We start from the raw sequence: 72,089 nt of genomic DNA on the forward strand, positions 1-72,089 counted from the left end.
TAAACTATGATTTCCATTCACATAACACAAAAACCCAAGAACATTTGAAATGGTAGTTACTTGTTTTAATTTGATAAACTTGCAAATGATTTAGCAAATTTTTTCTTTATGTTTGTCACCTTGTAGTATGTTCATTAAAAAAATCCACAAATCATTAAGTTTGAGTTTGTTCTTACCTTATTAAGTGGACTTGGCTTAAATGTGGAATGGTCCTATAAAGTATTCAACAGCCAGATGCTAGGTTTTTCCTTAAAAAAATAAGAAAGACTTTTAATGTTATACTTAAAATGTAAAATATTAGTATTATATGTATTTATTTTGTCTTTTTAGGGCTGCACCCACGGCATTTGGAAGTTCCCAGGCTAGGGGTCAAATCAGAGCTACAGCTGCCAGCCTACACCACAGCCACAGCAATGCGGGATCCGAGCTACGTCTGTGATCTACACCAGAGCTCATGGCAATGCCAGATCCTTAGCCCACTAAGCGAGGCCAGAGATTCAACCCGAAACCTCATGGTTCTTAGTTGGATTCCTTTCCGCTGAGCCACGATGGGAATTCCATAGTATTATATTTACAATATATACTGAAAAAATGAAAAGGAAGTCTCTATTATTGTTTTTATCTGGAAGATAATCTATCAAAATCATTTCAAACTAATTTCTTTATGTTTCCCAACCAAACTCATCTTCCACAACAGTTCACCTGGCCCATCCTGTCTGCATTGCCCTCACCCCCTTATTTCACTTTATGCTGGCAAAACTCTTTAATTCTTTCCCTTCATCTCTGGCTCTCCCCACCTTTCCTCCTCTCAATAATCCATCAACAGCCTGCAGGATTCTGTATTTCCAATTGTGCACATGCTTATTTTTCATTTCTAGAGTGAAACTTTCTAAAAATAGCTAAACCTTGTAATATAGCATCTTACTATATATATCTTGGGTTCAAATCATGTTTCTGTCTACTATTCATTCCTTTCATTAAAGGGCAGAACATTTTATTCTATTTTTGTCTTTTTTTAGGGCTGCACCCATGGCATATGGAAATCCCCAGGCTAGGAGTCAAATTAGAGCTACAGCTGCTGGCCTACCCCACAGCAACGTCGGTTCTGAGTAGCATCTGTGACCTACACCACAGCTCACAACAACACCGGATCTCTAACCCACTGAGCAAGGCTAGGGATTGAACCCACATCCTCATGTATCCTAGTTGGATTTGTTTCCAGGGAGCCACAACCGAATTCCCAAAAGGCAGAACATTTTAAATAATGGTGGTAAATTTACCACCTGCTGCCCCCGCATCGGTAATCCTTTATAGAGAGATCAAAAGTGTGCCTTGTGTGCCCTTTGTTTCCCAGACTAGGGTAGAATTTGAAATTGATGGTGAAATTAGTGGCCAGTTTAGCTTTTTGTGGATCCATGTGGATATGGGGCTGACTAAACGTGTTCTTTTCCTATTATGGCACTCTGCTTAAATCTGTTTCTGCCCCCTTTCTGCAGCATGATAATCCTAGCTAATATTATTAATACCAATATATATGGCAGGCTAAGCACTTCCTATACATAAAAGGGTGTATCCAGATCTCATCGTGCTCTCTTGGCCTAGGCAGGATTGGCGACATGTTCTTTAGGAATTTGAAATAGAAATCATTTCTAGAAAAAAAATTATCTTGTGCGCGGTGACTGAGAATTACCTGGCTGTCTGTGGCTTAAGAATGAACCCAGGAGTCTCTTCATTACACTTTAAAAATAACTTTTGGGACAGGATTACATAAGTATAAAATATGTTGAGAATCTTGTATATAGTAAACGCTTGTTTTTTCAGCCCCCCTGAAATTAAAGTATCCCTGCATCCATTCCACCATTACACTTCCCAAGGAGAGAAGCTGCCTTGGGAAGACAAAGACGGGTGTAAAAGAAGTCTAAGGTTAAGTAAACACAAAGTCAGACAGGAGCTGAGGAAACGGGATTCACTCTGTGGTGGGAAGGGGTGATAAAAAAGCAAAGGAATCTTGGGCTGCACTAGGAGGAAAACTAACGGTGGGGATGGGAAGCCAAAAGCACCTCATTGTGCCTCCAAAGGAGTGACAGATGCTTCAGAGACTCAGGCACCACGACAACTCTGCGCAAGCTGCAGGGGTCACAAAAGCTACAAAAGCTTCAAAAGCAGGAGCCAGAAGACACACAGCAGAGCCACGGCATTAAGACCGCCAGTGTAAAACGCCGCTCATCGCGAAGGCGTTGCTCCTCTGCCTGAGGTGCGCCGCCTGCGTGGCTGTGCGTCGTGTGCGTGATGGTTCATGGCGCAGGGCAGCCTGGGAGCAGCGGGGTCAGTTCTGGGCAATCCGGACTGGTTAGGCGACTTCCCGGAACTCTGCCACTGCCCCTCAAGGACACTAAAGGGGTCCAAATCCCTCGTGAGCCCGGCACATCCTCAGTAGGTTTCCTGGAACAGAGACCCAGACTGGAGATAGGTTATGGACACGCCGCCAGCAGGCTACACCGGGCAGGCTCCGCGGCTGAGCCCCGCACCGCCATCTGGGAGAACGCGAGGGGAGAGAAGCTTTTAGCAGTCTGCCATTACCCCCAAAGCACCTCGCTTAGCCGGAAGTTACTGTTCTACCCTGTGTCTTACAACCATAAAAAAAGGGGGCACCCCAATGGACTGGCTTACTCCAGAACTCTGAGAGTGCGAACTAGAATGCCACGTCATGTCAGTTATATGGATAAGAAAGGAGACATATTTTTACGACACACGTGAGTGTATTGTGTACTTTTTCAGTCTCGCAGGGCACAATTTGTTTTAAAAAATATAGAAAAGTTAAATGAAAAAGTAAAAAAACCCCACATTAATCTAGGGGGACATCTCTCAATATTTGATATGTTTTCCTTCATTAAGTGCACAATTGTATCACAAAATTGAGGTCATGCTGTATATATAATTTCCTGTCTCAGTTTTTATACTTCATGTTTTATTTTGAGCATTTTACCAATTCTTCAAATATTCAATGGCATTAACTCGATTGCACTCTTCACCTTCCTCCTCCCTTTTCTCAAATGTTTCTTCTGGCCCCTTTACTGCCACAACTGTCTCCTTTATACCTCTCCTGGGTGCATCAGGCTTCCTCTTTTTCAGTCATGCCTGTATTTTGGGAAGCTTTTTGAGTAATGTAGCTACCAGTAACTATTCAGAGACTGTTGCCTTGGACATATTCTCCATTTATGACTCAATGCCTCATCTATAAAGTGAATTGGAATTAGGAAGCAATGGCTGACTGGCCTATGATTCCATATATTGAGAGTATTTTTGAGAGATAATTAATACGAGCAGTCTTACTAGGGAAAAAATATTCAGAACCACCATAAACTATATTCTTTAGTCTTCCAGCCAAGTCATAAATGTTCCTGGTGGAAAGGAGAGGGAGAGTGGTTCAGTTAGGATTAAAACATCATGACTGTGGAAAATGCTCATAGCGTAGGAACATGCTTCTCAGAGAACTGCTCTTTCTTCGCCTATATGCAGGAGAAGATTCCTTTTACAAGTGGAAGGTTGTTTATTATTATTATTTTTGGGAAATTTGGGTTTGTTTTTATTTTCTTTCCTTAAGGCACCTGCAACTTCGCCCTCTTTAGGTATGGCGAGTATAGTTGGTCTCTTCTAATCTTGGGGTGATTTTTACAGAGATAACTTTACTTTCTACTTTGACCTTAATCTAAATAAGGAAATGAGTCTAGAATGGATGACTACTCAGTTTTTACTGGTAAGTAGTCAAGAAAAGCTTTGGTTAGTTATTTTATATTTTAAAACTTAAAGGCACCAGGTTTTAGGTTTGATTTGGCTATTTAAATATTTATTTTATAAGAAGATATTGGAATTACTTTTTGAAGAACAAAGCAGGCACTGAAAAGGGAAACATATTCATCCCCTTCATCCCATCTCAAAGTACACCCTTCCCATAACAAAACCCAGCAGAATCCAAATTTGGTCACTTCTCTAAAATTGAAGAGAAATAATTTTGGGTTTGAAATCTTGAACAATGATGATTTGCTGGGGGTATGTGAAGATGGAAGGATAACTTTAAGCTAATGAGAAGGAAGGGGTTTACTTTAGAAACATTATTTTAAGTGTAGACATATAATTATTGCCTGTTTTACTTCCCTGGCAAAGGTAGAGATGCTATTGTGTTTTCTATTAGGTTCATTTAAAATATGTAAAACTAGGAATTCCTGTCGTGCCTCAGCAGAAATGAGTCTGACTAGCATCCATGGGGATGCAGGTTTGATCCCTGGCCTTGATCAGTGGGTTAAGGATCTGGCGTTGCCATGAGCTGTGGTGTAGGTCGCAGACATGGCTTGGATCCCAGGTAGCTGTGGCTGTGGTGTAGGCCAGAGGCTACAGCTCTGACTTGACTCCTAGTCTGGGAACCTCCATATGCCATGGGTGTAGCCCTAAAAAGACAAAAAATAAAAAAAAATAAAATATGTAAAATTATTCTCAGACTGTGCCTTCACACATTACAAATTATATTCTGAAAGTCATCTGTTGGAGACATATTACTAGTTTAGCTCAAGGGAAAAAAAGTATTTTATAGCTATTAGAAATTAAGAGCCATGATACCCAGGCTTAGAGCACTGGATTAAAAGAACTGGAAGAAAATTAATTCAGCTTAGGCTGAGAAGACTCAAGATAAATAGCCTCTGGCTGTGCCAGCTTAAGTTATATATGTATATTTTTATATTAGTGTATTATATACTTATTATAAAAGTATTATACATATACATGGGAAAGCCCATGTATTTCACCTGAATTTAGTACTTAACATGGTTGCAAAATACATATTCTGCCACATGCATCAAACATAGAATAAAGTATGCTTTGTCTGAGGGCTCTTCCATACACAGATATGACCTTCACTTTATGAAGCCAGCTGGGCTAATGAGAAGAACGTGGGAAAAAGGAGGCTGTTCTGCAAATAATATTGATTACAGGATTCAATGGAAAAAAAAATTCTGCAAAGTATTGTAAATATGAACAACCATATGTAGAAAAAAACTCCATGAAAAATTATATCATAATAATGTGAGAAGAGTAAGTCAAAGTTAAATGGGGAAGTTAAGGTTAATAATAACTTTGACCCTGAAGCAACACAGTCCCTTTTCTCCTATACCATTGGATTTCTTTACATGCATTTTAAGAGAGGTGTTTGGATCTGGGTTACATAATCTGTTGTTCTTTGCTCCAGAAGAACATTGTGTTGCATCTTTGGAGATTTCCTTCTGCTCCTTAATAAAAAGAATTGTTCTTAAAAACTCTGCTGTTTGGAGCCAGGCTTTAGCTAGTGTGGTTTTTCCATATTACCCATGCTCTAGGCAGAGCCAACATTAAATGTAAGTTTGATGCAAATTGTGAAGAAAAGTAAGTAATAATGGATGAGGTTTATTCATTCTTGTATAAGTTTTGCCTGAGCAAAAAATTTGTACATTTTATTATTACTAATTATTTCTTAGACTTGCTCTTTATTACTTTGAAGAAGGCATTTACCCCATCAGCAGACTGAAAGTCTTTGCCAGACCAAAGGCTAGTCAATATACCACATTTTTTTTTTATCATATATATTACTAGGATTGAAGAAAAATTGAGTGAAAGGAGTTGTATTTGTGAAATATATCATCTGAAGACCATATAGCTATTAGGAATTAGCCATGCAAATAGAAAATATCCTGAAATCCTTGAAACTTCTGTTTGGTATTCAGCATTTGCAGTAGCTGTTCTCTCTTCTAAGCTGTCTTCACTAACAACATTTTTGAGTAATTTTTCCTTCACCCAACAACTAGTTTTTCAATTCTTTGACACCATCTGGGTGTCCTACAGTTTAATTCAGTTCTGACATTAACCTCCCAGAATTGGCACAGACTTCACGGGTTAAGGGCTCAGTTCCATAAGACAGCGCCGACTTTGGATGCCAGTAGTAAGTTCCAGGTTGCCATCTATACTTTTGACAGCCGTCTGTATATTGGGGGTTTCCATGACTCCCTCCTCATGTGGGATAATTTGCTAAAATGTCTCGTAGAACACAGGATATAATGTACTTTTTTATTTTTATTTTTTAAATAAAGGATGCAATTCAGGAACAGCTAAATGGAAGACATGAATAGGGCAATGTATGGGAGTGGGGCACACATGCGGCTTCCATGCTTTCTATGGGCATGTCACCTCCCAGCACCTTGATGCATTCACCAACCCAGAAGCTCTCTGTACCCCAGCATTAGACATTTTTAATGAAGGTTGCATTGATTAAATCATTGGTGATTATCCCAGTCTCCAGTGCCTCACACCTCCCCAGAGGTCAAGGGGTAGGGCTGAGAATTCCAACTTCCTGATCATGCCTTGGTCTTTCTGGTGACTAGTGCCCATCCTGAAGCTATGTAAGGGCCCACCAAAAGTGGCCTCATTAGGAGAAAAGATGCTCTTATTACCGAGGAAATTTCAAGGGACTTACTAGGAGCCCCTGTCAGGAACCAAGGATAAAGAGCAAATATTAGGAACAAAAGATGCTCCTATCAACCCTGTCATTCAGGAGATTACAAAGGTTTTAGGAGCTTTGTTTAATGAACTGTGAGCACAGACCAAATATATATAGTTTTTTTTTTTTTAAATCAGACTCTTTATTATATAAGTTTTGGGTGCAGTGTTATAGTTTAACATCTGTATACTCTATTTTTTTATTGTAATCAATTGTTATTTCCCCAATACCATTTTTTTCCCTACTATACAGTATGGTGACCCAGTTACATATACGTGTATACATTCTTTTTTCTCAAATTATCATGCTCCATTTTAGGTGACCAGACATAGTTCTCATTGCTACACAGCAGGATCTCATTGTTAATCCATTCCACAGGCAATAGTCTGCATCTGTTAACCTCAAGCTCCCAATCCATCCCACTCCATTCCCCTCCCCCTTGGCAACCACAAGTCTATTCTCCAAGTCCCTAATTTTCTTTTCTGTGGAAAGGTTCATTCGTGCCTTATATTAGATTCCAGATGTAAGTGATATCATATGGTATTTGTCTTTCTCTTTCTGACTTACTTCACTCAGGATGAGAGTCTCTAGATCCATCCATGTTGCTGCACATGGCATTATTTCATTCTTTTTTATGGCTGAGTAGGATTCCATTGTGTATATGTACCACATCTTCCTAATCCAATCATCTGTTGATGACATTTGGATTGTTTCCATGTCTTAGCTATTGTGAATAGTGCTGCAATGAACATGCAGTTGCATGTGTCTTTTTTAAGCAAAGTTTTGTCTGGATATATGCCCAAGAGTGGGATTGATGGGTCATATGGTAGTTCTACGTGTAGTTTTCTAAGGTACCTCCATACTGTTCTCCATAATGGTTGCGACAGCTTACATTCCCACCAACAGTTCAGGAGGTTCCCTTTTTACCACATCCTTTCCAGCATTTGTTATTTGTGGACTTCTTAATGATGGCCATTCTGACTGGTGTGAGGTGGCTCCTCATGGCAGTTTTGATTGCATTTCTCTAATAATCAGTGATGTTGAGCATTTTTACATGTGCTTGTTGGCCATCTGTATATACTCTAATTTTTAAGTGTAGGAAAAATATTGTCCTCCTTTCTCCCTCACCCATCTCATGTGTCAGTTATATTTAATTAAGTATCTGGCTTTTATCCTCTCAGAGCTTCTTCACTAAGAAATATTTTCATTAAAATTCCAATAAAGGAAATGGAAAAGAGAGACTTCCTCATATTTTGTAGGGTATATTTTCTTTTTTTTCCCTTATAATCTTAAGATGTTATATGAAGAGTATGATAATGTTCACAAAAGTCTTGTGATTTGAGATATATACCGTAAATTACAAACAAATTTCCTTTGCCAAACAATAAATATGACAAATGGGAAATAATAACATGTTTTCTCAGAATGCGTTTTTTAGTTCACTTTTGTGCCTGGTCTTAAAAATGTTGATATTTTTTGCTCTGCCTTTACCCCTCATCTATCCTCCATAGTACATGGGTCACTTGATTGAAATCAGTCATACATGTATTTAAAGAATATGTATTTACAGGTGTTTAAAGAATACCTGTGCACTAATAACTGCCAGATCTATACTTGTAATATGGGGCTGCCTCTTAAGCATCTCATACATATAGGTAGAAATCTTACAGTTTTCCCATATACATTTCAAGCATTAATTTATCCATTCATTCAGTGCATTTTTATTGAGGGCCTGCTTTGTTCCCTTAATAAAACACTTAACCTGTCCAAAACTTGTCATTTATATTTCCTCTCCATAAGTAAATACTCATCTCCACATAACAAATATGGAAACCTAGGGACTAATGTTCCATTCATTCCTTTGATTATGATGATGATGGTAAAAATAACTGATCTAACACTATGATAGGCATTTAATATATTTCAGTAACTCATTGAATTCTCACAACAGCTCTGTGAGTTAGGAATTATTTTTATTTTAAAGTCAGAAATTTGAGCTGAGAATTATGTAAATTATTTAAAGTCATACAACTCGTAGGTGGGAGAGATGGGTCTGAAGTACAGTAGCAATGACCAACTAATTCTCTTTTGTTAACATGACTGATACAAGTCTACCTCTTTTCCATTCTCACTGCTCCAAAGTGTAGTTTGGCCCATCATCACTTGGACTACTTTAATTTCCCTTATCTTGGATCATATGTCTCCATTTCATCCTAATACTGCTAACAATAAATCTTTCTAAGACCTGATTGTGTTACTTGTCAATTAAAAGCCTTTCAGTAACTTCTCATTAACTATATGACATGGTACAAACTTGTCAACCTGGCCCTCCGTGAGTTGCATCTTGCCTCTCTCTTGTATCACCTCTTACCATAATCTTCTTTTCATTATGTGCTTTAGTCATATGGAATTATTTGAAGATCTTGTAAAGTATCATGTTATGTCAAGCGTCTTTCCTTTTTATTTAGTCTCTTTACTCTGCTTTGAATGCCGTTTTTGCCTGGTGCAATTTTTGAATTTGTATTGTCCATTTAAGACTCATTTTATCTAAGAAGCTGTTTTTTGGACTTTGGGTATACTTAATCCTTTGTATACTTCTGTTATTTCAACTATAAAGGTTTATTTACTTAATTCTTTACAAGTTGGTTTCTCCTTTGGGGTTTGAATTCCTTGAGGCTGTAAACCATCTTCACTTAATTGTATCTAGGACAGTGTCTGACATACCACAAATGAAAGGTGAATGACTCCTTATGTGTATCCAAGGTAAACTGCAGAATTTGCAGTAGTTTGCTCAGAGTCACAAATTATTTTATAACTATGGATTATTTTATTCTTTCTACTTCAAGATTAAAGATATATAAGAAGTTCATGACTGGCCTAGAATTAATCTTGGGCAGCTAGGTGATGGTATTTGAATAGTTTATCTCTACCCCCAAGTTTGTAAACTTCATTTTTATGCTTGGTTCCCATGTATCTCTAACCATACATCTTCTTTACCTCAGTTCTTATGTATTTTTTCATCCATGATTTCCTAATAGGAATACTTTTTCCCCTTCTATTTTTTTTTGTTTTTATAGTTCAGATGTGTGGCTGGGAATATCAGGGCTCTGTCAGATTGTGGGCCTTAAAAATGGAAAAATGGGTATAATTATTTTGTTTTGGGAGCAGCCTAACACAGACCAACTGCTGAAAAAGCAAAGTGAAACAAAATAATCTAAAAGTTTGATTTGTTTTGGTATGTCTGAATAGTCCATCAGTCCTAATGAGAGTTATTTAAGGGGCTGATTTTACTCTTGATATTATTTTAGGAAAGCACATAAATTATACATTAATAGATTTTATTTAATGAGCTACTATTTAATAGTAATAATGTTATTACTTAATTTTATTTATTAAGAGTAAAGGTACTCTTTCTGCATGGCAGTAGAGAAATTTCAACTAGGAGAAAACCTTCAACTTTAGAGATGGATACCCTGTTGTGTAAATGGAACATATTTTCACAGTTATACCTTTCAGATTATAAACTATATATATTAACATGCTTCTGTTTTTGGTAAACATTTAAAATGTGTATATATATATATTTGCATGGAAAAAATAAAAGAAATGCTTATATGGCTTATTACCTGAGGTAGTGTTTCAGTGGATTTATTTCCTATATATTGTTCTCCTGTATGTTAAAATATATATAATATATATATTTTAGTGTACTGCTATTTGTGAGATATAAATAAAGGAAAAGGTAAGATATACTTTAAAAGGATTTTCTAACATATAAAGATAATTTTAATGTGGTAGTATCCTTCTGGGAAGACTATTTTTAGAGCAGAGCTCAGCACCGCAAGTACCGCAAAGTTTTCCCCAAGTATATTCAGTTCTACAATCCATTAATGAAAAGTAGACATTTTTATGAAGGTTTCATGGAGAGAGGAGAACAAAACTTAATACATACCCCCTTGTTAATTTTCCAAAAATTCTTTTTCTGATGCAACAAATATCACATTTCTTCTCTACCTTCCAACTTCTTCCCATCAGCTTCTTAGCCATAGTAAGTCTTAGCATCTTCTCTCTCTTAGATTTTTCTCTTTATTTCAATCCTTTTCCCCCAAAGGATTGAAATTATGGTTCTTTTGGATTCCCTGGTTTTATACCTTCTCACTTAACAATCCAATCAGCCAACAAAGGAACTTCATTATGACTCCCCTCTTCTCAGAAGTCAGGAGCATTTTGGAGTTCTCTTGTGGCATAGTGGGTTAAGGATCTGGAGTTGTAACTGCAGTGGCTTGGATTGCTGCTGGGGCAAAAAAAAAAAAAAAAAAAGGGAGTGTTGTGAATAATAAAGACTTTTCCCCTTTCATGTATATAGTTGGATTCACCAGATAGTTTCACTTGAATTTTATATGTCTGTAACTGAAGTGATTCCTTTAAATTTGCTTTGCTAGTAGTAGAGCATGTAAAAACAATTAGATTTAACAATTAGATTTAGTATAGTGACAGTATCTCTTCTGGTTATCCAGTCAAGCTTTCTTTTATCTTTTCTTTTCCCTCCCTTCCTTCCTTCCTTTCTATGGCCACACCTATGGCATGTGGAAATTCCCAGCCCAGGGGTCAAATCAGAGCTGCAGCCTATCCCACAGCCATCTTTTATATTTTAATTTACTCAGAAACCTTGCCAGGTCAAAAACTAAAATGAAAAAACAAAACAAAACTGGTAAACATGAAACAAATGGCAGAACGTTGATAACTTTTGAAGCTAGATTATGGGTATGTGGGAATTCATTATATTCTTTTTACTTTGTATATGTTTGAAATTTTCCATAATGAAAAATAAAAATAATTATGAACAACAGAAGGTTCAGGTACGGTGCTGTAGACTCTTTCAGTTCTACCCAATATTCATCTCACTCTTCTCACTGTCCCCTCTCCCCACATTTTTGCCAACAGAATGTAGATATTGTTTGTAGTAGCAGTGTGCCCACTCCATTGACCCGTCATAACTGGTTGGGGTCAGTGTTTCTTAGCGGAGGCATTTTGGTGTTTTGGGCAGTGCAAATCTCCATTGTAGGGGATTCTTCCTTACATTTCAGTATTTTGGGCATTACTTACCTCTAGCCACTAGAATGCTAGTCAGTCACTGGCCTCCTTTTCATTATGTGATAACAAAAATGTCCTGACACATATTAAAATATTCCCTAAATGTTGGGGGAGACCTACTGGTTGAGAACCACTGTCAGAGCTAATCGTGGCATTCCTGCCCTCTCCTTCCCAGACTCCCGCATAGCTCATTTTAGCCTTTACAGATACTGAGACAAGTTAGCTGCAAGGGCTTCAGGGAAAGCTTTTTGTTTTCTTAACTGAAAGGAGAGAAGGTAGCTGTTTAGTGCTTCTCTCTTTATTCTTCCTGACCTTAATGAAAGACTGGAGCAAAGCTATAGAAGCAATTTTGCAGCAAGCCAGTGTGCCAAATATAGTGGAGTCGAAGGATAGAGGAAGCCTGAATTTTAGACGATCTGTACTAGTACTGGCATCTTTATGTTTTTTTCATGTGAGAAAAAAATAAACCTTTTTTTGTTCTAGCTACTTTTAGTTAGGTTTTCTGTTACTTACAGCCAGAAACACTCCTAGCTAAAAACATGAAAGTTCTGGGCTCTTTGATCAATGTAATATGAGATAAGAATTATTTAAATAATTTTAGCCAAACTCCTTTTTGCAAGGTCCCTTGTTATGCTTGGTGAAAAATAATACTTTTTTGAACAAACTTGTGGTTGCCAAGGGGGAGGCCTTTGGGGGAGGGATAGAGTGAGAGGTTGGGATTAGTAGATGTAAGCTCTAAGACATGAAGGGGATAATCAACAAGCTCCTATTGTATAGCACAGAGAACTGCATTCAGTGTCCTATGATAAGCCATAATGGAAAAGAATATTAACAAAAGTGTATATATATATATATATATATATATATATATATATACCCACACACACACGGTATATATAACAAAGTATACATCACTTTGCTGTATAGCAGAAATTAAGACAACATTGTAAATCAATAATAGCTCAATAAAAAATGAAAAAAATAGCATTCTTTTGTAGAAGTGAGAATGCTACTTAGAAATATTTAATGAAGCAAAAACTGAAAATAATGTTTTCACATATATTCAGACCCTTCCCTCCAATACCTAAGTCCACTGAGGAAATAGAATAATAGTCTAGATTTTTTTCCCTAGGATCTAGGTGTTTTTTAAACCTAATTCAAGAGATTTTTAAATAGATTTTGAGGAGGAGGATTTGGATTGTTTTACTTTTGAATTATAGACAGGGTTGGTATCAAATACAATATGTGTAAGTATAAAACACATGAAAAACATTGTAATTCTTGCTTGAGTGTGATGTTTGAGCCCCTTTAGATACTTTTCTGGCTCATTGTGTCCTTTTCTTTTTCACTTGTCATGTCATCTTAGGGGACTACAGTATTCATGTCCATAGATAGTTCAATATCTTATCCTTTGTTTACTTGGCTCCAGACAACTTCACTTTCTTTCTACTTCTTTATCCTTTTCCATGGCTACATGCAGGACTTTGTCATAACTTAACATTTCTTCCTTAGAAGTAATAAACCATCTTACAGCTTCTTATCCTTTATTACTTCCTATCCTTGCATTAGTCCTATTTCACTAGGGTCCCCCCCCCCCCCATTAGGTGAACCTCTGGTCTATGTTTTTCCTTCTTTTTTTTTGGCCTTTCTCATGGCATGTGTAAGTTCCTGGGCCAGGAATTAAACTTGTGCCACAGCAGTGATCTGAGCCACAGCACCGACAATGCTGGATCCTCATACCCTGAGCCAGTAGGGAACTGCTAGTTCTTGACTTACTACTGGTCACTTCCTGTCTTTACTTTCTACCTTATCCTATTTAATTTCTTTGGTTCATCATCTCAGCCACATCTGTATTAATGCAAGAGCCTTCTATTTCATCTCCATGCCTTAATCTTTCCTTCTTTAAGTCTATTCAAATGCACATGTTATTACTTCTTTAAAATCCCTCAGTGACTTCTAGTTGTTCTTATAGCTTAAACTTGTAAGCTTGTCTTACGAGGCTCTGTCTACTTCTTTACACTCTCCATTCATCACTTAACCCTTTTTATCCTGAACATTAGACCTCCTAAAGTTCTTTCCATTCATTTCCAGTGTTATATTCTCTTGCTTTCTTGATTTTGCAAATGCTGTTTTCTTCCCACTCCTGCTTGTCTAATTCTTACTCATTTTCTAGATTTTACCTTAGATGTCACTTCCTTTGGGAAGCCTTCTTTCTGTTCCTTATCCGTGCCTCATGTCCATGTAGGTCCTAGTGCCTATATATCTGTATCATCATGACATTTGTAACTGTGTTATATTTACCTGTTTATTTATCTGTATCATGATTTAGACTATATGCTCTGTAAGGGCTGTGATTAGAGCAGCATGGCACTCTAGTGTCTAGCAAATACATGGTGTTAAATAGACACTTAACACATGACTGAGTGAATAAGTGAATGAGTAGAGTAACTTCTTTTTTTCCCTTTACGTTTTAGGGCCACACCTGAGGCACATGGAAATTCCCAGGCTAGGGGTCGAATCAGAGCTATAGCTGCTGGCCTACACCACAGCCATAGCAACATGGGATCTGAGCTGCATCCTCGACACTACAGCTTATGGCAAAGCCAGAGCCCAGACCCACTGAGCGAGGATAGGGATTGAACCATCATCCTCATGGATACTAGTCAGATTCGTTTCTGCTGCGCCACAGTGGGAATACCCCAGAGTAACTTTTGATTGATTAAATGTATAAACTGTAAAATTTTGGGATTTAAAAAAGCTAAGGAGTTTCCATTGTGGCCCAGCAGAAACAAATCCAACGAGGAACCCTGAGGTTGTGGTTCGATCCCTGGCCTCGCTCAGTGGTTTAAGGATCTGGCGTTGGTGTGAGCTGTGGGGTAGGTTGAAGACATGGCTTGGATTTGATGTTACTGTGGCTGTGATGTAGGCCGGCAGCTGTAGCTCTGATTGGCCCCCTAGCCTGGAAACCTCCATATGCCACAAGTGCGGCCCCGAAAAGCAAAAAAAAAAAAAAAAAAAAGAAAAAGAAGCTAATACATGGATTTTTAAGTCCAGATTGGCTGATGTTACCAATCACTGGTTAAGGGAATCCAGAAAGTAGAGCCATTCTGGGAATAAGATATCCATGTGGTAAGCAGCTAAATCTATAGAACTGGTGTCAGGAGAGGGAAATGAGCAGGAAACATTTATTGGAAGTCATTAACTTATGGGTATGAGAGAGCCCAGGGAGAGGCTGTATTGTGGGAGGAGAAGAGAGCAACTCGATAGATGAGTAAGAAACACTGGCATTTATGAGGTGTGCAGAATAGCAAGGAACCCACAAAGGCATCTGAAGGGAAGCTGACAGGCAGGTAACAAGGGAATGCACCAGACTTTGGTGTCAAATACGCAAATGGAGGAGAGTTTCAAGGAGGGATGATTGGCAGTGTCAGGTTAATTATTTTCTTTTATCATTTAACAAACTGAGTTTCTACAAAGGATGTAGTGTCAGATGTTCATTGTCTACCTTGCTGTACTACATATTTCTTTTTTCTTTCTTTTTTTTTTTTTTTTTGTCTTTTTGGGGCCACACCCGTGGCATATGGAGACTCCCAGGCTAGGAGTTGAATCAGAGCTGTAGCTGCTGGCCTACACCATAGCCACAGCAATTCGGGATTTGAGCCACATCTGAAACCTATATCACAACTCATGGCAATGCCAGCTCCTTAACCCACTGAGCAAGGCCAGGGATTGAACCTGTGTCCTCATGGAAGCTAGTCAAGTTCATTTCTGCTAAGCCATGACGGGGACTCCTACTACATAGTTCTTGAATACAGGGATATTATTTTATTTGTTCTTTTAATCCCAGAATTTATCACAATATATGACACATGATGGAATTGAGTGAACAGATGTTAAGTGAACATAATGCATTTGTTCTGGTTAGGTGTCTCAGGATATATGGTAATAGCTGATTTTATTCTATAAGAACTTGGTTCCAAATCATGTTTGAATTTCAGAGATATCTGGGAAGTGGAATATGGTAAGGTATATCTCATTGTATAATTTTCACATGGGCCAATCCTAGTAGATAATTTCAGTTTTAGCATCCTGACTTTGTGTTTTATGCCACCACTTTTGGCTTTTTGCAGAATCATGCTGACTCTCTCTCCCTAATTCTGAGGAATAAAAAAGATACCTGATAAAAATAGGTAATTCATATTAAAATATTAACTTAAAATGTTAAAAACTCTTAGGAATGCTTTCATCCGAAAAAGATGTAGTAGAGAACAGTGCTTACTTATCAGGTTGGGTTGAAGTGGTGATAGTGGAGATTCGGAATAAGGCCTTTTTTTGTGTTCCTAATTATGCAGGAACAGTGATTACTTTCCATTCTCTTATTTAGAGATTGCTGCAAAAGCCATGTGTGGAGAGAGTGCTGGTTCTCAAAAAAGAATACCTGATTTGAATCCTTCTCATTTACTAGCTGAGTGCCTTTGAATATATTGCACCTTTTCTGATCTTTAATATCCTCATCTGTGAAAGGATCATAATAGCTTTAGTACTTACCTCTTGGGCCATCCAGAGCATCAAAGGAGATTGCTTATGAACAGCTAGTTTGCACATGAAAGACTTATTATTCTTAGCAGTCAGTATAAGAAAGTGTCTGATATTGTTTTTTTCCCTTTCATTATATTAGTCAATGAATTTATTACATTTATAGTTGTACAATGATCATCACAACCTAGTTTTATAGCATTTCCATCCCAAACCACCAGTGCATTCCCCCCACCCCCAACCTGTCTCCTTTGGAAACCATAAGTTTTTCAAAATCTGTGAGACAGTATCTGTTCCTCAAAGAAGTTCATTGTGTCCTTTTTTTCAGATTCCACGTCAGTGATAGCATTTGATGTTGGTGTCTCATTGTCTGACTGACTTCACTTAGCATGATAATTTCTAGGTGCATCCATGTTGCTAAAAATGCTGGTATTTTGTTCCTTTTAATGCCTGAGTAATATGTACCACATCTTCTTTATCCACTCCTCTGTCGATGGACATTTAGGTTGTTTCCATGTCTTGGCTATTGCAAATACTGCTGCAATGAGCATTGGAGTACATGTGTCTTTTTCGAGTCATGGTTTTCTCTGGATAGATGCCCAGTGTGGAATTGCTGGATCAAATGGTAGGTCTATTTTTAGTTTTCTGAGGATATCCATACTGTTTTCCACAGTGGTTGCACCAATTTAAAATCCCACCATCAGTGTAATAGGGTTCCTTTTTCTCCACATGCTCTCCAGCACTTCTTGTTTGTAGACTTTTGGATGATGGCCCTTCTGGCTGGTGTAAGGTGGTACCTCAGAGTGGTTTTGATTTGCATTTCTCTAATGATGAGTGATGTTGAACATCTTTTCATGTGTTTTTGGCCATCCATATGTCTTTTTTTAGGGAATTGTCTGTTTAGATCTTTTGCCCATTTTTTGATGAGATTGTTTTTTTAGTATTGAGCAGTAGGAGGTATTTATAAATTTTGGAGATTAATCCCTTGTCAGTCAATTCATTTGCAAGTATTTTCTCCCATTCTGTGAGTTGTCTTTTCTTTTTGTTTAGAGTTTCCTTTGCTGTGCAGAAACCTTTAAGTTTAATTAAGTCCCATTTGTTTGTTTTTGTTTTTACCGCTATTACTATAAGAGGTGGATCTGAGAAGATGTTGCTTTCATTTATGTCGGACAGTGTTTGGCGTATGTTTTCCTCTAGGAGTTTTATAGTGTCTGGTCTTATATCTAGGTCTGTAATCCATTTTGAGTTTATTTTTGTGTATGGTGTTAGGGAGTGTTCTAATTTCATTATTTTGCATGTGGCTGTCCAGTTTTCCCAGCACCACTTATTGAAGGGGTTGTCTTTTCTCCACTGTATATTCTTGCCTCCTTTGTCGTAGATTAGTTGACTGTAGGTGCGTGGGTTTAATTCTGGGCTTTTTATCCTGTTCCACTGATCTGTATGTCTGTCTTTGTGCCAGTACCATATGGTTTTGAAGACTGTTGCTTTGTAGTATAGTCTGAGGTCAGGGATCCTGATTCCTCCAGCTCCATTTTTCTTTTTCAGGATGTCTTTGGCTCTTCTGGGTCTTTTGGGCTTCCAAACAAACTTTAAAATATTTTGTTTGAGTTCTGTGAAAAATAACATTGGTAATTTGATAGGGATTGCCCTGAATCTGTAGATTGCCTTGGTTAGTATAGTCATTTTGATAATGTTGATTCTTCCAGTCCAAGAGCATGGTTTGTCTTTCTATCTGTTTGTGTCATCTTTGGTTTCTTTCTTCAGTGTCTTACATTCAGAGTACAGGTCTTTTGTCTCTTTAGGTAGGTTTACTCCTAGGTATTTTATTCATTTGGGTGCACTGGTAAACAGGATTGCTTCCCTAATTTCTCTTTCTGCTCTTTCATTGTTAGTGTATGGAAATGCTGTCGATTTCTGTGTATTAATTTTGTATCCCGCAACTTTACCAAATTCATTGGTGAGCTCTAACTGGTAGAGTCTTTAGGATTCTCTAGGTATAGTATCATGTCATCTGCAAATAGTGATAGTTTTACTTCTTCCTTTCCAATTTGGATTCCTTTTATTTTTTTTTTACTTCTCTGCTTGCTGTGGCTAGGACTTCCAAAATTATGTTGAATAGTAGTGGTGAGAGCAGACATCCTTGTTTTGTTCCTTATCTCAGAGGGAATTCTTTGAGCTTTTCACCATTGAGAATGTTAGCTGTGGGTTTGTCATCTATGGCCTTTATTATGTTGAGGTAGGTTCCCTTGGTGCCCACTTTCTGCAGGGTTTTTATCAGAAATGGGTGTTGGATTTGGTCAAAGGCTTTTTCTGTGTCTGTTTAGAAGATCATTATGGTTTTTAATCTTCAGTTTGTTAATGTGGTGTATAACACTGATTGATTTGCAGATATTGAAGAATCCCTGCATCCCTGGGATAAATCCCACTTGATCATGATGTACAATCCTTTTAATGTGTTGTTGGATTCAGTTTGGTAGTATTTTGTTGAGGATTTTGCATCTATGTTCATCAGTGAAATTGGCCTGTAGTTTTCTTTTTTTGTGGTACTTTTGTCTGGTTTTGGTATCAGGGTGATGGTGATCACATAGAAGGAGTTTGGGAATGTTCCTTCCTCTGCAATTTTTTGAAATAGTTTCAGAAGAAGAGGTATTAACTCTTCTCTAAATATTTGATAGAATTTGCCTGTGAAGCCATCTGGTCCTGGACTTGTGTTTATTGGAAGTTTTTAAATCACAGTTTAAATTTCAGTTCTTGTGATTGGTCTATTCATCTTCTCTATTCATCTTGGTTTAGTCTTGGAAGATTGTACTTTTCTAAGAATTTGTGCATCTCTTCTAGGTTTTCCATTTTACTGGAGTATAGTTGCATATAGTGGTCTCTTGTGATCCTTTGCATTTCTGTGATGTCTGTTGTTACTTCTCCCTTTTCATTTCAAATTTTGTTAATTTGAGTCATCTCTCTTTTTTTTCTTGATAAATCTAGCTAAGGGTTTATCAATTTTGTTGATCTTTTCAGAGATCCAGCTTTTCATTTCATTGATCTTTTCTATGGTTTTCTTTGTTTCTATTTCATTGATTTCTGCTCTGATCTTTATGATTTCTTTCCTTCTACTAACTTAAGGTCTTGTCTGTTCTCTCTCGAGCTGCTTTAGATGTAAAGTTAGCTTGTTTCTTTGAGCTTTTTCTTGTTTCCTGAGGTAGGCTTGTCTTGCTATAATCTTTCCTCTTAGAACAGCTTTTGATGCATCCCATAGGTTTTGGAGTGTCGTATCTTTGTTGTCATTTACTGCCAGGTATTTTTTAATTTCCTCTTTGATTTCATCAGTGTTCCATTGGTTGCTTAGTAGCATGTTGTTTAGTCTCCATGTGTTTGTGTTTTTTTGCTCTTTTTTTCTTGTGGATTTCCAGTTGTATAGCATTGTTGTCAGAAAAGATGTGTGATATGATTTCAATTTTCTTAAAGTTACTGAGGTTGGATTTGTAGCCCAGGATATGCTCAATCTTAGAGAATGTTCCATGTGCACTTGAGAAGAATGAGTATTCTGTTGCTTTTGAATGGAAAGTCCCATAAATATCTATGAAGTCCATCTGTTCTAATGCTTCATTCAGGGCCTGTGTTTTCCTTATTGATTTTGTATCTGGATGATCTGTCCATTGCTGTAAGTGGGGCATGAACGTCCCCCACTATTAGCATGTTATTGTTGATTTGTCCTTTAAAGGTTGTTGGCAGTTGCCTTATATATTGTGGTGAACCTATGTTGGGTGTGTAGATATTTAAAATTGCTATATCTTCTTCTTGGATTGATCCTTTGGTCATTATGTAATGACCTTCTTTGTCCCTTAAAATATTCTTCATTTTAAAGTCTGTTCCGTCTGATGTGAACATTGCTACTCCAGCTTTCTTTTAATTCCCATTTGCATGGAGTATTTTCTCCCATCCTCTCACTTTCAATTTGTATGTGTCCCTAGAAGTGAAGTGGGTCTCTTGAAGACAGCATATAATATGGGTATTATTTTTGTATCCATTCAGCCAGTCTATGTCTTTTGGTTGGGGCATTTAGTCCATTAACACTTAAGGTAATTATTGATGTATATGTTCTTTTTGCCATTTTATTAATTGCTTTGGATTTATTTTTGTTGCTCTTTTTTCTTCCCTTCTTCTCTTCTTCTCTCCTCTTCTGGTTGATGACTATCTTTCGTGTCATAGTTGAGTTGATTTTTCTTATTTGTTTGTGTAACAAATGTAGATTTTTTGTTGGCAGTTATTCTGAAGTTTTGATATTTGTACCCTCCTCACGATTTCTGATTTTGGTGGCATATTTGTGTGTAGATGATTTCATATCTTTACTGTGTATATACCTTTACTGGTGAGCCTTGTGTTTTGTGGGATTTTTGTTTCTGCTTGTGGACTTTTCTTTTCTGCCTAGAGAACTTCCTTTCGTATTTGTTGTAAAGTTGGTTTAGTGTTGCTGAATTCTCTTAGCTTTTGCTTATCTGTGAAGCTTTTGATTTCTCCTTCAAATTTGAATGAGATCCTTGCCGGGTAAAGTAATCTTGGTTGGAGGTTTTTTTTTTTGTCTTTTTGCCTTTTCTTGAGCCGATCCTGCGGCATATGGAGGTTCCTAGGCTTGGGGTCGAATTGGAGCTGTAGCCACTGGCCTATGCCAGAGCCACAGCAACGTGGGATCTGAGCCACATGTGCGACCTATACAACAGTTCATGGCAATGCCGGACCCTTAACCCGCTGAGCAAGGCCAGGGACCAAACCCGCAACCTCATGGTTCCTAGTAGGATTCGTTAACCACTGCGTCACAACGGGAACTCCTGGTTGGAGGTTTTTTTCCTTTCATCACATTAAGCATATCATACCACTCCCTTCTGGCCTTCAGAGTTTTGCTGAAAAATCTGCCTGTAACCTTATCAGGGTTCCCTTGTATGTTATTTGATTCTTTTCCCTAGCTGCTTTCAATATTTTTTCTTTGTCTTTAATTATGGTCAGTTTGATTAATATGTATCTTGGGGTGTTCCTCCTTGGGTTTATTTTATATGGTACTTGTTGCACTTCCTGGATTTGAGTGAGTGGTTCCTTTCCCATGTGAGGGAAGTTTTCAGCTATTATCTCTTGGAGTATTTTTTCTGTCCCCTTCTCTCTCTCTTCTCCCCTATAATATGGCACCCCTATAATACGGATGTTGTTGTGTTTCACATTGTCCCAGAGTTCTCTGAGACTCTCTTCATTTCTTTTCAGTCTTTTTTTTCTTTTCTGTTCTGCATGCATAAGTTCTGCTAATCTGTCCTCCACCTCGCTTATTCGTTCTTCTGCCTCCTGTATTCTGCTGTCAGCTGCTTCTAGTGAATGTTTTATTTCAGTTATTGTATTTTGCATCTCTTCTTGTTTAAGTTTTATATCTTGTATTACTTTGCTCAGTGTTTCCTGTAAGTTATCCACCTTTGCCTCCAGTTTATTTCCAATGTCTTGCATCATCTTCAGCATCCACGGTCTAAAGTCTTTTTCCTGGAGGCTAAGAATCTCCTCATCGCTTAGCTTATTTTCTGGGGTTTCTCCTTTCTCTCTCATCTGAGTTGTGGTTCTCTGTCTTTTCGTTTTTATAGGTTTTTGGTGTGGTGACCTTTTTACAGATACTAGAGTTGTAGCCTTTCTTACTTCTGGTGTGTCTGCCCCCTGTGGCTGAAGTCGGTATGGGAGGCTTGCTGTAGGCTTCCTTATGGGAGGGACTGATGCCTGCCCACTGGTAGGTGATTCCTATCCCTCTGGTGGGTGGGGCTTTGTTTCTGGATGGAATTAGAGGTGTGGCTGAGTGCCTGGGGGGTCTATAGGCAGCCTGTTTCCTGATGGGTGGGGCTGTGATCCCACCTGGATTGTTGTTTTCCCTGGAGCTTCTCAGCACTGATGGATGGGGACATATTTTCCCAAATTGGCCACCTCCAGAGAAATGCATGCTGATGAATATTCCCAAGAGCTTTGCTTCCAGTGCCCTTCCCCCACAACAGCCACATTCAGCCCCTATTTGCCCAGGAGGTCCTCCAAGAACTGCAGTCAGGTCTGACCCAGATTCCTATGGAGACTTTGCTTTGCCCTGGGCCTCAGTGCATGTGAAAGTCTGCATGGGCCTTTTAAGAACGGGGTCTCTGTTTCTCCCAGTCCTTTGGAGCCTCTGTGCACAAGCCCCATTGGCTTTCAATGCCAGATGCCCTAGGGGCTCTTCTCCCAATGCCAGATCCCCAGGCATGCGGAGTTGATGTGGGGCTCACAACTCTCACTCTTATAGGTGCGTCTCTGTGATACAGTTACTTTCCAGTCTATGGGGCTTCCCATGTGGGAGGTATGGGGTTGCTTATATTGCGAAATTGCCCTTTCTACCTCTTGATGTGGTCTCCTCTTTGTCTTCTGCAGTAGGATATCTTTTTAAAAGTTTCAAATCCATTTGGTTGAGGAGTGCTCATCATTTGGTTGCAATTGTGTTGTTTTTAGGAGAGATGTTGAGCTCCAGTCCTTCTATTCTGCCATCTTAATTCTGTATGAAACTACACCAACTTTGCCAGCAACCTCCTCCTCAGAAGGAGGATGCTCCCCAGAAGGCCATGTAAACTCTGTGCCTCGGTTGCTTCACAGGCCTCTCTGGAAGTGTCTGATATTGTTGCATTGTGTTTATACTATTTGGTTTCCTGTTTGAGTACTTCAGAGCTGCAAAAAGTTTATGATATTATAACAATTGTAATATTACATAACACAATGTAATATTTAGAATGTAAAATTTAGAAGTAGAAATATTACAGATATGTACATTCTTTAAGTCTCCTTCCCACTTAAAAATCCAATAGCCTAGGAATAAAAACAGTCTTTCCAGTTTGTTTTTCCTGGAGACACCCAAACTCTTCATAGAGTTGATTGGTGTCCATACTTCCCACACAGCTGCAGTTGAACCTGTGCAATTATCTCTGGAGAATTGCCTTGGCTGCATTCTGTTGGATAACTGCCTGTTTGGACAACTTTGCCTTGGATAATTTCCCTTTGTCTAACTGTGGGACTCATAAATCCATGCACGAGGGACAGATTTCAGAAAATGATATTTGGCCATAGATAGTTTCAGTTTCAAGACCTTTCAAAGGGTGATAATGACAGATTTTTACTGGACAATGTAAGTTTTCAAACTTTGAAGATATATCCTGGGATCCAGATCATTTATGCATCAATATAGAAAATGTGCTGTTTATCCATCAACCTGTTCTAAAATGTTAAGGTCATGCATAAGAATGTTCTACAGCTCATAAAATACTTCTCCTGGAGTATAACTTAACCAGGAGGGAATATTATCAAATATGTAGGAGTTCTACTTTGGTATCAACTGAAATATAAAATGAGAAAGAAAAAGACCCATTTCCTTCAAAGTATGTTTTCCTTATAATATTAAATACTTAGAAAGGAATATGCCAACAAGTATTTGTTGTTTTTTCTATCTCTTCTTCATTTCTGAATTTTATTTCATTTTTTGTTTGAATTATGAAAATCTAGCTAAATGGCTTAAGTGGTTATCTCATCTGTAAAATATGTGAGACATGATTTCCCAGACAATTACTATGTGCTAAATGTAGGTCTGGATCATTTAGAAAGGAGGACACAGCTCTATACTATTCCGAGGGAAAAAAAAACAATGTCAAGAGTCATCAGGCAGACTTAGAGATGTTTTCTGCAGGGTTTCCAGATTTTAGCAAAACTGTTTTACCCTGAATAATGGTAGGATTAGTCTTAGCCAAATTGCATCTGGGCAATCTGTTGCTTCCCATATGGAAAGCAACTGTTTAAGTAAATTATACATTTGTACATTACAACTTCGTTTCTGTCGTACATTATAAATTCAGTTTATCCCAAACTGAGACCATTACATGATTGAGCCAGGTTTAATGTGGCTCAACCAGCCTTTCTTGTTGTAGTTACATCCAGCAAAAAATGAATTATGTTGTATATTTTTCTTATCTGGCTTCTTGGAAATAGGAATTTTGTTTGGACCTGTTAGTGGATGTCACTTTTATCCCAATTTGGAGAATCAATCAGGAAGACTTTTTAGGGTAGCCTATTGTAAAATCAAGAGCCTAATAGTAAAAGGTAATTGATTGTTCCTTTGGATTAATTATGTTCTTCTGAATGATTCTTTTCTTTAAATTTCAAATGGAATATAATTTAAAAGATGCTTTGAGAATGCTTATTTAAAGAAATTACTAAATAGCAGTGTAGGCCTTACTGGTATTAATATGGTAGCTACATGGTATTAACAAAGAAAAAATTCATTAAACACTAACGATATTCTTAGTTATTAAAGTTCGTGGAGAATCCGTAAAATGTAAAGATTATTACATGGACCTTTTAACTTTCTCACAGTGGTATTGTACTACGAGAGAGCTGAGCTCATAGTCTCACTGGGCTGGTGCTTGTGAGGCAGTGCAGAATGTTCCCTGTTTTGTCATGTTGGCAAAGGAAATTATACCAGTGCCATGATTGTCAGAATGATGCAGCACCTATGAGGAAAGGGATTACTGCCTTATTAAAGATAGGTTGGGGTGAGCCATGCCAAATGTTGAGTGGGATTTATTTTATACCCTAGAAACACAATGCAAGAATTCTGTGCATTTCAGTTATGAAAGGACAAAAGCGATAAGAAAATAACAAAAATGCAAGTGGGAAAATAATAATTATTTCCAAGGGGTGAAGTGTAAAAGGAATGGATAACTCCTTAAAACAAACAAAAAACCCTAGGATTTACTGTCAGGGAAATGTTAATTTCAGTGAGGCAGGTAAGTAATACTATTCATGCTTTATAGTAAATAGAGTAGCTGAGATATGACAGTTCTTATGACCTGTCTGACTCTTTTGTGGTGATTTTGTTTCCTTCTACTTTGTTTGTGAGGATGTATTATGACTGTACAATTAAGTTTCCCCTTCTAAGATTCCAATGTTTAAAGTATTCTAGGACTTCTCAGGTTAAAGTGATACCTTTTATGTATGGGCCATGATATTAAAATAAAAACCTTCAAAGTTTATTGAAGGTTGTCTAAAATAGCAGTATATTGAATGATGTCTAAAATAGCTGTCTTCTTTTTATGTGATTTATTTGTCCACACTATGTAATGACCCTTACTTGGAATTGTCAAATTGTCTTCCTTATAGCAGATTTACAAAATAATCTCATTACTCTAATAGGCCAACTTTTTCATGAACCACTGCTCATGCAAAAGAAGGAAAATCTTACAGTTTCTTTATTGAACAGTGTATTAACTTTGTATGCATGTCAGTGTTGGGCTATGCAAACAGCTTAATAAGTATTTGAGGAACCCTGAAAATTACTCTTGTGCTATTCTTTATCAGTAATTGTCTTCCTGTATCTTTTACTCTTGATCTTAGCCAAAAGGCCGAGAAGCGATTCCCTGTATCTTTTGTCATTTATATTTAGGATTATAGAATCTTGGTTAGGGAATTAAAGGGAAGTAACAAAGGATCAGTTTAAAAGCATAAATTGCAGCCATAAGTGAGGGTAACTTTGTACTGTTTAAAATTTTAATAATAATAAATTATGAAAATTACAAATTAAAGCTACTGTACAATTTTCACTTAGGCAAGTTTAGACATCTTTTATTTTGGGTGCCACTGCTGATCATAATTTATCAGTATATCCAGTGAGTAACTCACTGATATGTAAACTACCATTTGGTAAATAATGGTTTACAGGTTGGTAATTTAATGCATTGCATTAGTAGACTCTTTCTTTTTTTTTTTTTTTTTTCCTTTTTAGTGCCACAGTCGCTGCATATGGAGGTTCCCAGGCTAGGGGTGGAATCAGAGCTGCAGCTGCCAGCCTATACCACAGTCACAACAACATCAGATCTGAGCAGAGTCTGTGACCTACACCACAGCTCAAGGCAATGTTGGATCTTTAACCCACTAATTGAGGCCAGGGGTCAAACCCACAACTTCATGGTTCTTAGATTCATTTCCACTGTGCCTCTATAGAAACTCCAAGTTAGTGGACTCTTAAGGTATGACAGTGTGATAGTTGTTTGACAACTTTTGGAGTATTAATCCCTCAGGAAGTAGATGGATAGGTAGGTTTAAAAGTCAGTAAGCATACTTAAAGAAATTTTGATGTCGTATTTTAAATTGGGAAACTAGAACTAGATTTGTTAAATGCCAATTAATGTGGAAAACTGAATATATTCTTAAATACTTCTTTATTTCACCACAAACGAGCATTCCGAAAACTGGCATCATATCCCTTAGCCAAGTTGTGTCTTTAGTCTGAACTTGTGGACTTCCTTCTCCATCTGTTATTTCTTTGAACTATCTCTTCCAATTGTCTGTAAAGACACAAATGAGAAAATAGTCATGATATCTTTGAAAATTGTTGCTTTCATTTCTCTAATCTTCAAGGTTCATAGAAATATATTTCCAGGTTGATTGTTTTGAAAGAAAAGGTAAGCAAAGGTGTTAGATATTTTTCCAACATAAAAAAAATTAGTGATAGATAAGTTAGTAAAATCTTGTTTTCAGGAAGACAGAGAAACTTGTGCAAAAAGGAAGTTAAACTTCAATTTTTTTTTCTAACCAATAAGCAAAGAGGGAAATTTTTTCCAAGAGTTTCTTTTACCTCCCTCAGTGTTACAAGGCAGTTTGATACTTTGTTTTATATTTGGAATATGTGCTTCCTCCTAGTTTGCGATGCAGCAACAAAAATGTGCAAAAATCTACCACCAGTGGTAATGATGCTTTTGAGGAAATAAAGTTTTTTTTTTTCCTACTGGATAGCAGGGGGTAAAATGACCTCAATATTGGTGTTACTCAATGGGGACGCATTCTCTTCTAATTGAAGGAATTTTTCTTAGTTTTGAAGGATGAAAAGAGTAAACATTTTAAAAAAGGAGTTAATACACTTCATTATTTTATGAATTAACTTTAGTTGAAAGCATTTTCCCTCTTAAACAATGTAGAGGAGAAAACACACCTGATTAGCACAAATATAAGACAATTAAGGCCATAAATTAGAACTTCCAGAAGCTCTGACTGATTAGTGAATGCAAGATTTATTTTGAGGACCTTTTTGTAACCTCAGCTGTAATCTTTGCTTCCATGAAAGGCTTAGTGAGTTGGGGAAGGAGTCCGCATGATCTCCTTAGGTCATAGCCAGCACTTAAAACTGATTTTCAACTCAGGGCTCACACTTTTGTTCCAAACCCAAGCCTTTTGGCATTAGAGCTCATGTTCCTATGGCCAATTTGGATTTTTAAGCAAAGAAGCTAATTTAAAAAGTTTCTTGGACAATAAATGACTTAAAACAATAATACTTTAATGATTTAAATGGAAACAAACCAGAAGAAGCTGGATTAAATTTCTCTTAAAGTATATGTGTTTAGTGATTAAGAGGAAAAAGTGGCTGAAAAACTGCTGTCTGTTATTTTTCTTCAAAACCCCAAATAGTTGAACAGTTGAGTAGCTGAAAAGACTTGAATTGGGATATCTTTGTGGAAAATATTTTTGTCAGTGAAAGCACTGTCAATAAAAGAATGAAAGATAATAATCTCTTTAACAATGAATTTTTAATCTGTATGTTTTCTAAAGATTAGTCTTAGTGATAAAATTATTTTAGTGAAGATTCTTTAAAAGAAGGTCAACCAGATTTAAGAATTTTGGGATTAAAAAAATTAAATAAATATTTTGGGAAAATTGTTGTGAAGTGGTATTTTCCTGATGGTACTTGCTGTTTGTGTCTCCCAAAGCTGTTAAATACCAAATTACTTCTAAGTGTCTGTATTTTGTTAGCCACCATAGACTTTGCATATGAGTGGGAGAGGTTGAAGAGATGAAGCTTTTCAAAAATGTGGGCTTGATTTAGATGATGAAAAGTTTTGTTAAAGAAAGATGGGGAAAGAAGTCTAGGTTAGTAGAAAATTTAAGTTAGTGGACAGGCAGAAGTGTGGGTTTGAGGCGATTCAGTAAATAATGTCGCTCTTTTACTGTTTTTAGTGAACTGAAAAATGAAATAGAGGAGGTGGGAGATCAAAATGCAATCTTGGAGTTCCCGTCGTGGTGCAGTGGTTAACGAATCCGACTAGGAACCATGAGGTTGTGGGTTCGGTCCCTGCCCTTGCTCGGTGGGTTAATGATCCGGCGTTGCTGTGAGCTGTGGTGTAGGTTGCAGACGCGGCTCGGATCCTGCGTTTCTGTGGCTCTGGCGTAGGCCGGTGGCTACAGCTCCGATTCAACCCCTAGCCTGGGAACCTCCATATGCCGTGGGATCGGCCCAAGAAATAGCAACAACAAAAAAGACAAAAGACAAAAAAAAATGCAATCTTTATTTTAGAAAGCTAATGTTGGAGATTATGTTTTAGCTGTAGGAACAGTGGGCTTCCTCAGAACAGGCTCGAGAGCTGGGCAGCCTTCCCCAACTAGTCCTAAATAGCATAGGACTAGGCCAGCACTACCTGGCAGTGTCAGAGCTTCCCCATACAACCTTCATTGTGGGAAGGTAGGTTGAATGTTTGCTTTATGCAGTCATCTTATTTCCAAGAGAAAGGGAAGGGGAAATGAGTTGAAATGCCATTTTATTTTCTTTACATTTTCTTTAGTAAGTCTGTGTGTCTCTCTTAGAGAGAGGGGAGTAACATTTTGGTAAGAGCCCAAGAATGTTGCTTTCATGGGGCACCCTTCACGTTGGAAGTAAACATCAAGAGCAGGAAATAAGTAGTTTTTTTTTGAGATTTTTTTGTTCTTTTAATACAGAGGTTCTAAACTAGGGTTGTTAATTCCCCTAGGGAAATTTTTGTTGTAACAATGATCACAAAATACTGATGGTGTTCAGTGGGTGGGGGTGGGGTGTCAAGGTTGCAAGATATCCTGCAATGCCTAGAACAACCTCAATGAAGAATTGTCTCAATAAAGTGCCTGAGAGGCACCCTGAACTGATTTCATTGGATTGTTTGCCCCAGGGGGTGAGGCAGAGAACAGCACTCTGTCAGCAGCATTCCTGCTGCACTTTCCTGAGGCTGCCCTCTCAGTGCAACCCTTTGCTTCTTGGTGGATCCTCTTTGAGCTATTATTGGTGGCAGTATAGAATTTGCTTCTAGCAGGCTCTGAAATAGGTCAGAACCACACATGATTTAAATGGACTTCAAAGCTCCTCTAGTTCCCATAAAAAATGATCTATAATATTGTCCAACATAGTTTAGAAATTGTAAAATGAAATTATATTATAAAATAAAATGAAACTACATTAAGATGTTCCTTAAAAAAAAAGATAAAAAAATGATGCTATAAATTTGATTATAAGCTCTCTCCTATTCTAAATTTCTTGGGAAAAATGGATATTCAAAGATCCAATTTCTTTAAAGTTAGGTGTCTAAAGGAATTAAGGCCAAATATCAAATTGTTTTGCACTTGTGAATTAAAACTCAGAGAAATTGAAGTTTTATGTAACCTCAATTTCTTTTGCTTAGTTTTACCTAGAAGGTTCTTGATGTCTGAGTAGAAAATTTTTTTCTTTTTTTCTACAGTTATGGCCTATACTATTTTTCACTGCAATTGGTGAAATTTCTTCAAGGTCTTGGAGGTTTTATAGATTCAAAAGAAAATCTCTGATAAACGTTGTTTTTAAAAAAGATTCTAAAGGGCCAGTAGGACATCTAACATTATCACAGCACCATTTCCTCACTCAGGTAGACCCTAAATCCTGAGAACAGCTATCCCAGGCAAAATTATGTTCCCTAAAACCTTGTGCTTAGTGTTTTTGAAGGTCCACACTAGAAACTCAGTGGTATCTTTATCAGCCAGGGGCCCCATAGGAAATAGCATGCTTCTAGTTGGTATAATTTGAGAGGGATTTAATAAAGTTGTGAGTGGTGGGAAGTCATGGGAAATAGTGTCCACATCTGGGGCTGGTAATTGGGAGGCTGTCACCACTCCTAGACCTGATGGGGGAAGAGAGAGATTAATTAGAACCCTGAAAGGGAAGGGGTTGTGCGAGAGAACATCCTGACCATGGCAGGAAGAGAGCCTGGGGAGTATATTTTCCAACCTCACTCTCTTCCCTTTTTCTGGTCTCTTGCTTCCACGTGACTGAGCTAGTCAGAAGCCAGAGGACACAGGAGCCCATTAATGGAGATGTAAAGTGAAGCTATCTGGCATAATAACTGAATGAAAGGAAAAAAAGAGAAAATCTTTTTTTTGTCGTTTGTCTTTTTGAGGGCTATAACCTCGGCATATGGAGGTTCCCAGGCTAGGGATCTAATCGGAGCTGTAGCTGCTGGCCTACACCACAGCCACAGCAATGATGGATCCCAGCTGCATCTGCAACCTACACCACAGCTCACGGCAACACTGGATCCTTAACCCACCGAGCGAGGCCGGGGATCGAACCTGCAACCTCATGGTTCCTAGTTGGATTCGTTTCCGCTGTGCCACGGTGGGAACTCCAAAAGAGAAAACCTTGTTTTACTTTCACCTGGGTGCCAGTGGAGCCAGACATCCAGTATCCTTGACCAATTTCTTTAAACTTAGTTTAAAGATGTTAACATTTTGCAATAAGGACTTACTTTATCTGGAGGAAAAAAAAGTACCTGTGCATACTTTCTCACCCTCAGAAAGTAAGTGGCTGTAGACCCTTTTTTTTTTTTTTTTTTGCTAAGTTTAAAAATTGCAGTTCTGGCAGCCCTAAACACCAAGTCCTACCTGAGGGATTTTTTTCTGACTCAGCAAAAATCTGTTAATGCACCATCAAAACCTCTTAATTTCCATTTTCCCTTTGAGCCCCATGTTCTAACATCTTCTGTAGGCTCTCTTTAGTGACAAAGCTTCCAAGGTGTCTGAAACATGGGCATTTTCAGTCTTGTGCCAGTCTTGTGGAATTGTTTAGGGCAAGAAACCTGCCTTTCAGGGAGGGATACTGGTCAGGCCTATGTTGGTGTTGGTTGGATAATTGTTTTTATAGTAATCTTCTAACAGTATAAAGCTAGACCCTCATTGGTGTTCTGAAATGGAACTCTTACAGTTAAAAGTATCAAATATTTTCCCACTTTCTAATTTCTAAGAAGTTTTGATCCCACTCCAACAAGTTCAAGCTATACTTGTGTAGGTCAGGATCAAGCTACAACACCTATTCTCTGAATCTCTACCATTGGCCTATGGCCTGTTTGATCAAAGTCACTTAACCAAATGGTACTGGCTTGATGAGTAGCCAGCCACTCAGTATGGACAAGATGCCATGGACTACAGTCGGAATCCATGTAGCCATAGCCACTCTTGAGGCCTCAGCAGATCTGCTTCTGTTACACTAGCCACAATAGTTAAAAAACAATTCTGTAACGAATAAAAACAAAGAAATTCAAGTCAGCAGCTAAATATATGCGGTTATATGCTACCAAATTTTAAATGCTCTGCCACTTACTAAAAAGCCCTGGTCTTACCAAAAGTCTATCCAACTTTTATTTATTTTTCTTTTAATTAATAGGCTTTATTGAGAGAAATTTTAGGTTTACAGAAAAATCGAGCAGAAAGTACACATAGTTCCTTTATACCCTCACACCTTTCCCACCCCCACCCAATTTTCTCTGTTGTGAACTTGCTGTTAGTGTGATACATTTGTAACAATTGATGAACCAATATTGATACATTATTAAGGAAAGGCCCATAGTTTACATTAGGGTTCATTCTTTCTGTTTTGTGTTCTGTGGGTTTGACAAATACATAATGACATGGATCCACCATCACAGTATTTTAGTTTCACTACCCTAAAAATTGTCTGTGTTCTACCTGTTCATTCCTTCCTCCCTCTCTCTGAACTTTAGGAATCTAGTGATCCTTTTACTGGCTCTTTTTCCACAGTGTCATATAGTTGGAATCCTACAGGATGTAGCCTTTTCATATTGGCTTTTTCAGCTGTTATTTTAGTATGTAAATTTCACCTCCTGGTTGTTTCTCAAGCATACTCCACTTAATAAAGAAGATATCCTACTTTGTTAGTATAACATTAATTTTACATTTTAAACATGATTTAGAGACAAAACTACCTTTTATTGTTAGATAAAAATGAAATATTTAATCCCCTTTCTGCCCTGCTACAGGAGGGTCTCTTTGTTCATGTTGGTATTGGAAGATGATTGTACATAATTCTAGTGTTATGGTAGAACTAAAAGTCTTCACCACTTTCTGTAAAGGTAATGTGTTTATTAGGTAGGGAATCTTAAGGTTTCGATAGTAGTAAGGGTAGCACCCACCCTTCTCTAAGAACATGAACACTATTAAAATGAACTAAATATCACGTCTTTCATAGATTAGTTCCTCCTCTTGTGGGAGGCTGTATTAGTATTTCCAGAGAAAAAGAGCCAATAAAATATATATAGTTGACCTTTGGACAACACAGGTTTGAACTGTGAGGGTCCACCTTTACTTGGATATTTTTTCAATAAATATATATTACAGTACAACATGACATACAGTTGATTGGATCCTTGGATGTGGAACTTTGGATATGGAGAGCCACTGGTGCAATTATGTGCTGAGTTTTGACAGTGTTGGGAGGAGTAGGGAATTGGTGCCTCTTAAGCCCACAATGTTCAAGGGTCGTGTGTGTGTGTGTGTGTGTGTGTGTGTGTGTGTGTGTATGCATGTGTGTATGTAAAGGAATCAACCAAAGTGGCTATGAGGCTGACAAGTTCTAAGATCTGTAATTGGCAAGCTGGAGACCCAGAAGAGCCAATGTGGACTTCCAGTCCTAAATCGAAGGCTGAGAACCTAGAGAGTCAGTGTGTTCTGGTCTGGAGCCAGCAAGCCAGAGACTTGGGAATAGCTGATGTTTCAGCTTTAGTCTGAAGATGGGAAAAATCCCCAGTATTCCAGCTCAAGTAGTCAGGCTGGAGGAAAGTACGTTCTCCTAAACATTTTGTTCTATTTAAGCCTTCCTTGGATTGGATGTGGTCCACCCACATTAGGGAAGGCAATCTGCTTTACTCAGTATATTGATTCAGATGTTAATTTCATCCAGAAACACCTTCATAGACAAACCTAGAATAATGCTTGACCAAATATTTGGGCTCCTTGTGGCTCAGTCAAGTTGATACATTAACCATCAGAGGCTAAAAGGGGCAAAGTACTGTCAGAGATAGTGAGTGAGAGAGAGACCAGTAGTTTCCTTTTTCCTTTCCCCATGGACACACATATTAACATATTCATTGAGTTGTGAGCTGCTGAGAATGGGGTCATCTTAATCATCTTTCCATTCTTTTGCCACCAAGAATGTCTGCTGTAGAGTATGTGCCTGGTTAATCTTGGCAAAATCAACAAACGGATAACTAAGTAAAAGTAGCTCCTACGTTGAAACATTAAAAGGTAATAGAATACTTTTTTGAAAGAGTTTACTTGATGGTCCTGAATCTGACTTTTTGATTTTGTATTGGTTTTGGGAGTCTATTGTCTTAAGAGACTTAAAACCCTAAGTTCTATATTTCCAATGCACTGAAAAATCTTAAAACTGAACTGAAATGACAGTAAGTTTTTATTGTTCATGCTTAAAATTAGGGAGTTGTGTGTTGGACATGCTAGAATGGCAATGATGGCATAATGGTTTAAAGTCATAATGATTGAAAAACCTCAAAGCACTCCAAATTCAAAAAGTGTGTGATCTAAAACCAGACAGAGCATTCCCATTCAGTTGTTTCCAGATTGAGGTATTGGAAAAGTCTTTACTTCTCTGAAACTCAGTTTCCCCATCTGTAAATTGGGATGACACTGCTTTCTGAATAGGATTGCTATAAGGATTAAATTAGATGATTTTTAAAAATTAATTGCCCAAATTAATAAAAACCTTTCTGAATAGGATTGCTATAAGGATTAAATTAGATGATTTTTAAAAATTAATTGCCCAAATTAATAAAAATCAGGGGAGTATGGGTCTCAGCAAGAGTCCATCTGGGCTCTAAGCATGCCTGGTGAACTGATTCAAGAGTGTTAACAGAAAAGAAAGTGTTACCAGAAATTTGTTTACAGGGATATCAAGAACCCTCCTGGTAAATATATCTTTGATCATTTGAGTAAAATGGAATTCCTAATTTTCGAATGGTATCTTCCACTTGGATTTTTCCTCTGGCCTAGTATTTCACATCTACATATTAGGGAGAGTGTGGATGGAGAGCGATGATGCAGACATAAAAAGAGAAGGAGCGTTTTCATAGAAAACTCTGTGAAACATGGATATCAGCAAGACGATCTTTTTTTTTTTTTTTTTTTTTTTTTTTTTTTTTTTTTTTTTTTTTTAAGGGCCAAGGCACGTGGAAGTTCCCAAAGCTAGGGTCTGTATTGGAGCTGCAGCCATGGGCCTATACCACAGCCGCAGAAATGCCAGATACCAGCCACATCTGTGACTTAACGTACGCCACAGCTTTCAACAACATCAGATCCTTAACCCACTGAGTGAGTCTAGGGTTCAAACCCACATCTTCATGGATATTAGTTGGGTTCTTAACTCACTGAGCCACAGTAGGAACTCTCTTTTTTCTTATAAATTATGAGAAGTATTTTCTCCCACTTTACTATAGACTATTATGGAGCACTGACATCTTAAATCTGTGTGCTGTTCTCAGTATTTGTTATTATCATGACAGATGTGGAAACTAATATTTTATAGAACTTTGTGGGTGCTGGAATAAATTCAGAGTCATTGCTCTGGTGCTTGATGAAGGAGTTAAAATGAGGTCAAGGATAAGGTTAGTACATGAAACTTTGGCTGGGAGTTCCTGTACTTTTACTAGGGATGGAACCAAATTTTGTCTCCAGGTTGTGTAATAGCCGTCCCAAAGTAGAAAACAAGGTCAGTTACATCAGTCATAGTATTCATGACATAAAAATAGTTCAGGATGGTCTTGCTTTGTTTTATTTTTGATAGTAAGATCAGAGTAAAACATTTCTTATGAGACTTCATAGGGAGGACACTGAGATATTGTAAAAACAAATGTCTTTAATGTCACATTTATGATAAATGCATTGAGAAAATCCATAAGGATTTAAATAAAACCGTCAGTATAGCCTGACATTAATTCAAATCATTATCCAAGAATTTAAATTCTATAGTGTGTGTATGGTCAAAGTCTAACATAATGTGTTTGGATGATTCAGGTTTATGATGGTCTGGTTTAATCCAAGGGTAACTTTTAGAATGGAGTATATCTAAACCCTCACTGCAAGTTAGAACCACTTTTTATGCTTTTGTAAAACACAGATGCCTCCCCTCACCCCCAAATTTTGATTCCTTTGATCTTAGGTAGGGTCTAGGCATAGGTAATAATAATGGATACATGGGATTTTCTTCAGATAGTCCTCCACAGATACTATTTCTCTCTACTGATACTATCTCTTTCTACTGTTTCTCATCTAGTGAGTTTGTTATGGGTATGGTACAACAATAAATTTCAGAATATATTTCCTAAAAAATGCTTGTCTCATATCTACTTTATAATTTTAATCAAATACAGAGTTTTATTAACAGTTAGCTGACTTGCTTTATCTCATAGATTTTGATAGGGTGTTTCCATTTTCATTTATCTCAGGTATTTTTTGATGTTTTGTCAACTCATTGATTTTTTATTAGTGTGTTATTTTCCATATATCTGTATTTTCTGTTTATCTTCCTGTAACTATTTCCTAGTTTCCTATCATTATGGTTGGAAAAAGTACTTGATATACTTTCAGTCTTCTTAAGCCTACTGACACTTGTTTTGTGGCTTAACATGTGATCTGTCTTGGATAAAGTTCCAAATCCCTTTGAAAAGAGTGTGTTTTCTGCCTCTTTTGTGTGGAATAATCTGTCTATATTTATTAAGTACATTGGGTTTAATGGTTAAGGCCAGTGTTTCCTTACTGATTTTCTGCCTGGATAATCTAACAGTGATGAAAGTTGGTTGTTAGAGTCCATGCTATTATGCTATTACTATCTGTTTCTTCCTTTAGGTCTGTTGATTTTTGCTTTATGTATTTAGGTGTTCCTGAGTTTTTTGCATAGATATTTATAAGTGTTGTGTTCTTTTATTGGATTAATCTCTTTATTGTTAGGTAATGTCCTTTGTGTCTTGTTGAAGTCATTAAAATTTATTTTGTCTGATAGAAATATTCCTTCTCCAGTTTTCTATTCATTTCAATTTACATGAGCTATCTTTTCCCATCCTTTTACTTGCAGTCTGTGAATGACTTGTAGATAGCATATATATGGGTCTAATTTTTTTATTCCATTCAATCACCTATGTACTTGATTGGAGCATTTAGTCTATTTACATTGAAAGTAATTATAGATAGGAATATACTTACTGCCATTTTGTTGATTTTTTTCTGATTATTTTTTTAGTTTTTTTCTTGCCTTCTTCCATTGTGATTTGTTGATTATCTTTAGTATTATATTTGGATTTATTTCTTTTAATTTTTTGGTATCATTAAAGGTTTTTGTTTTGTGGTTATTACGAGGTTTATATATAATATCTATGTATATAGCTGTCTATTTCAAATTGATCATTTCTTAAATCTGAATTCATTCTAAAAGGCCTACATTTTTACTCCTTCCAGACACAATTCATGTTTTTGACATCATATTTTGCATTTTTTTGTGTATCCTTTAACTACTTATTGTAGATATAGATGCTATTACTATTATGCTTTAACGTACTTTTAGCTTTATAGATGATTGATCCACTCTCTCTACTATATAATTTCCTTTATTTATGAGATATTTTTTCTTTTATAATTTCCTTATCTTATTTTGGCCTTTTCTTTTATTCTTAGAGAGGTCCCTTTAATGTTTCTTGTAAATTTTAGTGTTTAGCCAGTTTAGTGGTGATGAATTTTTTGGGTACTTCTGAATGAAAACTTTGCCAGGTAGAGTATTGCTAGTAGTAGAATTTTTTCGTTTGCAGCACTCTAAATGTATCATGCCACTCTCTTCTGGTCTGCAAAGTGTCTGCCAAAAAGCCAGGTTATAGTCTTTTGGTAATTCCCTTATATGTGACTACTTGCTTTTCTTTTATTGCTTTTGAGATTCTTTATCTTTATTTTTTTGATATTTTAAGTATAAAGTGTCTTTCTATGGACTTCTTTGGGTTCATCTTGTTTGGGACTGTTTGTGCTTCCTGGTTCTAGGTGTCTGTGTCCTTTCCCACATTAGGGAAGTTTTCAGCTCTTAATTCATCAGATAAGTTATCTGCCCCTTTCTCTCTCTTGTCCTTCTGAGATCCTAATAATGCAGATGTTAGTACATTTGAAATTGCCTAAGAAATGTCTTTCACTATCTTCATTTTTAAAATTCTCTTTTCTTTTTTCTGTTCAAACTCAGTGGTTTCCATTACTCTGTTTTCCAAATTGCTCATCCATTCTTCTGTATCATTTGACCTATCATTAATTACCTCTAATATATTTTCTATTTTAGTTACTCTATTCTTCAGGTCTGACTGATTCTTTTTTATATTTTCTAACTCTGTTGAAATTGTCACTGTGTTCATTTACTTTCCAATTTGGTGAGTATCTTTATAATCATTACCTTGAATTTTTTTCAGGTATTTGGTTATCTGTTTCATTTAATTATTTTTCTGAGTTTTTCCCTTTCATTTGGCCAGTATTCCTTTATTGCTTCATTTTGCCTAATTCTCTCCTTATTTCTGTGTATGTGGGAAGTTTGTTATTTCTGTGGACCTTGGAGAATGGCTTTATGTAGGAGATGTGAGGACTGGTAGCATGTTTCTCTCTGGTAACCAGAGCCAGATTCTTCTGGGTTGTATCCTCTGTGGGCTGCATGCATCTGTTTTTGTGGGCCAACTGCTGTAAGCACACTGGTAGGGTAGTTGCCCCTCAACCTGCCTGTCTTTGAGGTCCTGCTCTGTGCTTTTGCTGTGGATCACCCCTGAGTATGGCAGGCCCCTGGAATGGTTGGTCCTGAGGCCTGTAACATGAGACTGTTCAGGATTCTGGTAGGTGGGGCAGGCCCCCAGCATGGCTGGCTGTGAGGCTATGAGTCACCATGTGAGGACATACTGGTGGGCAGGAATGGCTACTGGTGTTGCTAACTGTGTGGCTGGACAGTGTGCAACTGCTGCAGGTGCACTGGTTGATTGGGCATGCCTCCGACCCCCATGCTAATAGGCTAGAGGGAGGGTACCCACCAGTGTCCATATCAGCATGGTAGAATGAGATCACAGAAATGGATGCCACTAGCTTCTCAGTCTCTGGGGGATTTTCATCTGCCTCTGGCCTCTCTGAGAGGGTTTCCAAGACTAGCAAGTGGATATGATTTAGGTGCCTTTCAAATGCTACATCTGCTGAGACTCAGAGTGAATGAAGTTTTGCACATGTCTTTTAAGGGTAGAGTCTCAGTTTCCTACAGCCCTCTGACTCTCCCAGATGTGAATCCAGCTGATTTTCAAAGCCAGGTGTCTTGGCAGCTTGTCTTCCTAGTGCAGGGTCCCTGGGCTGGGAAGCCTGGTTTGGGAGTCAGACCCTTTGCTCCATGGGGAGGATCTGTGCAGTTGTGATATCTCTCCAGCCTGTGGGTTGCCATGCCAGGAGTATGGTCGTGATTGGACTACATCTCTGTCCATTTTTTCTTGGTTAAGTTTTAGTAGTTTTTGTCTTCCTGAGAATTTGTCTGTTTTATCTAAATTATTTTGTTGGTATATAGTTGCTCATAGTATTCCATTATAATTATTATTATTATTATTATTTTTGTCTTTTTACTATTTCTTGGGCCGCTCCCACGGCATATGGAGGTTCCCAGGCTAGGGGTCCAATCGGAGCTGTAGCCACCGGCCTACGCCAGAGCCACAGCAACGCGGGATCCGAGCCGCGTCTGCAACCCACATCACAGCTCATGGCAACGCCGGATCACCAACTCACTGAGCAAGGGCAGGGACCGAACTCGCAACCTCATGGTTCCTAGTCCGATTCGCTAACCACTGCGCCACGACGGGAATTCCATAATTCTTTTTTATTTCTGTAAGGTCATTAGAAAATTTTCCTGAGAAGGCTTGATTTAAAAAAGGGAGACAGCCAATAAAAATTTAAATAAGGAGAGTTCAAGTAATGATCAGTGTTATAGTGATACTAAAGCAGGGCAACGTGAGGGAAGTGGGCAGGTGGCTATGTTAGATTAAGTGATAGGTACAGGCCTCACTGAGAAGTAACATTTTGAGACATGTGTGATAGTAATGAGCCAGCCACACAAATATTCATAACATTTTAGGCAGAGAGAAATCACTAGTGTAAAAGGTAAAAAGCTGAAATATTTGAGGAATATAAAGGCAGTATGGCTGAAGTGTACTGTGAGTGAGAGAAATTAGGAATTAGGCTAGAGATACAGACAGGTCCAGATTTTATGGAACCTGGCAGGCAGCCATGGTAAAGAATTTGGATTTTATTCCAGATGAAACCTTTGAAAGGGTTTAAGCAAGGGACTGACATGATCTGTTTTATGTTTTAAAAGATTATTCTGGCTCCTGTGTGGAAAATAGATTGTAAGGACATAAGAGGGGAAGACCATTTATGGGAGACAAATGTTTCATAAGTAGCAATCCAGGTGAGAGAAGCTACTTCTGGGCCAGGGTAATAGAGAAAATGGAGAGGAAAGGATGCATTCAGTTTATATGTGGTGCTAGAGTCACTGCCAATGGCCTAGATGTCAGTTGAGAAAAGAGAAGAGCTGTAAGAGGAAACTGAGGGTTTTGACTTGAACAGCTTTACAGATGGCATGGTAGTAGATTATATTGTTGGAGTTCAGAGCATGCTGCCCCAAGGTATGCCATAGTCATATATTGATTATTTTGAATTATAGTTATTTGAAAAATAGCTGCAGGGGGAAAATCATATAAAAAACACTTTTTCCCCCTGAAAGCAAGAAATGAATCTCCCATGTTAAGGTCTCCTCCCTACAGCAGGAGGGTAGAAAGCGTCCTTATCACCAGTTAGGGCATTCAAGGCTAGGAAACCCATATAAACAAATTTTGTTATCTCTTCATCAGTTTACTACCCCAAGCACAAGCCCCTTTGTTTTGCTGTCTTCACATATAATTGTTCCTTTGTCTAAAAGTGATATATAAACACCCTGGTTTAGTTACTGCATATCCTATTTTTGAGATGTCTTTATATAATGTTTAAAGTTTTTTTTTTATTAATCTGTCTTGTCTCAATTTAAATATTAGACTAGTCAAAGAACGCAAGATGAGTACCAGGGGAATGTCCATCTCCCTGACGGTGTATAATTATTTCTTTGCATTGGGTATCTCTAGTACCAGGCTAGGGACTTATTGATGGCATGGCAAGTATCTTATTCGTTCTTGTATCTCAAGCATCTAGCAAATGATGGTTAGTTTGGATTAGAAAAATTATATACCATGATAATAATAAAATAGTATTACTATCTTTGTGCTTACTCTTAGAGCAAGCAGAAAATGCTCCTGAGAAAGAAAGTTTGAACTGACTCATGAAGGAAACCAGGGGTTGTTGGCAGAGGGCAAATTTGCAACTTAACACAAAATACTGTGTTATGATGCCTAAGCTAATGTTATATGCAGAAATGAGCTGCTTTTCCCTAACAAGATCAAGTCCCCCCTTACTGGCCATTCTCATTTCTTGAATGAAAAATCATGCCAGTTAAACTGATGTCCTGTGAAACCAGTTGATGCAGTAGAGTATATAGAGTCCTAAAGTTTGGAGTGAGCTTTGCTGGATTTGGGCAGTTTATTTTTGTGTGGTTAGAAAAGTGGTGATGATTAGGACAAATGCTAACTTTATTGTTTACAACAGCTGCTCTTTTATCAATTCATATGTTCTTTATGTTTATCAGCAGTGTTGGTCTTAGATTATATGTTCTCAAAAGCCAGAGAGTATGTTAGTTTCTTGTGAGAGCACCTAGTGCAGTTTACCATGTGTATTGAGATAGTAAATAAATTAATTTTTGTGGTGGTATTTTCCTGTATAGTTGTGCTTTGTGTTTCTGTGGAGATTCTATTTTCTTCTTCTTTTTTTTAATTTGTCTATTATTGTTGATTTATGGTCTGTCAATTTCTGCGTATATCAAAATAACCTAGTTATCTATCTATCTATCTATCTATCTATCTATCTATCTATCTATACATTCTTTTTTTCACATTATTCTTCATCATGTTCCATCACAAGTGATCAGATATAGTTCCTTGGGCTATACAGCAGAATCTCATTGCCTATCTATTCCAAATGCAGTATGATTCTCTTTTCTAACAATCTTGAATTGAGATATCTTGCCTCCTTCCCCAGCTTTTCATTTATGAATAATAGCGCAGTGAATGCCCGTTTACCCTATATTTAGATTTACCAATTTTCAAAAATCTATTTTTTATTGAAGTATCATTGATTTACATTGCCATGTTAATTTCATGTGTACAGTGCAGTGATTCAGTTATACATACATATCTACCTCTATCAGTCTGTCTGTCCATCTCTTTCAGGTTCTTTTCCTTTATAAGTTATTACAACGAACTCCGCTATAGTATCCATGAGGATGCACGTTCAATCCCTGGCACAGCTCAGTGGGTTGAGGATCTGGTGTTGCTGGGGGCTGTGGTGTTAGTGGCAGATGTGATTCGGAGCTGGCATTGCTGTGGCTGTGGGCTGTGGCTGTGATGTAGGCCGGCAGCTGTATCTCCAATCTGACCCCTAGCCTGGGAACTTCCATATGCAGTAAAAAAAAAAAAAAAAAATTTTAGTATAGTTCTCTGTGTTATACCAACAAAGTTTTCATTGGTTATTTTCTATATAATGATGTGTGTATGTTAATCTATACCTCCTAATTTTTCCTTCCTCATTTCCTTTCTCTTTTGATTGCCATAAGTTTTTCTATGTTGGTGAGTCTGTTTCTGTTTTGTACATAAGATCATTTGTATTACTATTTTTAAAGATTCCACCTATGAGTGATATATAATATTAGTGTTTCCTTGTGTGGCTTACTTCATTCAGTATGATAATCTCTGGGTCCATCCATGTTGCTGCAGATGGCATTATTTCATTTTTTTATGTCCGGGTAATATTTTAGTGTGTGTGTTTGTTATGTGTGTGTGTGTGTGTGTATACCAAATCTTCTTTGTCTACTTCTCTGTCAGAGGACATTTAGGTTGCTTCCATGTTTTTGCTTTTGTAAATAGTGCTGCACAAACATTGGGATGTATGCATCTTTTTGAATTATGATTTTCTCCAGATATATGCCCAAAAGTGAGATTGTTGGATCATATGGTCATTCTTTTTTTAGTTTTTGAAAGAGCCTGTATATTGTTTTCCATAGTAGTTGTACCACATACCCACCAACAGCGTAGGGGGGTTTCCCTTCTTCCACACCCTCAGCAGCATTTGTTATTTGTAGACTTATTAATGATGGCCATTATGACTGATGTGAAGTGGTACATCACTGTAATTTTGATTTGCATTTCTCTAATAATTAGTGATGTTGAACATCTTTTCCTGTGCCTATTGCCTCCTCCATATGTCTTCTTTAGAGAAATGTCTACTGAGGTCTTTTGCCCATTTTTCATTTGGGTTGGTTTTTTTTGGTTGTTGTTGAATTGAATGAGTTGTTTGTATATTTTGGAGATTAAGCCCTTGTTTCTTGCATTGTTTGCGAATACATTCTCCCATTCTGTGGGTTGTCTTTTCATCTTTTATGGTTTTATTTGCTGTGCAAAAAGCTTTTGAGTTTAATTAGACCCCATTGGTTTATTTTTGTTTTTATTGTCATTATTCTAGGAGGTGGTTCAAACAGGGTATTGCCATGATTTATGTCAGAGAGCGTTATTCCTGTGTTTTCCTCTAGGAGTTTTATAGTATCTGGTTTTACCTTTAGGTCTTTAATCCATTTTGGGTTTATTTTTGTGTATGGTGTTAGAGAATGTTCTAATTTCATTCTTTTACATGTAGCTCTTCTACAGTTTTCTCAGTACTACTTATTGAAGAGGCTCTTTTTTCTTCACAGTATTTTATTGCATCCCTTGTCACAGATTAGTTGGCCATATATGCTTGGGTTTATTTCTGGTCTTTCTATCATGGTCCATTGATCTATATTTCTTTTTTGTGCCAGTACCACAGTATTTTATTGCATCCCTTGTCATAGATTAGTTGGCCATATATGCTTGGGTTTATTTTGGTCTTTCTATCATGGTCCATTGATCTATATTTCTTTTTTTGTGCCAGTACCATAATATTACAGTAGCTATATACATATTATATATTAAAAATACATTATTTTTCTCACATTATTCTCCATTATGATCCATCACAAGTGAATATGTATATAGTTCCCTGTGATCTACAGCAAACTCTCATTGCTTATCCACTCCAAATGCAATAGTTTGCATCTACTAACCCAAACTCCCAGTCTATCCCACTCCCTCCCCTTCCCCCTTGGCAACTAGAAGTGTGTTTTCCATGTCCATGAGTTTGTTTCTTTTCTGTAGATGGGCTCATCCGGGCCATGTATTAGATTCCGGGTATAAGTGTTGAGATTTCTCCTTTTTCATTTCTTATTTTGTTTATTTACATTCGTTCTCTCCTATTCTTCATGGGTCTGGTCAAAGGTTTGTCAATTTTGTTTACCCTTTCACAGAACCAGCTCTTGGTTTTATTGATTTTTTTCTATTGTTTTTTTCAATTTCTATTTTATTGATATCCTCTCTGATCTTTATGATTTCCTTCCTTCTTCTGACCTTAGGTTTTGTTTATTCTTTTTCTAATTCTTTTAAGTGGTAGGTTAAGTTGTCGATTTGAGATTTTTCTTCAAGTCCTGTATCACTATGAACTTCCCTCTAAGAACTGCTTTTGTGGCATTCTGTAGATTTTAAATGGTTGTGTTTTCCATATAAATTTTAAAATACTTTGTTCTAGTTCTGTTAAGAATGTCAATTGTAGTTTGATAGGACTTGTGTAACACCCATTTCTGATAAAAAGTCTCCAGAAAGTGGACATAGAGGGAATCTACCTCAGTAGAAGCTGTATATGAAAAACCCCAGCTAACAGCATTCTCGGTGGCAAAAACTGAAGGCATTTTTGCTAAGATCAGGAGTGTCCACTTTCACCACTGTTATTCAATATAGTTTTATAAGTCCAGACCATGGCAGTCAGAAAAGTAAAAGAAATCCAAATTGGAAAAGAAGAAGTAAAACTGTTGCTATTTGTAGATGATATGATCATATACCTAGAAAATCCTAAAGACACTACCAGAAAACTCTTAGAACTCATCAATGAATTTGGTAAAGTTGAAGGTTATGAAATTAATATACAGAAATCTATTGTATTTCTATGTACTAACAATGAAAGATCACAAATAGAAACTAATGAAACAATCCCATTTACCATTACTTCAAAAAGAATAAAATACCTAGGAATAAACCAGCCTAAAGAGACAAAAGACCTCTACTCTGAAAACTGTAATAGACATTTATGGAAGAAATCGCAGATGACACAAAGAGATGGAAAGATACACCATGCTCATGGAATGGAAGAATCAATATTGCTAAAATGACTATGCTACCCAAGGCAATTGATATGTGTGTTCTTATTGCTATTTTGCTAATTGTTTGGGTTTTTTTTTTTTTTTTAAGGGCTGCACTTGTGGCACGTGGAAGTTCCCAGGTTAGGGGTGGAATTGGAGGTGCCACTGCAGGTCTATGCCACAGGCACAGCAATACTAGATTCAAGCCACATCTGTAACCTGTACCACAGTTTGTGGAAATGCTGGATTCTTAACCCACTGAGGGAGGCCAGGGATCAAACCTTCTTTCTCACGGACACTATGTTGGGTTCTTAACCTCTTGAGTCACAATGGGAATTCCTTGAATTTGTTTTTGTAGGTCTTTTCTTTTTCTTCTCTTTTTTTTTGTTTTCTTATAATTCGATGTCTATTTTTAGTGTTGTTTTTGGATTCCTTTTTCTTTTTTGTGTGTACATCTATTATAGATTTTGGTTTGGGGTTACTGAGAGGTTTTGGTATAGCTGTCTTATGTATACATGATTGTTTTAAATTGCTAATCTCTGGGAGTTTCTGTCATGGCTCAATGGTTAATGAATCCATCTAGGAACCATGAGGTTGCGGGTTTGATCCCTGGCCTCGCTCAGTGGGTTAAGGACCCAGTGTTGCCGTGATCTGTGGTGTAGGTCACAGATGCGGCTCAGATCCCGCATTGCTGTGGCTCTGGCATAGGCCAGTGGCTGTAGCTCTGATTAGATCCCTATCCTGGGAACGTCCATATGCCATGGGAGTGAACTTAGAAAAGGCAAAAAGACAAAAAAAGGTAAATTGCTAATCTCTGAATTTCAAATGGCATTTTAACTTGCATTTGTACACTTCTCCTCTCATGAATCCTGGATTTGATATTATATTTGTGTGTGGATATTTTCTGTCTTTATTGTATGTTTCCCTTTATTGGTGAGCTTTCTCCTTTCATAGTTTTCTTGTTTCTAGTTGTTGCCTTTTCTTTTCACTTAGATAATTTCCTTTTGGATTTGTTGTAAAGCTGGCTTTGTGGTGCTGATTTCTTTCAGTTTTTGCCTCTCTGTAAAAATTTTGATTTCTCTGTCAAATCTAAATGAGAGTGTTGCTGGGTATAGTATTCTTGGTTGTAGGTTTTCCCCTTCCAGCCCTTTAAACATATCATGCTTCTCCATTCTAACCTGCAGGTTTTCTGATGAAAAATTAGCTGATAGTCTTATGGGGAGTCACTTGTATATTATTTGTTGCTTTTCCCTTGTTCCTTTTAATATTTTCTTTTTGTTTTTAGTTTCATCTTTTTGATTATCACATGTCCTGTCATATTCCTCCTTGGGTTAATCCTGTAATGGACCCAGAACTTCCTGGACTTGGGTTACTATTTCCTTTCCCATGTTAGGGAACATTTCAGGCATAATCTCTTTAAATATTTTCTCAGTCTCTTTCTATCTCTCTTCTCCTTCTGGGATCCCTATAATGCAAATGTTGGTGTTTGTTGTTTTCCCAGAGGTGTCTTAAACTCTTTTCCTTTCTTTTCATTCTTTTTTCTTCATCTGTTCCATGACAATGACTTCTACCATTCTTTTTTGTTGTTGTTGTTGTTGTTGTTGCTATTTCTTGGGCCGCTCCCATGGCATATGGAGGTTCCCAGGCTAGGGGTTGAATCGGAGCTGTAGCCACCGGCCCACGCCAGAGCCACAGCAACGCGGGATCCGAGCCGCGTCTGCAACCTACACCACAGCTCACGGCAACGCCTGATCCTTAACCCACTGAGTAAGGGCAGGGACCGAACCTGCAACCTCATGGTTCCTAGTCGGATTCGTTAACCACTGCGCCACGATGGGAACTCCAACTTCTACCATTCTGTATTCAAACTTACTTTTCTATTCTTCAGCCTTAATAATTCTGCTTTTCATTTTTTTTCTATTGTTTTTTCCTTTCAATTATTGTATTCTTATACTTGGTTTAGTTGTTCTTTATATTTTCCAAATCTTTGTTAAAACCTTGTTGTAAATTCTCTCTGTGCATCCATTCTTTTCCCAAGTTTTTGGATCATCTTTACGATCATTACTCTAAATTCCTTTTCAGGTTAATTGTCTCTACTTCATTTAATTGTTTTTCTGGGATTTTATCTTGCTCCTTGGTCTGGAGCATACTCCTTTAATATCTCATTTTTTTGAATTTCTATTTGTATTTTCATGTATGTAGTAGTTTAGTTATGCTTCTCAACTTTAGATAAGTGATTCTCTGTAGGGGGTATCCTGTGTGTCCCAGCAGCACACTCTTCTCTCATCACACAGTGGTTAGGGACCAGCTGGTCCCAGGGTGGGTTCTGAGCTGTGCTCATGGACTAAGTTCTGCAGGCTGTGGGATCATTATTTCCTTTCTTCTGGTGTCTGCCCCCTTGTGAGTGAAACTGGTCTAGAGGCTTGTGTAGGCTTCCTGGTGGAAGAGGCTGGTGTCTTCCCACTGATAAGTAGAGGTAGGTCTTGCCCTTTGGTGGATAGGGCTGTATCTCGGGGCATGTGTAGAGACAGCTGTGGGCTTAGAAAGTCTTCAGGAAGGCTGTGGGTGTGGGCTGTGTTCTCACCCTTTGGTTGTTTGGCCTAAGGTGTCCCATTATCGGAGCCTACAGGTTGTTATGTGGGGCCAAGTCTTTGTGCTAATTACCCAAGCAACATATCTGCCTCTGGCAAGAATTTAAGGAGATGAGCACTTCTCAACATGCCTGCCACCAGCTTTTATGAACCCAGAGAAATAGTCACAGCCACTGTCTCCCCAAATCCCCAGGGGACTCTCCAAGACCAGCAGTTAGGTCTGGTTCAGTCCCCTATGAAATCCCTGCTTTTTGCTCTGGGTTGTAGTGCATGTGAGATCTTATGTGTGCACTCAAAGAGTGAAATGTCTGTTTCTCCCAGTCCTGAGGAGCACTTGTAATTAAGATCTTCTGGCCTTAATTACAAGGTAAAAGTGCTTTGGTGGCCCCTCTTCCTGATGCTGCCCCCCTAGGTTGAGGAGCCTGACTTGGGGCTCAGAATTCTCCTGTAGGAAAATTCTGTCATAAAATTATTTTCCAGTTTGTGGGTCACCCACCCATGTGGTATGGGATTTGATTTTATTGTGAGTGTGCCCCTCTTACTCCTCACTCTTGTTTTCCTTGATATCTTTGGATATTGACCATCTTTTTTTGATAGGTTCCAGTCTTTATCAGCAACGGTTGGTTAGCAGTTATTTATGATTTTGGTGTGCTTGCAAGGGGAGGTGAGTGCTCAAGGTCCTTCTACTCTGCCATCTCATCTCCAGTTTGTGCTTACCAGTTTTTAAGAATTTTTGAGATTCTTTATCTCTTTATGAACACACACACAAACAACCTACTACATATATATCAGAAAGTAAGTTGCTGACATTTTATCCCCAGATACTTGAGCATGAATCTTTAAGGAACAATAATATTCTCCTTTCTAAATATGAAGTTTTACTAAACCCAAAAAATGTAACTTCAAATTAATAATATTATATAGTATAGATTCTGTATTCACATTTCTTCAGTTATAACAAAAAAAAAACATTTTATAGCCTTTGACTTATGTTTTTGAATCCAGGAACCAACCAGTGATCATACATCTTATCTGATTGAGAGTTATCTTTTAATGTGATATGCATTATTTGTTAAATCTATTGTATGTCTTCTCTGCCCTTATAGAGCTATTTGCAGTCTTTTAAAGATAACATTTTTTAATTCTGTCAAGAATAGTGCATGACATTTACTAACTATATAATTGAATAAGCTGCTTTTCCAGCTGCTGCCTAGCCCTGAAGGTTAACTATGAAAATGACTTTTCCAGGAACTTATTGAGCTGAACCTTTGCTTTTAAAACTCTTTTAGTGTTTCTTTTACAGCCTTTGAACTTTTCATTCAGCATTAGTCATTTATAATAAAAATACATTTTATTTGTAGGTCATAGTAGCATTTTGTCCTCATAAAAATATGGAAAACTTCTCTAGATTCAATCCATTGTAGCTCCTAACAAAAACAGTACGTTTTGAAATGAAACACCAAACTTTCCTGCCCCACCCCCACGTTAATAAATTATATAATTACTAAATTCTTTCTGAATGACTTTAGAATTTCCTAATTTCAAAAACTGATGTCAGAGAAGAAATGTTGAAATACTATTAAAAAACATTAGATTTGCTGAAAAGTACCCCCTGCCCAGTTATGCTGCTCTAGATACTATGGTAACATTAACCACATTTTCTCTGTTGATGTCAAGGATTTGTAGTTCTTTTTATGTTGATTGGCTCATTCTCATTCATTGCTGCATTTTTTGTGGATGAATCTGTATTATCCAGTATTGCCTCCTAAAGGAGTACTTTTAATCTGATTATTTCATGTTCTCCTAATGTGTAGCTTATTGTTCATAGCTGTAGTATAAATGAGAGAAGGGAAATTATCTTGATGGTATTTTAATAAAAGTTGCTGGCATCATTATTAGAGCCAAATTGGATATGGTTATTAGCTCTTCCTTGTACTCCTGAGGTCTACATTTTTTTTTTCATTTTTGAGTTTCCCAATGCTCTTTGAAGCTGTACCTTTTTAAAATTTTTTTCCTTTTTTTTTTCTAAAATATGTTTTTTTATTTTATTTTTTTGTGAGTCATATACCTGGCTTTACAGTTAAAATTTTTTTTTTTTTTTTTTTTTTTTTGCAGCTCGTCTCTAGGACATTTTATTTTTGTATTCATGGCAATTTTCTCCCCTCAGATCTCTTAAGGCATATCCACCTCCTTTAAATATTTCCTTTTTCAGAATAATTATCTGTGGAGATTTACTAAAATTTATTCCAAGATTTCTTATGTTGATTTAAATTGCCCCTCTGTGGAAAAATCTTTGGCTAATAAATCTGTGGAGAGTATTGCCTGCACTTTTTTGAAAACCGTGTTGCTCACTATCTACAAGCTTAACTATTAGGTTATCCTAGCAGTAACTCAAATTGATTGTGCTTAAAATAGACCCCATGTTAATTATTCCAGATGAGAATCAGAACTATGCTTATTTTGTTTACTGTTGAGTTCTCTACATCTGGTACATACTGTGCACGAAGTGCATTTTTGTTGGATTAATGAACAAATGAATTTCAGTTCCTTCAACTAAACTGGTCCCCCTTCTTAACTTCTCCCTTTCCTAACATTATTCCTTACCAACTGACAGAGAGGATGTCAAAATCTTTTGTGTTTCAGGGTTTTAGGTCCAATGAAGAGGATAAAACCTAGAATTATGCTTCCAAAAGGGAAAAAAATGGAAGTCAGGCTTGAGTTGAGACAGGTTAGAAAGGTTTTAATCATGGAAGGATATGGATTATTTGGGGGAATTTCCTCAAGTTTGAGGAAGGTGACAGTGTTTTGGGAAGTGTTTTTTTTCATGTGGCAGATACACGTGTCCATTCCCATGCTGAGCTCTGAAGAGGTGACAGTACCTCTGATGGAGTGGCAGAGGGGTAAGAGAGAGATAGCATGTGTGCTGTGTGTGTGTCTGATTGAACATTAGCTTGGTTTTTAGCTTTTTCCTCTTCATGCTCTTGGAGTTGCAGCAGTCAAGTACCATAAATATGGCACAGAAACATGTTTTTCATAATAGAATGTATGCAATTTTATCTTATGATTTCATTAGATAACATTAATTCCATGTTGTTTCAGTTTTTATGATGAAAATTCAAGATACTGATTAAAGGTATTTTCTGTAACTGAACAATTTCTGTATTAATGTGCATTTAGGTTATTCCTATTTTTGTCATTTTAAAATAAAACTGATTAATGTCTTAACATATAAAGTTTTTCTTATGGATTATTTCTCAAGCTTATATATCCATATTCCCCTAAAGTTTTATTTTTAGTGTGAATCATTTTCCCTTTCCCTGAAGATTTTGTTTGTATTATGGTATCAAGGCCCAGGAAGCTTAGTGTTCCTCGGCCTTCAATTGCTTCTTTATCAGCCTCTTACATTAATCTTAATTTCTTGGATGTATATTTGAATGTACATATTACTGAGGATTTATTGATATTGAATAGAGTCAGGTGTTTACACCAAATATAAATAAAGCACCATCACGAGCTTTATTTTTGCCTTGGATAGCTATTTAAGTGATCCCCACCCCCCAGAAATCCTAATATTTCTTGTCAATTGTAAGATTTAAGCAAGTAGTTTTCATATTTAGTATTTTAACCTTTAACCAAATAGGAAATTACTATGTATGAGGTGGACGGCAGGCCCCACCATCTTATTGCTATATAGATTCTTAATATTTTTACCATTACAAATTTTTAAATTTAATGTATATATTTTGAAAAATCAACACAGAAATGATGAAAAATTCAAACACTCAAAAGAATATACAGAAAAAATACCCTAGTTTTCTTTCCTATTGGCAACTATTATCAGTTTCTCTGTATCATTTCAGAGTTATTCTGTACATATTCTAGCTTTTCTCTATCATATTTGCTTTAGCTAACACTGCAGTGTTCATAAAAATGGGAGCATATTGTTTTAATAAATATATTTTTGTCATTTTAATAATACATTTATTTAGTATTTACACAGGCTCAGTGTAGTTTTGGTTAGTTGTATTTGGCTTTTATCTGTAAATAAAAATCTGAGTAAGGTTGGTTTACATAGTCATGAACTTTTTTTAGGGAACCAAAATTAAAATGGAAATAGTCAAAAAGATAGAGAAACTGAATAAGACTGGATGGGATTTAGGGGAAAGTAGGAATCAGGACTATTGAGTATAATATATGAGGAACATTCTCTAAGTACCTTTCTTCTCTTTAGCACATATGTGTAATTCTGTTATTCATACTTTTGGATAATTATGAAATTCTATATAACTGATTTTTATGCTGTGCTCTGGGAATGTTAGTATTTTGCAAGGTATTAATAGGTATATGATTAAACAGTTTTGTGGTAAAAAATAGGAAGAGGGCTGTGGCATTGATGGTAAACTTTTTAAGTGAAATTCATAATATGCTTTCAAGGTATAAGGTGCTAAATACATCCATCTGAGCTGCTAGATATTTTATGACATATTTAGAATGAAAAGAGAATCTATTACAGAGCTAATCATTTCTTTAGCTCTTTAACTGATTTATACCATCTTTGTATTTAGCAAAAGTATTCTTGTTTTTTAGTTTTTGCGGAATGCTGTTTTGGTAGTTCCTGGGAAGATAGAATTTGCTGATGTAATTTATATTTTTAAAATGCAATAATTTATTATGTCAGAAGTAACTTAGAAATGCTAGAAGAAAATATTTCCTCTTTATCTGCCTTTCTTCTGTCATAATTGCCATAAACAATGCAAGCTGTATACATATACCGTACAATTATTTACTTTTAGCGATTGATGGAATAGCTTTTAAAAAGTCAGACATACTGTGAAATAGTAAAAAAAAAAACAATATATATATATATATATATTTTATGCTATTGTATAAAAAAGTAAAAGTATATACATTATACTATATAATATTATATATTATATAAGGTTTATATGTTCATAAGTATCTCTTGAATCAAGAGAATATGGGAGGACAATGTCAACCTGGTATGAAAGAGCCTGGTCTGGGGAAAGCAGGAATATTAGCAGCCATATTAATACTACTTCCACTGTTGCTACCTCTTTTCACTAGTCAAATTGATAATTTTGGAAGGAATTCTGCCTCAAATCCTTTTTTGAAATTAGTCAAGTGGGAAGTAAATTTAAAAAATGTATAAGAACTTAACATTTACATCTTCCTTTTTCCGTATTCATAATTTCTTTGTGATTTAAATATGCACACATACATTTTTGAAACTGACAACCCTTTTCATACTGATTAAGAGTATGTTATTTCATGATAGTTATCTTTTTAGCTAGGAATAAATATTATCATTAACTTTAATTTCTTTTTCTGTCCAGTTTTAATCTTGACTCCAGATTGATTGTATTGGCCTATGAAATTGATTAAGAAAGTTATTTTTGTCAAAAATTAGGGGTGAAAATTTTATTTATGATTTCTTTATCATCCTCTTGATATTGAAAGAGTTCTTTTTAAACAGTGAGGACAACTCAGGGTCATGGAACTCTTGGTATTTTTATTTGACCTGATAGCAGAGCCAGACTTCATTAGATATAGTGCTTCTGTTGCTGTCGCGCCTTCCCTGTTCATAACATAAACACATACAAAAAATAAAATAAGGAATGGGAGAAGTTTCACCATTGACTTGAATGACTCTCACAAGGTTTTGTTTAGGGTGAAGGTGTGTATACTAATATTTTAGGAAACATTCATATTTATGTATAAAATAAATTCTATATACAAGTATAATATTTGTATTACTACATATTAATATATTTTATGTAAAATAATACATAAAATACATATTTCACATGTTATATAATGTTTATATGTTAAGTACATATAAATACTACATAAAATTCAAAATGTAAATATATAGTTTTATATATATATATATATATATATATTTATATTTTGAGGATGTTTCATATGATAGTCTAGCAGTTCCTCAAAAAAGTAACCAAAAGTAAATACATTCTTGGCTAATATGGTGTTGTATAAAAATGTGCATGGAGGCTTAAGGAGGTAATAATGCTTTGTTATTAATTTTGAAGTGTTTAAACCAGATATTATCTCAATAATGGTTTAGTTAACACATTTCCCTGGTAAGATATCATAGCCCTTTTCTCTGCTGGGTCCAAGTCTTGATTAATTAATATTATTCTCTACACATCAGGGTGTTTGGAGTGGGTGCATGTCAGTGGCCTTAATTGTGTTGGTGACAAAAGGCATTACAAAGCTGAGGGAGATCCCTTGGCACAGAAGAGGAAAAGAGAGTAGAAAGAATAAGCCAGTGATTCAAGCTGTTTATTAACCTTGCTTTTCTGTGGAAAAGATCCTTCATCCTGTCATTGGGCATGGAACTGGCAGCTGGAGTGTTGTCTCTGACCCCTGAAAACCAGGCGAAGGAGGCTGTTGAAGGATGGTGTTGGCTGTTCTCCAGCTGCCACATGCCCTGAATATAAGTCACAAAGAGATTCATACATGCCACTGAGCAGAACTGCAGTAAGGAGCTGGAGCTTTTAACTGCTGGTCTATTCACCATTTCCAAAGAACTGATTATTAAGAAGCACTGAGGTCTTTAGTAATGGAAATGATTACTGTTTAAAGATTACTAAGAAGACTGCTTGAAAAGGTATCAGGTAGGAGTTTTCTTTTATTAGAGTTATGCCCCATTAGCCTTAGACTAAGGTTGAAACCCACTCTGTCAAAGATTTTCTTTCTCCTAATAGCTCTGTAGCTGTGGGTTTACTGGGCATTAGCTCTGTCACCAGGGCACCATGACAAGGCTTATAATACAGTTGTAGTGCCTGGTGTGGGAGGGACGCAAGATAGCAACTTGGGGTATTTTCTGGATATTCCATGGTGGTGCCAGAGTAATAGCTGCACAAGTGGTTGCTGAGACATGTATAGACATCACTACACTTCCTTTCCATTTGGATCCGTGCTTCTGGACAGAGGATAGAGTTGTGTTCAGATTTACTTAGCAGTAGTGAAACAACCCAGTTTAGTTGTTTTCTAAATCTGCTTCATCTGACATGGACCTCTGGAGTAAAAGAAAAAAAAAAAGGAAATGCTTTAATGCTTTGGAACATGAAAGTAATAAATGAAAACATCCTATTTATCTTTCCCACTTTTTTTTTGTCTTTTTAGGGCTGCACCTGGAGCATGTGGAAATCGTCAGGCTAGGGGTCCAATTGGAGTTGCAGCTGCTGGCCTACACCACAACCACAGCCACGCCAGATCTGAGCTGCATCTGCTACCTACAGCACAGCTTATGCCAATGATGGATCCTTAACCCACAGAGCGAGGCCAGGGATCAAACCAGCATCCTCTTGGAAGGCAGCTATGCTCACCACTATACCACCAACTCTACTGAACCAGCATCCTCTTGGATCCTCTTTGGGTTTGTTACCGCTGAGCCATGATGGAAACTCCCCTTTCCCACTTCTTAAGACGTAACCTTTTTGGAAGTTAAATGTTTGGATGCTTAACATTTTGAAGGACAGCTCTGATGTTCCTCTGACACTTCTATTTCATTCTATCGGAGGTTCAATTCCCTTAAGAGTTTCTCATTATCATCTTCAAACACCTACTGAGTATTTCACTATGATGAAGCTTCTACCAGGCTGTCTGAAGCATTTGGTAGTTTACAGTCCTTTTAGGAAATTTTGGGATGATTTAATATTTAAATAGTAACCCTTTTATGGGACTTTCATATTACTTTTGAGGCCTTCCTTGTCTGCCAGTATTAACTAAGCACTTTGGTGTTTCCTGCATGAGGAATGGATCTCAAGGGACTTAGGGGGTCACATGGATTTCACATATAATAAGCAACTAGAGAACATTACTAGAAAATGTAAATTTAAGGACTTACTTGCATGGACTTTATTTAAGTGCAAAATGGATCAGCAAAACTGAGGGTGAGCCATGTGTCTGTTACGTGGATAAGTCCCAGTCTCTCCAATCCTCATGTACCTAATAGGACACTATTGACTGTCTCTAGAATTATTAAAAGAATTAAATAACCCAGTGTAATACTGCTCAGCCATAAAAAAGAATGAAATTTTTACCACGTGCAGCAACATAGATGAACTTGGAAGATGTTATGCTGAGTGAAATAAGTCAGACAGAGATAGATATCACTTAAGCAGAATCTAAAAAATACAACAAACTAGTGAATGTAACAGAAAAGAAGCAGACTCACAGATATGGAGAACAAACTAGTGGTTACCAGTCGGGAGAGGCAAAGGAGGAGGGACAGTATGGGGATAGGGGATTAAGAGGTACAAACAATTATGTATAAAATAAGGATATGTTGTATGTTCAATATGGGGAATGTAACCAATATTTTGTAATAACCATAAATGAGGGTATAAACTTTAAAAATTGTGAACCACCATATTGTATACCTATAACGTAATAATTTTTTTTTCTTTTTGTCTTTTGTCTGTTGTTGTTGTTGCTATTTCTTGGGCCGCTCCCGCGGCATATGGAGATTCCCAGGCTAGGGGTCCAATTGGAGCTGTAGCCACCGGCCTACGCCAGAGCCACAGCAACGCGGGATCCGAGCCGCGTCTGCAACCTACACCACAGCTCATGGCAACGCCGGATCGTTGACCCACTGAGCAAGGGCAGGGACCAAACCCTCAACCTCATGGTTCCTAGTCGGATTCGTTAACCACTGCGCCACGACGGGAACTCCTAACTTAATAATATTATCCATCAACTATACTTCAATTAAAAAACCCCATAGTTAAGTAATATACAAAAAGTGCTAAGTCCATCATAGCTATTCTGTACATGCCAGTTAGATCCACAGAGGATAGGGAAGACTTATGAGGAGATGGGGAAATGTGACCTAGAAGATGAAAAATAGGGAAGGCATGATTAGCAGAGAGGAGTGGTGAATATATTTGTAAGGGGTGGGAAGGGTAGATGAGATAGGCAGCTGGGGATGATTTAGGTGTGAACCTTGGCTCCACTAGGATGGAGGGTTGAACAGAGAAGTAGTGAGATTAAAAAAGAGTGGCTTGAAAGGCCAGCTAAAAAGTTTGATTAGATCCAATAAGCAGGTGAATATTGTGTGAAACAGTGGAGTTTTGGAGAGATTTTTGCAGTATGTGAAACTAATGCGTCAGCTTTATGAGGACGGTATTATTATTATTATCCCCATTTTCCAGGTGGGAAATAATGTTTGGAAGAGGTTAACGAAAACTTTACACTTGTATTTACTTTGTGAATAACACTGCTGGCACTCAGAATGAAAGAAAAAGTTATTTCATGATTCAGCCATCCAAACAAATCAGTGTTTTCACTTTTTCATATTTCTGATTGGTTTTAGTTTTTCTTTCAAGGGATATAAATATTGTTATGAATATTATTTGAGTTAATTTCTGCTGGTGCTTTAAATAGCACCTGGCATATAGTAAGCACTTACTACATGTTACCTATTATTTTTACCTAACTGTAAATGAAGAGTTTATAGAATAGATGCGACAATTTGTATAAACAGACTACTTAAGTGAGAGGCATTTTGTCAGGTAAATTTTGTGGCCTTTTCTTTATTCACTTACAACTTCATAATGGTTTCATGTGTAAGCTAAATAGAAAGAGAAGTCCTAATCTTTTCCAGAAGAGAATGAGGTATGACTGATAGGCAAGTTATCTGCTATTTAAAGCTAAATTCTTTGGTAGCCTGTCAGAAGTTTGCTCTCATTAACCTGCAAGTAGTGGCAGAAAAAGAACAGATAATAAGTTTATTAGAAAAATACATGTTCTATTCATTGGGTAGTCTGTGATTGAGACTTGTTATCGCTTAAAATATATATCTTATTATACTTTTTCTGGAAAATAGATAAATTTGTTTATTTTTATTTTTTATTTATTTTTTCTTTTTCTTTTAAGGGCCACACCTGTGGCATATAGAAGTTATCGGACTAGGGGTTGAATCAGAGCTTCTGCTGCCAGCTTACGCCACAACCATGGCAACACCAGATCGTAGCTGCTTCTGTGACCTACACCACAATTTGCAGCAATTCCGGATCCTTAAACCACTCAGTAAGACCAGGGATGGAACCTGTATCCTCACGGACACTATGTCGGATTCTTAATCTGCTGAGCCACAGTGGCAACCCCATGAACTTATTTTTTGATTACTATAGTTCTTGACAGTTTTATTTTATAGGATGAATACTCAAGATTTTAGTGTGCTCTAAGAGTGAGTCAAACAGTTTAGGTCCAAATATGGTCATTCTTAATCCTCCCTGGTAGGTTATGGGGTAGTTGGCAAATGAGTGTGTTGTATCAGTTACCCAGTTTGCAATAATTTACTTCTGAACTAGTAAAACTGTGAACTCTTTAACTGCTAACCCTAAGTTATTTTTCTAAGGACTTTCTGCTCATGTTATACCACTTAGATAGGCTCATTATTTTTCAAGTGGTGAAGTCTGAGTTTGTTGAATAAGTAAGACTAACCTTTGACATGAAAGAAAGTTTAGAGCAGAGAGGGATTTCATTTGCTTTTCTTTTTCTAGGCTGTCTTGTAATATGAATTTATCAAGAATGTGAGTCACATTTTTCACACCTCTCTGTCCTTTGGGACATAAACATTTAGGGAGATCCACAGGCACAAAGACTTCTCTGTGCTGGGGAAAATGATAAAAAATTAAGAAATTGGAATTAAAAATAAAACTCCATCTTCCATTTTTTATGTACATTTTTAATATAAGTCAATAAGCTTTGTGGCCTTTTGGGTCTTCTCAAATCTCCTTGAAGGCATTTGTGGAACAATTATAGTGACTGGAGTTGCCATTACATCCTTCCTAGGGAGCCTGGGAGGAAAGAAGGCTCATTTACAGTGTAGTCTGGTAAATGGGTTACACTTCTGCTGAGAGAATTGTATCTTTTCCAGCAACAAGCAGTAGCTCAAAATATCAGTTGGTAAATGAATCTGGATTTTAGAACTTACCTATTAGTACATGAAGGTATGGAGACATAAATAAAAATCATTAATGTGTAGGTGTTCAAGGGCTTTAACTTCCTTTATGCCTTTCCCCCTTTTCCTTCTTTTTCTTTATTTCATTCTTTTTTTTTTTTTTTTTTTGCTTTTTAGGGCCACCCTCTGTGGCATATGGAGGTTCCAAGGCTAGGGGTTGAATTGGAACTGTAACCACTGGCCTACACCACAGCCACAGCAAGGTCAAATCTGAGCTGAGTCTTCAACCTACACCACAGCTCAAGGCAATGCCGGATCCCTAACCCACTGAGAGAGGCCAGAGATTGAACCTGCATCTTCATGGATGCTAATCAGATTTGTTTCCACTGAGCCACAACAGGTACTCCCTCATTCATTTTTTAAACAAGCATTTTATAAACATTTTATAGATGGGTTATTTTACACTTGTTGCATTGAGAGTTTTCAAGTTCTTCTGGAGAAGAGACTCAAACCAGGAGGATAAGGTAAATATAAGAAAACTTAGGAAAAGTGTTTTTTTGTTGCTCTGAATTCACTGGGGATGTACTAAAGAGATTTTTTTTTTTTTTTGGCAGCATCCTCAGCATGTGGAAGTTCCCTGGGATCAAACCCATGCCATAGCTGTAACCAGAGCCACAGCAGTGACAACACAAGATCCTTAACCTGCTGAGCCACAAGAGAAATCCTAGAGATATTTTTGAAGTTTATTTATTTGAATAATCTGACATTATGATCAGCTTTCATTGCACTCATAACTTGTTGAGGAGAATTCTATGATTTTACCATAGAGTTATTATGTACAAGTCATTTTTGTTCTTTCCCTCTTCTTTTTCTTTCTTTCCCTCTATACCTTCCTCCCTCCCCTTATCTAGCCCTCTCTCTTTCCCTCCACTCGCCCTGCAATCCCTCTCTTCCTTCTTTCATCTACGACTCAGCCAAAATAGTGAACAGATTAAAAACTTTTGTGACAATTGATGGAATATTGCGATTTGCTGTCTGAGAGCAGTTATTACTATCTCACCTAATTCTATTTTGCTGTGTATTACTGTTGGAAAGATTGATTTTAGAAGATTGGCTAGCAGAGCAGCAGTCACTCTCATTATACTTAGAAGTGTAAGGAAAATATGACATCTTTATTTTTTTTCTATTGTTAACAGCCTAATTGGGCAGTTAAGAAAAAAAAATAAACTGTATGCCTTGCAGCTTATAATTCTTTACTCTCTTCTGGTTTAGTCTCTCTTTGATGGTTTAGTGTCTTTTATATTAAACCCATAGCCTTTCAGATTTCTTTCTCCTCCCTGTGCTTTTCTTCAATATGGAGGCTTGAGACTGAGTTCATGGTGGCAGGGGAAATTAGAAACCTCTCTTCATTTGATGTCCCTGGATCCTTGCTGTGGTTTGGAGTTATAAAGTCCTTGATAAAGTTATGCTCATTATGAAAGTCTTTGATTGCTAAGCATGAAGTTTGTTCTCTTCTTGCCTTGGTAACCATACACTTAGGACTTAACCAGAGAAGACTAAATCTTCTTTATGCTTTATGCCTTTTAAGTTAATTACCAAGAAAAGTTATTTCTTAGGCTAGCCCAAATATTATTGTGAAATGACTGTGAAGAAGTTTGTCAAGTCACTCTGAAAGCTAGTATTCGTAATCTACTTGAGAAAGCTATATTTCCTCATGTGCATTCTACACTTTTGTGGCCCTGGTCTTAGTACCTCGAATATAGAAATTTATCCAACTTGGTCCACATTACATCATTTGGGAGAATTTGATATTAACAACTGTGTTTTTACTTTTAGTAATTTTTTTTAAATGGCCTTTATCTCCATTTCAGGCAGCCTGTGCTCACTATTTAAGAGAAGGAAACCCTGGCAGAGTAGTTGAAAACAAACCAGTTGATTCCAGCTTCTGAGTTTAAAACTCCTGGTGGAAACAGTAGTTTAAAGAAAGGATTGGAAGATTGGAAACAATATATGATTATGTAAGAGAGTGTTGTTCCTGTCCTAGTTTTGATAAAGATTCCTTGGGCTGTGGAGAAAGAGTTGGAAAGGAATGGCATCAGACACTGGTGGGAGTCTCTGGCAAGGGGCCCTGTGCTTTTTCTTGTATCTGCCCCAGTGACAGTCTTCGTCCCAAGGTTGGTTAACTCAAGAGGACAAGGGGACATGTCCCCCACTCCCTGCCTGGTTGCCCAGGGGTGCCATTTCCTTCTACAGGAGCAGCAGAGTAGCTGCAGACAACACAGGGTTGCTAGGAAAAGGATCTTGGAGAGAATCTCCTTTGTTCATATAGGCTGTGAGGAGTATCTAAATCTTTTCCTGTATGGCCACTAATGGTGTCTATATAGCCTTGAAAGCAGGCAGTTGTGGAGGGGCCTTGCATTTGCAACAGGGGACCACCACTGGAAAGCAGTAAAGACAGTGGATATCCTCAGCAGATGCCAGCACTGAGATAGGATGTCTTCTATGAGTCAGATGTACTGAGTATATATCAGCAGAAGCCAGCATGGATTGAGGAGAAGGTGCCTTTCCCTGATGCCATGACCCAAAGCCAAATAGAACTAGGGGTGGAAGGAGAACCCTAAATTGAGTTTACTCTGATTTGACAGAGAAAGTGTCAAATTAACTGAGTTTAACTTCAGTCAGTGAATTTAAGTTTTCTGCTACCAAGTGGATTAGGGAGTAAATTAAATTTCAGAAAAAAATGTACACTTATATTGGATTGCATGGGGTGCCTAGCAAGTGTTACCAGTCAAGGTGAGAAAAGCAAAGAACAGATACATATTAAGCAGTTTTGCAAATACGACCCAGTTTATCTTAGATGATATCTGTTAAATTGCAGCAGATATTGCCCAGAAAACCATTAAGATACTGCCCTATTAGTTATTCAGCAGGAGTGATTCTTAATGTAGGGCAGAGAAATCCAGTAAGTTCTCTTACACTCTTATGATCTGGAATCTTTTTTTTTTTTTGAGTTTCTATGACTTCTTCAGCTAGATGATTTGTAAGGGTGATGATATTTGTTGATGGAAGCTTAGGGAGTCATCTCATGTAAAGGAGAGCACACAGACTGGGAGTCAAACGTATGTAATTCTAAATTCCATCTCTCTCCTTCAAGCTGCGTACCCTCAGTTTTCTTTTCTATAAAAAGGAATTAATAATATCTGTGGTAGACTTCTGCTCTTTTGTTTCAGCTTCTCCCCCTTATTCACATAATAGTATCATACCTCCCATTTGAAGTATAGTACGTGCAATTCAAAAGGTGCTGACCACACCCATGGCTCCATGTGACCTAGTCTAGGTTAGTCAGTGCTTTCCAATCCCTTGGTCACAGTGGTTCAGCCAGGGAGAGATACAGAACCTAAATAATTCAAAGTAGAGTAAACTTTAGGCATTTTGTTGACATAATTAGGAAAAAGCAGTTTACTTTGCTTTGTTGCTAAGCTTGAAGAGTTATGACTCTGGAACTAGCTGCCATCAAATTGAAGAAAGCCCAACCCAACAAGAGTGAAAACAATGTAGAGAAAAGCTGAATTGAGAGATGTAGAGTCTAAATTCTTCTGGCGTGATCTGGGCTCCTGAATTTAGTTACACCTGAGACTGCAAACTCCTGTATTTTCTAATGGGGCTACAGGGACCAGTTAACAGCTTCCCGTTTTATCCCCTTCAAGTTTGGAACCAAGTGAGTGATAGCTAGGAGTTAGACCTATATAAATCATAATATAAAATATAATACTAATAAAAGCTAGATTAGTGTACATTGTTAGATGTGCAGGTATACTGGACTTCCTAGTATTCTCTCCAGAGTTGGATTTATAGAGTCAAATTTGCATGATAAGTTTAGCATATGGTAGAAAGCAGATCAGAATTCTCTTCCTATAAGTCTAAACCAGGAAGAAAAAGCTGAGTTAAGAAGTACCCTCTCCTAAATACACCAGCCTTCTAAATCCTCCTCCTCTCACAGAATGAGTGAGTAGGTATGAGGAGAGATTAGGACTGTTGAGGCAGAATAAAGTTCACATGAAGCCAGAGCACCAGAAGTTTCCCTTAGCCTTTTCAGGTCCATGAACTGATAAATTATTTTTTTGTTCTAGGTTTCTATCACTTGCAACAGAAAGAGTCTTCACTAAATCTCATTCATTCACTTTACCAATTATGGGCAGGTAATATGCTTTATTATCTGGAGTTACAACAGTGAACAAGGTCTTATACTCTAGGACTTGATAGTCCAGCTGGTGTCTGGGCAGTGTGTCAGCTCTTGCTCTCCTGTGTGGTAAGTGCCAAAATGGGCTTAAGAAGTGGATGCTGTGGGAACAAATGCCTAACCTTTGAAGAGTAATGGGAGATTGCCTAGGTTTTGAGAGGATTAAATGGGGCAGTGTAGGTCAAATTCTTGTTATACTGTAGGCCCTCAGTAAGCACTAGTTTCCTTACTTTTCTTTTGGTAGGGTCACTCTTCGAAGGTGGGGAATTTGGCTCAACCTCATCAGCCCTTTTTGTTCCTGGTATGTAAGATAGTACTTGGCACATGATGGGTACTAAAAAAAAAAAAAATAATTTGGAGAATGATTAAGGAATTATTTAATTATTTTTGAAATCTGATAAATAAAGCCACTTTCAGAAGTGTATATCTGAAAATTTGTAATTTCCAAAAGTCCAAAATCTTGAGTATTTTAGTAGAAATTTGAGAAAAAAGGAAAATCCTTTGTGAATACTGTGCTAATCTACTTTCCATCTACTGCCAGATTGTCATCAAAATACAGCTCTAATTGTTGCCACAACCATAACCCTGGCAATATGCCATGGTTTACAAAAAACTTTATATGTAGTATGTTACTTAATTTTTAAAAATAAACTTTATTTTTTCAGAAGTTTTATTTTTTATTTTTAAAAATTAAAATTATAGTTTTATTTTTAAAAATTAAAATTAAAATTATAGTTGATTTACAGTATTGTGATAATTCCTGCTGTACAACAAAGTGATTTGCTTATACATATACACACACCATTCTTTTTTTAGATTCTTTTCTCATATAGATGATCACAGAACATTGGGTAGAGTTCCCTGTGCATATATACTATAGCAGGTCTCCGTTGGCCAGTCATTCCATATACCATAGTGTGCATATGCCAGTCTCAAACCCCCTACCCATCCCTCCCACCCCTCATCCCTCCCACCTCTCCACCTCCCATCAATCCACTTTGGTAACCATAAGCTTGTTTTCAAAGTTTATGAGTTTGTTTCTGGCAGAACAATTTTAGATTTATAGAAAAACTGTGAAGATAGTACATAGGTTTCCCATGTGCTCTATATCTACTTTCCCCTATTATTAACATATTTGTGTAGGATGTTTGTTATAGTTAATGAACCAATATTGATAATTATTAACTGTATTAACCTTATTCTGATTTTCTTATTTTTCACCTAATGTCATTTTTCTGTTCTCAGATCCCATTCAGCATACCATGTTACATTTAGTCATCTCACTTCTTGGCTGTGATGGTTTTCAGACTTTCACTGTTTTTGATGACTTTGACAGTTTTGAGGAGTACTGGTCATGAATTTTATAGAATGTCCTTCCTTGGGATTTGTCTGATATTTTTCTTATAGTGAGATTCGATTTAGTAGTTTTGGGGAGTAAAACCACAGAGATAAAGTGCCATTTTCCATAACTTCAAGAGTACCTAGTGTTAACCCGTCTTATGACTCTTGATGTTAATTTTTTAACCTAGTGAAGTAGTATTTGTCAGATTTCTTCACTGTAAAGCTACTCTTTTTCTCTCTTTCCACCCTCTACTCTTTGCCATATTTAATTTTCACATCATCAGAGGGCTGCTTTACTAACCCACATAAACAGTGGTGGTGACATAAACAGATATAAGCAGGTTTTATCATAGGTTTGCTATGAAGATCAAATAGGTGATGTTTCTAATATAATATGCTTCGAAATCTGTTAAATACATACCTTTGAGCTCATGTTTTTACTGATAGTTCAAAGAAATAAACCTTCAAATTTCTTCAGGGAAATTTGATGCCCTCTCCAGGATAGTGAGAGAGAAACTCTGGACAAAGGTCTTCTGATCCATCTTAAAACCTGCATATTTTTAAGTGACCCCTACTATCTTTAAGTACAAAGCCCAAACATTGTGCCCTTCTGGTGCTTGCTTGTCAATTATGATTTCTGATGCAGAACTTTTGAGCCAGAGCAAGACATTCACACTCTTATTTTCTTAGGGCATTTAGGGCAACAACAGGGGCAGAAATGGTCTTCTTTTACTCTCATTCTCTTTCCAATCCCTTTAACTGAGGCTGGAACTATGAGAGAGGAAAAATATGAGGGGGAAAAAAAAGGGAGAGTTAGGGAGCTGTCTGGAAGATTTAGCCTGGGAGTGGCAGCTCCTGAGTGATTTATTATGGACTAGGGAAAGCTTAGCATTTCTTCCATATTTTTCAGGAAGGATGTGATGAGTTGCAACAACAATCTGGTGACTATTGCAGACTTGTTTGAATAAATCCTTCTTTATGCCTGCTTCCTTTTAAACTCAAGTTGTGTACCTACCTCAGGTTAAATGGCTAATCAGTTTTCTTCTGCCTCCAAGAAGAACGTCTCTGAGGAGCTTTACAGTTTTACTAGTTCAAGAACATCAACATTTCTCCAGGTTCAGCTTGAACCAAAGGCAAAGCAATACCAGTAGTTGCTCTTTGTGAAAATAACTTTTCTCTTTAGGCTTTAAATCATGTCTTTTCCCCTTCTGCCACTGGTTTTCTCCTTTGCAGTGGAATATTTTCTGATTATTTTCCCACTACTCCTCCAGGAATTCCTACATCTACGGGAATTAAAGGCAATCAAAATGATAAGTAATTTTCTTTCCTTGTATAGTAGAGAAGTGTATATCCCAAACACTTACTCTTTGTGTTTCTTAAAAAGAAATATTTCATGAAATCTGAGGCATCAAATTTGATTTTACTTTGTTGATTTAATATCCAGAGATTCTGCTCTGGGGGTACTGTTATGTAGAGGGGGTTTTAAGGAATAGGATAAGGCAGTAGAAATAATGTTTAAGGCCATGAGCTTTGGAGCCAGATCACTTAGGTTCTAATCTGAGCTTTACCACTTACTAGTTATGTGACTTTGGGCATGGTTCCTGTACCTCAGTTTCTTCATCTGTAAATGGGGATGATAGTCCTAAACTATAAGGTCATTGTGAGGATTTAATAACTTAATATATGTAAGACACATAGGACAGTGTCTCACATAGTAACTCTTTGGTGTTTACTGCTTATTAACATTTATAATAATAATAAAAATTCATCAGTACATATGCTAATATTCTGTGTTGGTCTTCCCTCCCATTTTACTTCCTGCCCTGACTGTAATCAGCATTACCTGGGCTCCCTTTCCAGCAGAATTTATTTGAGTTCAGCCAGAGGAGGCCCTGGGAGGACATGGATGCATAGAAAGAAGTAGAGATATGGGTGTTTTTTCTTTGTTTCCCCCCTGCTTCCATGTAGCTGTTTCTCCCACAACAGATATGCTCCTCCTTGATTCAGCTCCTGTTGGACAGCCTCTCCTGCACCTTCCGCTCTTCCTGGGCTCTTAACACCATTCCCTTCTCTTGTCCCTTCAGCTCCAGAGGTGGTAATGTCTTCCCATAGTTGGATCCTCTGGATGCTTCCTCACCTCTTGTTTATTATCCTACTACTTCCTACATGTTTGTTGTTAGTCCCTTCCCTTAGCATCTCTTCATTTGAACCATCTGGGGAGAACTCTATTTTCTAATGGGACCTTGACCTGTATAAAATTCTATAACTTTACATTTGGATTTGACAATTTTGTAATGTCCCAACTGTGAATCCATTCCTCTCAATAGGCTAGAAAATTTTCACTAAAAATTGTGATTATTACTTGTGAACATTTAGCTGTTTCATTGTTATATTGCATTTCTTGAAACAAGAATTACTGTTTTGGATGCACGTGTGTGTGTGTATATGTGTTTCTACCACAGCACCAGATATATAGCAGATGGTAAAAAATAACCCTATAGTGTTGAAGGACATTTCTGTTCAGAACAGTGAATATGATGGTTTACTCCGGTGACACATTAAAAGCTTTGCAACTATAGCAGCTTTGGTTTCAACCTCTCTACAATTACTTGTTAGGCTTTAAAGGATTTATTGCTTGTGAAATGTGCCAAAATAATGCACTGAGGAAGAAAATCCCATAGTCTCACAACAGGCTGTGACTGTCCAAGCTTCCTCTGCATCCTGCCAAAGAGCCCAGTGGAGCTGATTGAAAGATTAGCTCATTTTCAATTGAAGTTTTGATGTTCTGGGAAACTGGGCAGTTTACCTTCCCCTCAGGAAATTCTATGAAAGAATTATATTAAGCATTTTCTCCTTCTGAGGAGTCTCTCATATAGCCCTCCTGCTGCATCCTTGAATAGACAGCCTTTTAAAGAGGGAGCTGTTAATTAGTTTTGTTTCTATATACTTTTTTTCTGCAAAAGAAAATGCTTGAAAAGTAAGCGACCTGGTCAACTTCTGAGTTTCGTGACTTGAATAATTGTAAACAAGATCCTAGATATAACTTGTTAGCACCTAGCATACAAAGTACTTAAATGCAACTGTATACGTAAATATATTTAAAATCTTCATGAGGGCAGATGTGTAGTGTCTCTGTGTGAGTTACTTACGCAAGTAGCTCTTGGAGCCTCATTTTCTTTGTTAGTAAAGCAAATGGTAACACCACCTGTCTTGTAGGTTTATTGTGAGAATTAAAGATCTTTACAAAGCATCTAGAATGCAGTAAGTATTCAACAGATAATAGCAAGAAGCACTGATAGAAGCTAGATTGGAATTTTTTTTTTGTTGTTGTTGTTGTTGCTATTTCGTGGGCCGCACCCGCGGCATATGGAGGTTCCCAGGCCAGGGGTTGAATCGGAGCTGTAGCCACCGGCCTACGCCAGAGCCACAGCAACGCGGGATCCGAGCCGCGTCTGCAACCTACACCACAGCTCATGGCAACGCCGGATCGTTAACCCACTGAGCAAGGCCAGGGATCGAACCCGCAACCTCATGGTTCCTAGTCGGATTCGTTAACCACTGCGCCACAACGGGAACTCCTGGAATTTTTTTTTAAACTCAAAACGAGTAGAAATAATTGATATGTTTACTTGATTAGTAGTTGTTTTTGTATTATACCCTGCTTTTTTGCAAGCCCAGAAAGGTTGGCTGTTGTCATAGGAAGGATGTTTTTGGGAAAAGACTACTTACTGAACCACGAATGGGAGTTTTTCTTGAGAGTGTTAGATTACCACAGTTTATCAAAGGATAGGTAAGCTCCACTAGGTGGTAGCCGTGCCACGTAACCCTACAAGGAAAACTGCAAGAAACTGTCTAAAGATTAGGTGAATATTAAAGACAGAAGTTTGGACATGAATACCAAACCTGCTGAGGGCCAAGCAATATGACTTTTGACTTGTTTTAATTGAGAGCCAACTGAGGGCTTGTCTGGAGAGCTGTCATATCTATCATGTGTGCTTTAAGATGTCTTTATAAACACACACACACACACACATATACACTCACACGCAAAATAGACCTAGGGAATTATGCCCTCTGGGATCCAAACTAGAAGAGCAAATTTCCTTCAAGGAGGTAAAAAATATAACATATAATATGATAATTACATAGTACACACAAGATGTGTTTTGAACTTTACGGAAATAAACCTTTCAGGCTCAAGTTCTGTTGCCAAATAATAATAATAGCCAGCAGAGAACTGCGTCTTGTGGTTTTCTTATAATCCCTTCCAGTTCCTCACACACACCAGATTATGCTCAGAAAAGTGGAGACAACACATACTTTTCAGGGGAAGTTCAGTAAAGTGAACTCTGGATCAAAACACTATCAAAACAACATTGAAAAAAATCACAATGTTTAACTTCCCTTCTGAAGAGTACACACAAACATTAGTAAAGAATGAAGAGACCTTCACTGAAAAATTATTTTAAAAGTTCTGTGTTTGAAATAACAGTTAAAAATTGGTTTCCTCAGACTCTGGATTTTATTTTCAGACAAGGCTTTTTAAGGCATCGTTTAGTACTTTAGTGTCTTCTTTATTCTTTACATACCAAGGAAATTTTCTTTTTCTTTCTTATAGTTTCTTTCCCCATAATGATATTTATTTACCCCTTTGAACTGGAAATAAGAAAGGTGGAAAGAGATGAAACTTTTTATGATTTCATTTTACCGTATTGCTCCATAACAAGATAACTGAAATTCATTCAGCCCAGAGCTCAAAATGGAATTAAAACCTGCAATATATTTCCAACTGACATTGTATGTTGATATCTAGAATCTTTTAAAGTAAGTAGTGTTTAATGTTAGAATGAAAATTAGAACTTTTAATTTTCCTCTCCTGGCCCTTTTCCTTAGCTTCTCTTGATGGGATGTGCCTTTGAGGTGGATGCTCCCTGGAATTTGCCCTGATATTACTCATGACTCTTCTTAAGCTCCTCAGATTTGTGAGAAGTAGATTTTTGACTTCTATAGGGCTTGACTGACTCTTCTAATCCTGGCTCATCCCCAGGTCACAGGGTGCCCTGAAATTCAGGTGGTAGCTGCACTAACTTCAGAATTCTAGACCTGCTTTGAGGAAAAAAATGGGAAAAATGATCTGTCAAAAACTTGGAAATTCTGGAGTTCCATCGTGGTTCAGCGGAAACGAATCTGACTAGCATCCATGAAGATGCAGGTTTGAGCCCTGGCCTCAGTGGGTTACGGATCCGGTATTGCCCTGAGCTGTGGTTTAGGTCACAGATGCAGCTCAAATCTGGCATTGCTGTGGCTGTGGTGTAGGCCAGCCGCTACAGTTCAGACTTGACCCCTAGTCTGGGAATCTCCATATGCTGTGGGTGCAGCCCTGAAAAAAGAGGAAATTCTTTGTTAACTTTTTCCATTTTTTTTACTGGGTTTACTTATTAAATCATTTATATACTAATTTATATTTCCCTAGAAATTGTTTACATTAATAATTTCATGTATAACAGCATAGAATTATGCATAAGATTCTTACCACTTAAAGAAATTCTACATTAGATGGATTTTATAATCCATTAAAAAACAAAATAAAACATGGAGTTGTTCCCATTGTGGCTCAGCAGGTTAAGAACCTGAAGTTGTCTCTGTGAGGATGAGGGTTTGGTTTCTGGCCTGGCTCTGTTTGTTAAGGATCCAGTGTTGCTGCAAGCGGTGTCGTAGGTTGCAGATATGGCCTAGATCTGGTATTGCTATGGCTGCGGCATAGGCTGTAGCTGCAGCTCTAATTTGACCCCTGGTCCAGGAACTTCCATATGCTGCAGGTGCAGCCTTAAAAACAAAACATGGAAATTACTTTGGAAGCAGCCAATAGCCTAAATATTGTCTCTTCTAGATTAAGGCTAAAACAGACATAAATTGGCCAACTATGCCCTGATGCAATTAGCTTTGGATGATAGGAATGGATTTTTCTAAGAGTAGGTGACATAGGCCCCTACTCTCAGTGAAGTGTTGTATATATGTGAGTGAGGAGACTTAAAAAGCTGGAATCATTGTTGAGTCTTCATTTAAAATTGATTTTAAATGCTTTTAGTTTTTGAGGTGAAGTAAAGAGGAAAGAGAGTAAAAGGATAATAGCTGGTGGTAGTCACATAGAAAGGTGATTCTATCACAGGACACTTGAGAGTTAAATTTAAATTCAAAAGAGATATGAAATTATGTTCTTGGCCATTTAACTTCTTTTTTTTTTTCCTTTTTATTTTTTAAGGCTGCACCTGCAAGCATAGGCATATGGAAGTTCCTGGGCATGACCTACACTACAGCTTGTGGCAATGCCAGATCTTTAAGCCACTGAGTAAAGCCAGGGATCTAATCTTCATCCTCACAGAGACTACGTCAGGTTTTTAACCTGCTGATCCATTACAGGAGCTCCCCGTTTAACTTCTTACATTCAGAACGTTTGTAAGTTATAGGTGCATCTTTTGTAGAAGTTTGAAAAAATTGCAAACACTGATTAACCTAACCAAAGTGTTTGAAGCCTACCCAAGATACCATAAAATTTTCTGAGCTTACTACTTTAAACTTATGGAACAAAACCAAATATAAATCAATAAGTAAACAAAGGCATAAAATATTTCTGGTCATATTGATTTGATTTTTTGAGTGAGGAAAAAATTTTTTTTAAGATTGCAAGTTGTGGAGTTCCTGTCGTGGCTCAGTGGTTAATGAATCTGACTAGGAACCATGAGGTTGCGGGTTCAATCCCTGGCCTTCCTCAGTGGGTTAAGGATCTGACGTTGCTGTGAACTGTGGTATAGGTCACAGACGTGGCTTCAATCCTGCATTGCTGTGGCTGTGATGTAGACCGGCAACTATAGCTCTGATTCGACCTCTAGCCTGGGTACCTCCATATGCTGTGAGTGTGGCCCTAGAAAAGATAAAAAAAAAAAAAAAAAAGAAAAAGATTGCAAGTTGTTTTACTCTGCCATAGTTTAAGAAGAGTAATTACAGTATACCATCTACTCCTTTGTTTATGATATATATATATATATATATATATATATATTTAATGGCCATACCCATAGCATATGGAAATTCCTAGGCCAGGGATTGAATTCGTGCTGGAACTGTGACCTGTGCTACAGCTGCTTCAATGCCAGATCCTTTAACCCACACCAGGCCCGGGATGGAACCAGCACTGCCACAGAAACCAGCTGGATCATTAACCCACTCTGCCACAGTGGGAACTCTGATTTTTACATTTTTAGGAGAATGAGAGTACTATAATATTTTGTGGAATCATGGTGGTCTATTTTTCTTTAAATACTGAAGGACACCATAGCTGCCAATGGATAAAATTTCTTTTGGGATTATAGATAGGCTTCCACATAGGATTACTTTACAGTAAAGTCAGAACTCTGAAGCACATGAATTAAATGGTTAAGCAGTGCTTGTAAGCAGTGATATCAGAGGAAATAACTGCTATTAAGTGAAAGCTGAACAGCAGTGTTGAGAGGGAAAAAAATTTCCTCATTTTCATCAGCTAATAATCAAAACAGTTTGACACTAGCCAGAGGGAGCCAAAAAATATGGAAACAATTATTGAGTTAAAAGAAATATCACAAAATTATATGTTATTTTGCATTTTGGATTTTTAAGGTAAAAGCATTTCATGAAGATTCTATCATATATTGACCAAATAAAAGACAAAGGTTAGGAGTGGGCTTAAAAGGCAAAGTAAGAAATGTGATATCTTCAGATATCAGTGGAAAAATGTATCGATTATTCTTACTTCCACAGACACAGTTCTATTTTAAATCCCACTGCTGACTGACTTCATTATTAGATCGGAATAATCAGTTCTATGATGGAGTAAAACTGGTTTCACTGATGAGAAAAAACGCATTATAGATCTGGTTGGTGGTTTGATCAAATGCGTATAGTTACTTTGTCTTAAAAAATTGGTGGTGATTGTCATTAAATCTCAAACTCTGTTTTTGCTTTTATGAGACTGTTATGCACCCTAACTGCATTAACACTACAATAACAAAATCACATTTCCTGCTATTTCAAGAAATCTGAAATGGTGATGAAAGACATTTCCTACCAGTGATGTCAGTGGTTATTTAATTGCCATTAAGATGGTAATGAAACTCTTTCTTGTCACTTACCCATGATGAAGTGTTCTCGATCAGATTGTGTTAAACAAAATGGCTGCCATAGTATTAAATGCTCTTTCTGAAAACTAGGCTTTCATTACTCTAATAATGTTAACAGAGCAAGCTGAA

This window comes from Phacochoerus africanus, chromosome 10, assembly GCF_016906955.1.
Source record: "Phacochoerus africanus isolate WHEZ1 chromosome 10, ROS_Pafr_v1, whole genome shotgun sequence".
Classification (NCBI taxonomy): domain Eukaryota; kingdom Metazoa; phylum Chordata; class Mammalia; order Artiodactyla; family Suidae; genus Phacochoerus; species Phacochoerus africanus.